At 37.1% G+C, this 72,089-nt stretch overlaps 1 protein-coding gene across 1 annotated transcript; it reads right to left on the reverse strand.

The window, feature by feature from the left end:
• Positions 1 to 2,856: 2,856 nt before the first annotated feature.
• Positions 2,857 to 38,034, reverse strand: LOC111514564 (serine protease inhibitor 2). Its single transcript, XM_074177484.1, has 9 exons — positions 38,010 to 38,034; positions 37,835 to 37,959; positions 30,273 to 30,382; positions 24,500 to 24,676; positions 24,130 to 24,346; positions 20,859 to 21,079; positions 8,934 to 9,119; positions 7,021 to 7,174; positions 2,857 to 3,192 (listed from the first exon to the last, which is right to left on the reverse strand). Exons 2-9 carry the CDS (start codon positions 37,854 to 37,856, stop codon positions 3,023 to 3,025), a joined length of 1,257 nt encoding a protein of 418 aa, XP_074033585.1. The 5' UTR covers positions 37,857 to 37,959; positions 38,010 to 38,034; the 3' UTR covers positions 2,857 to 3,022.
• Between the last annotated feature and the right edge of the window lie 34,055 nt (positions 38,035 to 72,089).

Raw genomic sequence — 72,089 nt, forward strand, 5'->3', positions numbered from 1 at the left:
TGAAGCAGGTTCTCTTTCGTACACCTTTTGCTTCAAATAGCCCCACAAAAAAAGTCCAAAGGTGTCAAATCCGGCGAGCGGGCTGATCATTCTGTAGGACCTCGACGGCCAATCCAACGACCGAAAAAAGTAGCATTCAAATAGTTTCTTACTTGTCTGGAGTAACGTAGTGGTGCTCCATCTTGTTGGAATACAATATCCATATCGAATTCATTAGGATTTGCTTCGACGATTTCAGTGATGAGAGGGTCAACAGTAGTTTCCAGCATATTCAAATACAGTTTCCCTGTTGAATTTTGATCAATAAATAGAGGTCCTACAATATGGTTTCCCAATATTTCTGCCCAAACGTTAATTTTTTCTGGAAATTGGGTATGTGTTTCCCGGAAAACGTGAAAGTTAGTGTCCCTCCAATAACGGCAATTTTGTCTGTGAACATTGCCGCTCCAAAAAATGTACATTCGTTACTGAAACAAATATTGTGGAGATAGCTAGGATGCTTTGCAATGGTTTCCATCATGATTTCGCAGAATTTTGTTCTTCGATCAGGGTCATCTTGATTTTAATTTTGTATGGATACCTATTCCTCTTCAAAAGTCTCCACACAGTAGAAGGAGACACCACACCAACATTCGCGATGGAATAAGTAGACTGTTCAGGATTTACTACCATCTCACCAATTATATTTGCACTTGCTGTTTTTACGGAATGAACGGATGACCTGGGGGCTTTTTGTTATGTACACTACCGGTAGTTGTGAATATGGATACAAGTTCCCCCAAATATTTTCCTCAGATAGGACGATTCTGAAAACGTTCATTGAAAATCCTTTCGGTCTCAAAAAAGGTACGCGTCGCATCGTAAATAAAAAACGCTCCAATTATTTTTTCCAATGGCCGAGAATTTATCATTTTAGAGATTGGAGAAATGGTACCTTTCTACTAGTAAAATCGAGAAGTAAATGAGAATATTCAAACTGGACAATGATGTTCATTATCGTATTGACATTTTTTGTCGTTTTCATGAATGAAAAATAACTCAACAAACCTTATCGGGTTGTTGGAATTGCTATATGGCAGATAAAAAGGAATATTTCTAGAAATATCGATATTGATGTGTTTGTCTTCAGAAAATTATTAAATGTTTCACCATTTTGTAGTAGGTGGTGAAGATATTGACTCAATATCCTATGGTTGTGAAGTATTCACCAGGAGCTTCAAAATGATGTGTCACAAAACCCCCCTTTCGTTTTTTCATCTTGAAATTTTCATCTGTCACTTTCACTTCAAAATAAGGTATTCATGCAATAATTTCATTATCATAAATTTCAATTTTTTGAGTTGATCCGTTCAAAAAATAAAAGGGGGGGGACATTAACTCTCATCTTTTTAGTATAATTTCTGTACGCCACTGTAAGATACAGATTAAAACAAATTCGTCAGTCATTCCTGAGAATTTAGTGCCCACTATTTTGGAATTGTATTATAGAAAATGAGATTTGGAAAGTTTTAGCCCAATTGAATAATGTTAACCCTGCCTCATCGAGGTTAGATTTGAGAAAAAAGTTTTTTTTTACTGAAAATCGCCGTTTTTCATTCATGAAATCAAAACTATTTGTCCTACAAATGTGATTTTTGTACATTTTCATAAAAAATATTTCTATCTTCAAGTTTCACTTCAACCACTTTTTTGTTAAAACGTTTATATTTGAAGATGTCTTTATTATAAGCAAATAAGTAGAAAATGGCGAAACAGATACCTAACTTGATCAGTTCTGATAAATTTTGTTTCCTTTGAACATTATGCATCATAGATTACTATATAACTAAACATAAAATACAATTTTGATTCAACTTCATAAATTTTTTCACGATTGGCAAGTTAGTGCTTACCTCTCTGGTACAGTACACGCCACAGCTGATGGCAAGCGATCGCTCAGGTATAGACTCCCCCAACTAAATTACTATTGGATTACGATAAGCTCCTTGCCGGCTCCTATCGTCAAATAAATTTATAATTACCGTAATCACCTCTGTTTGAACGTCTGTGAATGTTTCATTTTCCCAAAATTTCCGCTCTATATCTACTACATGTCAGCAACGCTTTTGCCGTTCCTCGGAAGTGATTTGATCAAACTCATGCTCTGCCAGTTTCCTCGCATCTCCCAACAGAAAACCAGGAAAAAATCACTTGTGGGCATATCTGGAGGATACGGTGGATGCGGAAGCAAATCGAAGCCCAATTAATGTAATTTTTGCCATCATTTTCTTCAATTCATGACACGATGCATCATTTTGATGGAAAAGCACGCCCCTATAATGCTTCGCCATAGCGTTGAAAATTCACAAGCATAAACATTGCGGGTGCAACCTGTTAAACGATCAAATCGATTTAGTTTACTCACCGGTTTTCAAATTAGCACATCCGCATTGTAAATTGTAAATTCAGGTACTCAATCAAGCCAAGTACCTCTATTATTACCTACAGGGGTGCTTTATGAAGGCTAATGTAATAAATCATTGTTAGTTTAATCTATAAGTTTGGAAATGTCCTTATGTGACGGAACTGCAGTAACGTCAGTTACATATAAAAGTGGTGGAAAACATAGCTCTGAAATTCATACACATATCTTTTGGAGGTTAGGGTTAACTGAAAATGATATAGATGTTTTTCTTATGGCGCCATCTGTGTGTTAGTCTACAAACAAATTTTCAGCCCACCTAATAGTTAACAACTTCTATTCACTAAGTCACTTTTCATATCATTCTCTAGAAATTTTGCAAATGAATGTGAGAATGATAGAGAAATAGAATTCTAGACAAACTGAAAATCTGCGATTCCAGAAACAAAATCACATTTTTATCATGAAAATATTTTATTGAAAACCTGTCTTTGGCCAAAGCGAAACAGTCGAATGTACATCGATATCAAACTTTTTTTACCACAACTGAACTACGATTTCTTACGTTGCAATCAAAATTTACTGAACATGTTCTTCGGAAACTTATAACTTCTTCATTCTTCATTCCGTAGGTCGAGGAGCCAGAGAAGCAGGATCTTCTTCCAGTGGATTTTCGCATTTTCCAACGAATAATATCGTTCCCGTCAACTCTTCTTCTATGTAGAACATGAAGGGGTGGTTAGCGTGAAAAGAGCTCTGTGGTTCTCCAAATTTGTTTCCAACTGTGATCTCTGTAACAGAAAATAGTAATCATAAATTGCTACTATAATAATAAAAATTAAATTTCATGTTTGTGTTTCCTTTATGTTTTGTCCCACTTCATTCATTCAACATGTTTTTTTTCCTTCTTCATCTCATTTTCTGTTTGATTTCGACCATTGAACCAGATCGATGCCCAAACAGCCTAAAAAATCAACCAAGCATTTGGCACTGGTAGTGTTAATGAACGCATTGTTTGACGTTGGTTTGCTGTTTTTCAAGGACAAAACACAAGCACTACAGGAAATCCTTACGGCGCTCTCAGAGCGGTGCCTGTGCGAATGTAGCGATTCACATTGGATTTTAATCACTGGAGATTGAATCCATTTGGAAAAACATTCTCAGGAAGTTTATTCCACATAAACGCAGTTCTCCAGATGGAAGAGTTCTTAAACAGTGGAGTTCGAGGTGTACTGAGTTGAACCTCAAAACGATGAGCAACCACAGTTCGTCTCGTATTTCTGATATGTACCGCTCTTGGTGGAATCAATTGTGCCAAGTCGCTTGAACACCTTCCGCAAGGGTATCTATAGAAGAGAGACAAATCTCCAACCTTTGTTAGATGTTCCAGGCTATCAAGGTTGCCCGTGATGTTCACGTCTCCAATCAGGCGGATGGCTCTTTTCTGGATGGAATCCGGCAAGTTCTGGGTATGTTTGGGGGCAGAACTCCATACATGAGAACAATACTCCAAAGAAGGTATGATCTGAGCTATATAAAGCATCAAATGTTGCTGAGGTGTGTACAGTTTTCTGGTTCTAAACAATGTTCCAAGCTTTTGAGAAGTAGCCTTTGCAATTCCAGCGACATGATTGTGCCAAGACGTAATGGTGTCCATTTTGACCCCCAACAAACTCATCGAAGCAGAAACCCGAATTGTCAGACCTAACATTTTATCCGGTTCGGAGGCATTTATTCGTGGAGAAAACCGATGCCTTGGTGTTTGTGGCATTGAATTCAAACTGGTTACTTTCAACCCAATTCGAAATCACTTCTAGATCCTCATTGAGATATACAACCTCCTGCTGCCGGTGAAGATGTGCCTCCGTAGCCGACGTCCTGGAATCCAAATGGAATGACGAGACAAGTGTGCTGTAGTGAGCAAAGCAATATATTGGATTCTTGTTTCTCTTTTCCAATGAGTCGTTGATATACAATATAGAGAGGGTTGGAGATAACATGGATCCCCGGGAACACCAGCGTTGATAGTGAAAGTATTCGAGACATATCCATCGATGGTCACTTGTAGGAAATGTTTTTTCAGGAAGCTGAAGAGACATACACAGAAATGATCCTACAAGCCATAGCATCGAAGTTTGGCCAGCAAACTCTCATGCCACATACGATCGAAGACTTTGGAAATATCAAGCTAAATATCGATCCGGAGATTTTAGCCTCTAGGACGAGGATTTGAAGACCCTGGTAGAGAGTGTACTTCATCAGTTCGAACTTCCATTGTCTAATATAATATAAATTGATTTGAAATCCCTGAAAAAAATAAAAGATTAACCGAAAATAAAAATTTTATTAAAAAAAAACTAAAATTACAAGGAAATAACATACAAGCTACACCCGGAAAATAAAAAACTGAAATATTAATAACAACTGAATATTAAAAAATATTATTAGCGAAAATGGAAAATGAAAATAAAAATTAAAAGATTGCAAACCAAGTTACGTCACGACGTTTCGATTGTTACCATCCACAATCGTCTTCGGGGGATAACTGGACTTATTCCTCAGGGATCTGACTATTTATAGGTCATTCGGGTGCTTTCACCTTTCACCTATCCCCTCTTTCCTCTTTCCGCTTCATTGGTTTTAGCGGGAGATGACCGTTTGGCGGGAGTTGGTCGTTTTTCGCCTGATTAGAGGTTTCCATATAATACGTATCTCTACGCTAGCTCAGCTACATGCATTGTTGGACAACATATACGCGGTTTTCTTGAATTTTCTCCCAAACCCGTGTTTCTCTTTGTGGATGATTTCAGCTTGAGCCCACTTGATATTATGTTGAGTCCAAACATGCTCTGCTATTCTGGATTTACTGGTTTCTCCTCGCTGTGTGTGTTTCTTGTGCTCAGCAATGCGAACTTTCAATGGCTTCTTAGTTTCACCGATGTATGATTCTCCGCACTCGCAGGGTATCCGATAAATGCAATTCTTGGAATCGCAGTCCGCGCTAGGTGGCCAGGTTTTTGTGAGGCTGCTACAGATAATGTTCCCAGATCTGAAGCAGGTCCTGATGTTATACTTGGACCCAATCTCTCTTATCCTTTTCGATAATCCTCTGATGATAGATAGATAGATAGATATTTATTCATGCTATTACACAAAGTGTTTTTACATACGTCAAATCAATAATTTGACTCAAAAAGAACACACACATACATATACACCAGACACACATAACTCATGCAGGTATATATACATTTACATGTACATAAATAGAATTACACTATTAATTATTAAATTATTAGATACACCCTAGGGTAACAATAACATTAAATCCATCAGACTTCGTTAGATGTACATACTTATCTATTTGAATATAAAAAGAAATCAAAGTATTCTTCTAATGAGTAAAAACTTTCCGCAATAAATTTTTTTTTGATTTTAATTTTGAATCGATTCATATTCAGGGCTACGTCTTTTAGATCAGTGGGAAGAGCATTGTGAAATTTTATTGCCAGATATCTGTAAGAGTGCTTAGTTTTGGTTATTCTTGGTTTAGGCAATCTAAAGTCCATTCTCTTTCTAGTGGGGTATTTGTGTATTTCTTAATTTCTAATCATATTGCCTTTGGAGATTTCTTTCCTCATGTAGATTAAGCATTCATATATAAAACAGGAAGGAAGTGTTAAAATTCCAAATTGTCTAAAAATTGGTTGTAGGGGAGTACAATTACTGGTTGTGGCGGCTTCTCTTCCTTGTGGAGCTCTTGCTGTCTTCTAGCTAAAGCCTGTCCTACCATCACCCTGGAGTAACCATTCCGTTGAAGGTCATTTCTGATGATGCCTATTTCTTTTTTGAGACCTTCCTTTGTATTACAGCACGGTCTAGTAGAGTCTTGATGATTCCTCTCTTAGTCTATTGATGGTGGGTGGATTTCTGATTCAGATACTATATATATGTATATATATATATATATATATATATATATATATATATATATATATATATATATATATATATATATATATATATATATATATGTGTTTTGCACAACCAAAACGATCCTTTTTTGCATCGGATCGTCACGTGCGATGAAAAGCGGATCCTCTGCGATAACAGGATACGTTCAGGATAATGGTTGGACACCGACAAGCCACCTAGGCAAATGTACATCACCAGCAGATGGTACTAGTCAACGGAACAGGTTCTACCCTACTCTACGACAACGCTCGTCCGCACGTTCCACAAAGCACCGTCCTGAAATCAAACGAATTTTGTGTCGAAGTTCTGCTTCACCCACCATACTCCTCAGACCTCTCGCCAATCGACTACCATATTTCCAAGCACTTCGATAACTTTCTCAACGGTAGATCCTCCGCCAATCAGAACCAGGCAAAAACGTCTCTCGTCGACTTTATTGAATCCAGAGCACTCAATTTCCATGCTAACGGGATTAATCGACTTGTGTTGCCTTGATGAAAGTACACTGATTCAAAAGGCGCTTATTTCGAAAAAAATGAATAGGTATTTACTAAGATATTACAGTTCAAGGTAGACTCATAAAAAAGACAAAACTTTTGAAGGAACCAATAAATTCTCCCACAGTAACAACGTGTTAAACTTACCACTTGCAGCGTAGACAACACTTCCTTCCTCGTCAATTTCAATCCCGGATTTCTGTATAATATCAGACACGACTAATTTTCTCAGCAATGAGCTGTTTCCTCTAGCTATTCCTGGGAAACTGGCTGTGTTTTGGAACATTTGAAGTAAACCAAACTGAAATGAGTGTCATGAATATTCATCAAACGTGTGCCTTTCAACGTGTAATTTAGACTATTTATTGTTCTTTGTCAGACTCTACACGAGTTGATATAACTAAAGTAGGAAAGTTTGTAGGTTACGGCAGAAGCAGCTGGAGAAATTGAATGAAAGAGTATAAATTCTTTTGATGAGTGTGCCTGTTGTGTTTGAGACGCTGCTCTTTGAAGTATTTTTTTTATGAACAAATTGAATTATGCACTCAAAGATGAAAGTAGTGAGCAATACGTAATGTAAATTATAATAACGATACAAGAAACTTGAGATATCTTTCATGAATTTCATATTAATTGAAAACAAATATTTTTGAAAGGAATTCTGAGTGGATGTGTTATTTAAAAAATGAGAAATCACAAGGTTTTCTTCAGTCTATTCAAAATTGAAATAGTTGGAAACACATATCATTTTATGCTATAACAGTTCATCAACATATTTCCATCCGTTGGTTGTCAACTACATGATAGAATCATTTATGTCTTCAGTAGATGAACAAACTTGTTCCGAGCTCAAAACCACATGTATTTTCTTATGGAGCTAAAATTTTTGCAATTTTTGGTTCAAACAGGAGTGGAGGAAACGTGTGATGTCATCGACGCAAGATGAAATGAATATCGTAGCGATTCAAGCGTGCACCTTCGCCCCTCGGCCCCCTTGTTACTCCACCTACTTAACCTATCAGCCCCCTTGGGACTCCGCATCACCGCTCAAGCCCCCTTGTCAGGTGGTTCTAATTAAAAAAAGTTTATAGTTATGAGATTCGAAGCTGGATCGTCCGCGCGGTAGACATTGTCCTTAGCCTCTACACCAATGTAAAATATTTTAAAAAATGGAATTTTGGTCTGTAGCACCTACACCAAACACCCTGTATATTTAAAAATTATATCAAAATATAGCTCTCATGAACTCCTAAAACTTTTGTATGAAATATTTTTGTGTATCTCCTTCAACAAACCAGATATTGCCTGTCACATAAAATGTGGGACACCCGGTATAAACAGCTAACCCTTGTCTTTAGATTCAGCATCAATTTGCTTCTTCTGAAGATGCTAACCTTGTTAGCGAAACTCGCATCGAGTGCAAAAATATCAGTTTGGTGTTAGGGTAATTGATCTCTAGAAGAAGTTTTCAAAAATCGGTTTGCAAAACCACTCACTACCTCACCTAATCCCACGAACACACGGCACTGATAAAGAAATATTGTGAAACGGACAAAAAATATATACATTTTATATTTATATTCACATTTTATATTTCTATATTTACATTTGTATGTACTTTTCAAGCTTTATCCACAAAATTTATTCTTAATGACAATAAAGTATATTATTATTATTGGAGATTAGACTACACCAATCTCTCTGCACACAATTCAATTTTGTTTGTAGTTTGTGAGTACTGCTGTGATTGTTAGATGTGTATGTTTTGAGGGGAATCAGATGAAACTTCTATAGTTCTATTGAGCTGAGATATAAAGTTAGTGATTTTTAGAACAATTCAGTTCATAACTCAATTAAGATAAGTGTCTGATATTTTTTGTCTCTACATTTCCCATAATGTTGAAAATCTGATCCAATGAAAAACGAAGATGTTATATACACAACTGAAAATAGTCCACAGAGAAGGACGTTTCTCCTGCTTCGGAGAAATGATGAGGAACATTTCAGATGAAATGAGTCATCATATTATCATTTTGGAGGATGATTTGCATAATACTCACGTCTTGAAGAGGTTTACTCAGCCTAACTTGGTAATCGAATTTGAATTTCGGAAGTTGAACATGCACCAATCTCAGATCCATCAGATACAAAAGATTTTTCAGGTTGTGCAAGCTGAGACTCTTCATCAGCATCGGTAGACCTCCTTTCGAATTCGGCAACAGAATGAACATTGAGTAGCGGCCTCCCTGAAAGTTGAATAAAAGTGAACATTCCATCTTGTGAGATTGGTTGGGATAAAAATCAATTCTCAACAGTGTTCCATTCATTTCACGTAGTTCAGAACTTCAACATATTGACAACTATTCCACAATAGTGTCCAACATTATTATCTACATCCAGAAATGCCGGTTTTCAAACTGAAAATTTGTCAAAAAAAAGTCATGGATTTTCATCAAGCATCAACTACGTCTTCTTTAAATCATTTATAATGTTCCTCCTGACGAAAATCAAGTAGTTTTCATAAAATAGCTCTGAAACAATGCATTTTAAACTCATCATTTCATCCTCTTTCTTTAAAAAATTATTTAAATACTTAAAAAAGAGGAATGAAATAATGCATTCAACATTTAAAGGGATTCGTTTCTATTTCAACACTTGGCAACATCGGTTATAGCTAATAAAGGACAATAAATCTGTCACCTGTATGAGACAAACAAAGATGACATTTCAGAGGCGTGCTGTACTGTTAACTTATGTTCCGAGTTCCGAGACATTCTGTGACCTTTCCTTTCTTCTTCTATATAAATGAATAACAAAACAACTGTTGTTTGTGTGGTTCGTGGAGGTGGTATTGAACTGTAATTTATATTTTGTCTTAATTGTTGATTTATAAAGATAATTTTTCTTTTTTAATGTAGAATATCTAGGTACGCATGAACTATTTCAACTTGATATAAGCGCTGTTGCCAATATGGAAATCAGAAACAAATCCCTTCAAAAATTGAAATCCAACATTTGAACCATCAATTTGAATACTTTTCGAAGTGAATTTGAAAAACTCATGAATTAAACTCAACTTTATTTTGTTCAAACTTGCATTTGCTGTAATAACCCAAATTGAGGAACATTCCTCATGCTTAGACATCGATATTTTCCTGTCCATGAGATATTTGCAACTTCTTTCGCAAATATAATGTTGTTTTAACAGTTTGGTCCGTTTTATTGACACTACTTCTATCTGTAATATCTCAGTAACAGCTACTGCTGAGTCAATTTCCGATACACCAAACCCTTATTTTCAACACCTCGACATGTGTTTCGATCACCATGTGATCATCTTCAAGAGGAAAATGATCACTTGGTGATTAAAACACGTGTCGAGGTGTTGAAAATAACGGTTTTGTGTTGAGATCAAACTACTGTCATATTCAAGCTCAAGAGAGACACAAAACTGAAATTTCGAAGCAATAAATAGCGTCAATGTATAGAATACAGAATTCTCAATGGATCAGTATCATCAACGATATAGTAGAATAAATACTCAATGAGATATGAAGCTACAAAAGCAAATGGAACTGAAAGGGGCGAAACTTTTGAAACAGCCCAAAACTAAAATAGAAATTTGTGTATCACAAGGACCTCACTTGGGCTTGGTCCATTCTTCATACCAAAAAAGAAAATAGACAGCCTAATACTAGGATAGAGAAGTGTGTACCACAAGGGCCTGACTTCGGCCTGGTCCGTTCGTTTGCATATAATTCCAATTTGGGAGAATCGAGATCTCTACGCAAAATAGCAAAAAACAGTTTTTCCGTTCTCCTATATTAGTCGATAATGATGATGAGCTGAAGCAAATAAAAAAGTTACTATCAGATAATCCCTCATACAATACTGTCTTTGAAACAGAAAATTCACAATCGAGTGTGGCTCATGTGGAGTTTATCAATTTGAGAATTTTGTGTTCAAGAAAAACGGTGAAACTATTGCCACTTACGAGTATCAGGGCATTTCAAAACAATATAACTTATTATTCATGCAAGTACCACCGAAAAGTACCCCCTCTTCCGATAAGACTGTTTATGCTGATATACTCGAATCAACAAAGGGAACTACTATCAAATAATTTGGAAAAATATTGAGAAATAATTCTACCATGATAATTCAATGGAAACCCACTGCAAAATACCGGCAGAGAAAATAAGCATGTAGATTGAGTTTACTAGAATAAACTGTGAGAATTGGTTGATCGCCTTCGATAACTTTGGAGCTCACGAATGGCTGGACATACCAGGCACGATAATGAAATATTCGCCATAATTGTGGAATTACGTGAAGACGAATCAGTCTACTGACATCAATATCATAAACTCCATGAGTGAAAAATGATCTGTCACTAACAGACAATCCTACAATGCATAACACAGTTGAACATTTGGGTGTAGGAGCGGTGGTGCCAGTAGAAGATTGGGTGTTGGATTCATCCTCTTACCGCATGGTGATCATGACGTTCAAAATGTTCGGTTGCAGAATGTCACTGAACATGTAGTTCGTGAAGGCTTTGTCACTGAAAGATATGTAGACGATCAAGGAGTAGTAGGAGTTGTCCCAATTCAGGCAGACAGAGACGTCATCTCACCAGTCAGGTTGCATCTCAGCTCGCCATGCAAGGCAGATAGACCACCCAGTCAACTAGAGTGCTTCAAATTGTTACGTGGTGTCCTGTCACCCAGCTAGCTAGGAGGTAAACCAATCAGAGTGTACCAAATTGTCAAGTAGCGTCCTCAAACGCACGCTTCTTTATCTCAGATCATCGTGGCGGGAGATTAGAATTTTCTGTGGATATAAATGATTCAAGCAGACAACCAGGAGCAGGCATATTCATCAACGAGACATATCACCCAGTCCCTAACGTAACCAAGTGGAGCGGGAGGGATAACGTGCGATTCCACGTGTCAGAAGAACACTGAGTTTCGTTATACAAGTTAACACCGTTTTGAATTGAAAATATGTAGGTAAACATAACAGAAAAATTAAAATAGGACGGCATTTGAGAAAGAACGGTATTTAGCGTTTTGGACTGTTACGGGTCAAAAACTCACCACGAGCTTTTTAATGTTTGCAGGATAATCACCCTGTATTTCGAATATGAAGGCTGATTATTTATCAACTGATTCAAATTTATAGACAACCAACTTCTCTTTGAAATCATTGTACAATGGGTCATATATCTAACGGGCGCTTTATCGGCCATTGTCGATTTAAAATATACCATTCGCTTAAACAGCTTATCACCCTAATTTCATATGAATTGTTTTTCAATTCGTTTTTCTGAACAGGCTTTTTCAAGTAAGGAATTGGCGAGCGATTGTAAAAGATTTCGACTGATGTACCTAGGTAGATTAGTGCTGGTTTTCTGTTTCGTAGTGAGAATGCGATTTTGTTTATTTTCCTATAGGGATATCTAGCTTCTCATAGAGTTTTCGTGCATTTGGTTATAAATGCGAAAACGTGTTTCAAGATTTGTTTTTTTTGGATTTGGGAAAACTGTAAACAGCACTTGTGTTCGATTGATCACGCGGAAAATCTTTAACATGAAGCCTACATAACATCTCAAGTGAGTAAATATAACTGCAACTTCCCGGTGTAACATTTGCTAATTTTCTTTTTTTTTCTGCTGCGTTCAGGGCTTTTTATATATACCACAAAGAAAAGGTCTGACTACCAATACAAACAAGTTGGGCTATTAAGACGGTTCTGGAGACCTCTGTATCCTGGGACTTATCCTGGAATTGGTGGCATAAAGATAAGTTTTATGTTTGTATCGTCTCCAACATCGATAGTCAGGTCCTGTACATTTAGATTCTCTTGTTGCTTCCACAAGCAATCGTTCAAGCGAAATCGTATTGGGCATTACCCTATTTGAAGATAAAACAACGACTGACAGTTATTTATAGTGTTTTCTTTAAATTTATAATTGATTTTATTGAAGTCATGAAGTTCCATTAAGTGGATTGTTGAAAATTACGATATATTTGGAAAAGTATGTTAGCCGAAATATAGATCTATACGGAGGTATAAAATTAAGTGTTACAAAATTTGATATTAAAAATATCGCCATGAGTTCACAACAATAATTTATGTGAATATTGACATTCCTAATAACTTTTTGCTGGGTCGAAATAAATTGTCTCTGAACCATTTTATTTTGTTCATTTCATAAATTTTGTTGTAACCATAACTGGAAATTTGATAACGGCACACCGCCTATCTGAATTTGGTTTGTATGGTATTCTCGCTTATACAAATTCACTGTTTCGTGATTTATTTTGTGAGTTAAGTATTTTACATGAACTACTGATTGGTTTAAATCACGTGGCGCTCATTTTTTTTTTCTTTCTCCAATTATGACTCACGCCCACTCTCTGAGTTAGTCGGCGACCGATCAGTGGTTGAGCTCCTGGAAACCGTATAAAATAGGTAGTAGAAGCCGCGTGGTAACATATTTGGCGCCCAACAATAATTTTTTGTTTCAATTTTACCTTTTTTTTTTTCTTTTCTTTCTTGCTTCTGAACTATTTATTTAAGTCGCATTTTTTTTTTTCAAAATCTATGAGGTAAACTTAATTATTGTACCAGCCAATATAACTGACAATTCTGTTTTCTGAAATTTCAAAGCGAAGTTGTGTCAGAATACATGTCGATATACAGGGTGTCCCATTAGTGTTTTTTTCCGAAACCGAACATATTCGAAAAATTGTAACACTCATTAGTGGTATACTTATAAGCGTGGATCATTTTTATTGTTTCGTTTTTTTTCTTTCATTTATTCCACCTTGGAGCGTTTTTTTGTTTTTTTTGCGAGGAAAGGGTGGGAGTGTTCATATACCTATTTTATCATATATTTTTTTTGTTTATTCGTTGTGTATGAACTATGGAAGTGAGTCGACTTCATAGTGATGAACTTTCTTATGAATTGCACGTTAGAGGGTTACCATATGAGGGTACGGTAGCGGAAAAACGTCAGCGATTGAGGGCTATTTTGAAAATAGAAAAACTTGGTGGAATTCCGTTCGCATGCTCAGAAAAGATAGATGCAGAAAAAGAAATACAAATTTGTTATGATAAGCTTGAAGATTTGGATAAGGAAGTCGGAAATTTTCATCTCGAGAATGCCGAAAACGAGTATAAACGAATTCAATCTCGGGTATTGCATGTTGTTGGTAGGTTGAATCGATTACTAGATCCAAACGTGGCAGGGCGTAAGGGTGAGCTGTTGGTCAAGGTTGGAGAAATGACAACGTTGTTAGATGAAATGGTTTCTTTATCACGACAACGAGTCGAAAGTCCACCGAAACTAAATTCAACAATTGCACCCAGTCCTACCACTGTTTCAAATCATAATTTATCAATCTTGGACCTACCCAATGATGACTTAGAAAGCCTTCTGAAGACTGCTGATTCTGCAAAGGGAAGCGGAATAGGGCTACTGCCAAATGGTTCAGAGCCTTTTCGATATCGTTCAGGGATGAACGGTAATCGAGAGTTTCCGAATTCAGTTGGAAAGACCACTACTCAAAATTTCGGTACCACAACTACGGTATCACAACCGAAGCATTCTAATACCACCGTAACGTTCTCAGGTACAGCTGTACCTCCTAGACATGATACATACCTACAGGGCAAGTCGATGAGTCAAATCTCTGGTATTTGTAAAAATGATATTTTACAAGGTTTTGATAAGATTCCCGGTAGCTTTGGATTTCAGAGAGAGTGGCTCCAGATGGTCAAATTCCTTGTTATCCTTTTTCTGAAGATCGGTCTAAAGTTTTTAATATAGTATCGAGATGGAATTTACGGAAGTTTGATGGCAATTCTAATGTGTCAGACTTTTTAGAAAGAGTCGAGGAACTTCGTCTTGCTTGTGGCTTGTCAAAAGAGCAGCTAATGGGCGTATATATTCTACTCTTTGATGATAAAATAAAAGCATGGGTAAATGCCAATGTGGATATATGGCATTCTTGGGATGATCTTACCGTCCTCTTAGGCAATACTTTCCTACCAACCGACTTTCAGGAAGACCTTTGGGAAAACATCCGACATAGAGTCCAACACCCTGAAGAGAAAGTTGCACTCTATATTGCCGAAATGCAGTCTCTCTTCAATAAACTTTCAGCCAAGCCTAATGAGCAAACTCGCATTTTTCATATTCGTCGAAACCTACAACCTTATGTTCAACAAAGGATTTCGGCACAAGAAGTTACAACCGTATCCGAACTAATTAGGTTATGTCAGCTAGTGGAAAACTCTAAAGGACGAGAGGAACGTGTCAGTACTTTACTGGCCATCGAAAGAGATTCCTCCCTACCTTCAACAATGATCCGTGATAGTGATGTACTTCAGGGTCCGGCTCTTGGCACTGTTACTCAAGAACCTGTTCGCGCTATTGTGTGCTGGAATTGTCGTCAAAATGGTCACGTTAAACGTAACTGTCGAAGTCCGGCAACCAAGCACTGTTACAGGTGTGGTCACCCAAATGTCACCTCCACCAATTGCCCTTCATGTTCGGGAAACTTGCGGATGGCTCGCAGGTAAGTTGTCCTGTGAGCCTATCCACTGATTTAGACCAGAAGCTCCAGATTCAGTTAGATTTTATTCTTGCTAACGTCATCGGAGATGAACGTCCCTACCTGAAGGTAAAAATATTTGATCAAGTGATTCTTGGGTTGCTCGACTCTGGAGCCTCAAGAACGATCTTGGGCCAAAACGGGTACGAGCTTTTTAAAAGTTTTAACTTGAAACTATTACCTAGTGCTGTGACAAGCTGTAACGTGGCAAACGGAAGTAGTTGTCAGGTCGTAGGTAGCTTTGATATACCTTTTTGTTTAGAGACTCAGGTTAGAGCGATCAATGTACTGGTTATACCCTCTCTACCCCATCTACTTATATTGGGCTCTGATTTTTGGAAGAGCATGGGGATAGTCCCTGATATTAGAAGGGGTTTGTGGAATTTCTCTGATGGAGGTGATGACCAAATAGATGCTATTACTGACCATAGAAACTTGTGTCCCGATCAAGTGAACCAACTTGAGTCTATTGTTGGACAGATTTTCTCAGAAATGCCAGAAGGATTAGGGTGTACGACTTGTGTAGAACATAAAATTGTTACCAAGGCAGATCCAATTAAGCAACGCTACTACCCAATCTCGCCCGCTCTTCAGAAGCATGTTAACGAGGAACTAGACGAAATGTTGCAACTCGGAGTAGTGGAGCCTTCTTCTTCACCGTGGGCATCGCCGATTGTGATGGTGAAAAAGAAAGATGGACGTTACAGATTCTGCGTCGACTATCGCAAGGTGAATGCAGTAACAGAGAGGGACGCCTATCCTCTGCCGTTTGTCTCGACTACGTTAGACAAACTCAGAGATGCCAAATACTTGTCATCGCTTGATATAAAAAGTGCTTATTGGACTATCCCGATGTCTTTAGATAGTAAGCCCATAACTGCATTCACAGTACCAGGAAGGGGTTTGTTTCAGTTTTGTAGAATGCCGTTCGGCTTGCACAACGCTCCAGCAACTTGGCAGCGTTTTATCGATAGAGTTCTAGGCGCAGATCTTGAGCCTTATGTGTTTGTGTATTTGGATGATATCGTGATAGTGACACAATCATTCGAGAAGCACCTAGAAATATTGAAGGAAGTATTTACTAGGTTATCTTCTGCTGGGTTGACAGTCAGTCGAGAGAAATGTCAGTTCTGTCGGGAAGAACTTAAATTTTTAGGATATCTGGTAGACAGTAAGGGCTTGCGCTGCGACCCAGAAAAGGTTTCAGCTATTCTGAATATACCTAATCCAACTAGCGTCAAGGAAGTGAGAAGAATACTAGGTATGACTAGCTGGTATCGTAGATTTATCCCCAACTTTTCATCACTGGTGGCACCTATTACAAATCTTTTACGGAAAAAAGTAAAATTTGTTTGGACCGATGAATGCACATTGGCACTCAATTCTATCAAAGAGAAATTAGTTTCTTCCCCAGTTATAAGCTGCCCTGATTTCGAACGTCCTTTTATTGTCCAGACGGATGCTAGTAATTTTGGTCTTGGTGCAGTGCTTTCACAATCTTATCCTGATGGAGAGAGAGTCGTTAGTTTTATCAGTCGCAGTCTCACCAATTCTGAGAGGAAATTCAGCACAACTGAAAAGGAGTGCTTAGCTGTAGTATGGGCGATAGAAAAATTTAGACCATATATAGAAGCAACAAAGTTTAGGGTTATAACTGATCATTTTGCACTTATGTGGCTTAGTAATTTAAAAGATCCTAGTGGAAGATTAGCACGTTGGAGTGTTCGTTTACAACAATATGATTTCGATATCGTCCATAGACGAGGCAAGGATAATGTGGTGCCAGACGTCTTGTCAAGATCAGTTCCTGTTTTGGATGAAGTTTGTGTTGAAAGTGATTGTCTTTTCCCCGATTATAAGGACTCATGGTACTCCAGAATGATACAGAATATAACTTCACGTCCTCTAAATTTTCCTAATTGGAGGATTTCCAATGGGACTATTTACAAAAAGCTGCAGAGTCAGTATCCTGGTCTTGATAGTGCTGTCTATGACTGGAAAATTGTAGTACCGAAGTCACATCGCAAGAAAATTTTGGAGGACTATCATGATAGTCCGATCGCCGGACATGCAGGTATCTATAAAACCTTTAGTAGAATTGGTAACAAATTCTATTGGCCAAAGTTAAGGTCGGATGTTGCCAATTATATCAGACACTGTCAGGTATGTGCCTCTCAAAAACCGGAGCAAAAACCTCCAGCCGGTTTCATTTCCACCCGTCCAGATATCACAAGGCCTTGGGAGTTTGTGACTTTTGATATTGTTGGTAAGTTACCTAAGTCCACTTCCGGTTATATGTATATATTGAGCGTACAAGATTATTTTTCTAAATATTGCGTGTTTTTACCAATGAGATCGGCCAATGCTAGAACAATCGTTCGTCTTCTGGAAGATCATGTTTTCTTGGTTTATGGAGTACCACGGTTTCTTTTATCGGATAATGGAAAACAGGTAGCTGGTAGAAAAGTTAAAGAATTAGCACAAAAATATAACGTAAAATTCATCCAATCACCAAATTGGCATCCGCAAGCAAATGCGTGTGAACGCCAACATCGTACCTTGAAAACCATGATTTCATCATTTGTGAAAGATAACCATCGAACTTGGGACATACTTCTACCCAAGGTTTCTTGCGCAATCAGAACATCTCGAAATGAGAGTACTGGTCAGACCCCATATTTCATAAACCATGGTCGTGAGATGATTCTTAATGGCTCAGATCACAACCCACCACCGATAATTGAAGCCGACGTCTCGGATAATACGGACATACCTTCACCCGAAGAGAGATCTTCCGCTTTGAAAGAAGTATTTAAAGACGTTAGAAAACGATTAGATCAAGCGCAAGAGCGTGCTCAGAAGTCGTACAACCTACGTCGCCGTGATGTCCAGTATGAGATTGGTGATCGAGTATGGCGCAGGAACTTTCCTCTTTCTGATGCTGGACGGTATTTCACAGCAAAATTCGCACCAAAATTTTTAGGCCCTTTTAAAATCCATCGTAGACTCAATCCATGGACTTACGAATTGCGCGGACTCCGTGGTTCGAAGGGTGGCGTTTGGAATGTGAAAGACTTGAAACCAGATTTGACAGCAGCATAGTTCAATTTTCAGTTCGTGTAAGGATGTTATGATTATACAATATCTGGAACTCGCCACAGTGTCGATCGTGGCCATTTGTTGTAAGTGGATAAAGTTTTCTGGATGGATTGTAGACGTTAAGTTATTTGACAACTGCGATTTGTTGAAGGAGGTTGTGCTGAATATTCGTAACATGGCTTGAAGAGGATTAGTAATCAAATCACTTTCCTTACACGAAGTTCTCTTTTGTGAATATATTTTTTTTATATAGTATTCTATTACAGTTTATGATGTTATTCAAATTATGTTTTTTTTTGTTCGGGAGTTGCAATTACTTCGATATTGAGTTTAACCAACAGATACGACCTTGGAAAAATTTCAGAAGAAATTTTCCTGGGAGTGAAGGGGGAGTTGTTACGGGTCAAAAACTCACAACGAGCTTTTTAATGTTTGCAGGATAATCACCCTGTATTTCGAATATGAAGGCTGATTATTTATCAACTGATTCAAATTTATAGACAACCAACTTCTCTTTGAAATCATTGTACAATGGGTCATATATCTAACGGGCGCTTTATCGGCCATTGTCGATTTAAAATATACCATTCGCTTAAACAGCTTATCACCCTAATTTCATATGAATTGTTTTTCAATTCGTTTTTCTGAACAGGCTTTTTCAAGTAAGGAATTGGCGAGCGATTGTAAAAGATTTCGACTGATGTACCTAGGTAGATTAGTGCTGGTTTTCTGTTTCGTAGTGAGAATGCGATTTTGTTTATTTTCCTATAGGGATATCTAGCTTCTCATAGAGTTTTCGTGCATTTGGTTATAAATGCGAAAACGTGTTTCAAGATTTGTTTTTTTTGGATTTGGGAAAACTGTAAACAGCACTTGTGTTCGATTGATCACGCGGAAAATCTTTAACATGAAGCCTACATAACATCTCAAGTGAGTAAATATAACTGCAACTTCCCGGTGTAACATTTGCTAATTTTCTTTTTTTTTCTGCTGCGTTCAGGGCTTTTTATATATACCACAAAGAAAAGGTCTGACTACCAATACAAACAAGTTGGGCTATTAAGACGGTTCTGGAGACCTCTGTATCCTGGGACTTATCCTGGAATTGGTGGCATAAAGATAAGTTTTATGTTTGTATCGTCTCCAACATCGATAGTCAGGTCCTGTACATTTAGATTCTCTTGTTGCTTCCACAAGCAATCGTTCAAGCGAAATCGTATTGGGCATTACCCTATTTGAAGATAAAACAACGACTGACAGTTATTTATAGTGTTTTCTTTAAATTTATAATTGATTTTATTGAAGTCATGAAGTTCCATTAAGTGGATTGTTGAAAATTACGATATATTTGGAAAAGTATGTTAGCCGAAATATAGATCTATACGGAGGTATAAAATTAAGTGTTACAAAATTTGATATTAAAAATATCGCCATGAGTTCACAACAATAATTTATGTGAATATTGACATTCCTAATAACTTTTTGCTGGGTCGAAATAAATTGTCTCTGAACCATTTTATTTTGTTCATTTCATAAATTTTGTTGTAACCATAACTGGAAATTTGATAACGGCACACCGCCTATCTGAATTTGGTTTGTATGGTATTCTCGCTTATACAAATTCACTGTTTCGTGATTTATTTTGTGAGTTAAGTATTTTACATGAACTACTGATTGGTTTAAATCACGTGGCGCTCATTTTTTTTTTCTTTCTCCAATTATGACTCACGCCCACTCTCTGAGTTAGTCGGCGACCGATCAGTGGTTGAGCTCCTGGAAACCGTATAAAATAGGTAGTAGAAGCCGCGTGGTAACAGGACGTTCGTTTTCCCTCCGTATATAGTGTGTGGATTATTTTAAACGCACTATCATTTATAATCTAAACAAGTTGGTATTTTGGCTGTCGAAGAATCCAGTGCCCAGTACTTTGTGTCGTCAGAGAATACGTAGATTGAAAACATACCGAACTGCGACTCATCAACGGCAAAATGCTCTCCCATGCAACAGCTAATCAAATGAGTACTATGGAAAAGCAATTTAGCATTATAACGAAGTTGGTTGATACCAAAAAATCAAAATAATTAAAAAAAGATGAGAAATTTTCTCCCCTATCACCTTATTTGTACCGCGACTTATGAGACACCCTGAGGGCAAATGCGACGAAAACAACCATCAACGATCTCTTGTAATTCTACAAGAATAGTTTTCCTGCATTTCTCTGGATACAAAATCCATCCGGATCGAGATCCCTCGTTTCCTTACCTTGTACGGGAGCCTTATAATTTTTGCATCCAAAGTCGGCGATTCAAGAAAGTAAAACTTGTTATTCGTCGACATGAACGGGGTGTTTATAGTTAAGAAGCCGTTGGCGTCGGGGACGTAAAATTTGCCCAGTTGCGTTTGATCTCTAGGGAATTGATACCTCCACGATCCCCGGAAGTACACGGCGTTAGCGATCACCATTATAGCGTCTTGGAGGTCACCTGGAAAAAGAAATGTTTTAGAGTTATTGATAAATGCATTCGCTTGTCGTAAATGTGTTTGAAATGTATCAGTTTGTACTGATCTGAACTACTCCGTCAATCTGTTATTGAAATCGGATATACCCCAAGGATCTATCCTTGGGCCTGTTCTCTTTTCGCTTTATACAAGTCGAATTATTAAACATATGAAATATTGTCCCATACACCTTTATGCAGACGATACTCAAATTTACCATTCATTTGATACCAATGACATTGTTGATGCATGTGAACATATCAATGCATTAGTAGTTTCATCTTCAAACCACGGTCTACAGATCGATACTAAATCATCTAGAGGAACAATTCGTTCAGGCCAGTCTCAACACCCTACACAGTAGGTTAATGGACTGACACCTATCAGAAAACAACTACTCCCCTGGCTAATACCACGAAGGGCGTTGGATTATATCCGACAGGTGTCAGTGCAGGATTCTTCACTGAAGTTATTCCTGCATATGCTGTTGGCCATACAACTGCCGCAATAGATTTTCAATTATTGGAACACACTTGCAGACCGGTTTCGGGCTGTTTGGCCACTCGTCAGTGCAAGGTAGTGTATATCATCAACATAAAGTCGATGATTTCCGATAATTGAAAATCGAATTCCGTCAGAGTATCATTCCTCGAACTAAGCTGAAGACTACAACAAACAACAGGTTTGTCGTCGCTCCATCTGCTTGTGAACGAGGTAACCAACTGCATATCCAAATTTGCCCAATTCCTCGTAATGATATACACTACCTTGCACTGACGAGTGGCCAAACAGCCCGAAACCGGTCTGCAAGTGTGTTCCAATAATTGAAAATCTATTGCGGCAGTTGTATCGCCAACAGCATATGCAGGAATAACTTCAGTGAAGAATCCTGCACTGACACCTGTCGGATATAATCCAACGCCCTTCGTGGTATTAGCCAGGGGAGTAGTTGTTTTCTGATAGGTGTCAGTCCATTAACCTACTGTGTAGGGTGTTGAGACTGGCCTGAACGAATTGTTCCTCTAGATGATTTGATTTATAGCCAGTCTTCAAGTATGCCCACTGACTATACGTGAAAGATCGATACTAGTACAGCTTGTCAAATTTAGGAAGAGACTTGAGAATTATGTATCTCTCTCTCCCGCTCTCATCGTCTTCTAACGAACATACATCTAGTGGGTGTGACCATAACGGAATTCAGAAAGCTCCTTCTACATTTGATATGCTGTGACAAAATATTCAGGCATGCCTTTTCCACAGAAGTAATCAAAAAGGAATCTACTATCTTTTTTAAATGAATTCATTCGTATGCTTTATAGTTGAAAGAGTTATTGCTGCGAAAAATATTCTTCACAATATTGTGAGGATCAACTTTCGTGAATAGTTCAATTATTTCACCAAAAAATGTCAGACCTCATTTTGCAATGGTTCACAGATACTCATACTTTTGTTTAACATATGATCGGACGTTGAATGTTTTTACTTCGAAACTAAATATATCAAATCATCTGAAGAAACAATTTGTTCAGGCCATTCTCTACTCCCTACACTGTAGGTTAATGGACCGAAAACTGTCAGGAAACAACTACTCCCCTGGCTAATACCACGAAGGGCGTTGGATTATGTCCGATAGTTATCAGTGCAGGAAATTTTACTGAAGTTATTGCTGCATATGCTGTTGGCGATACATATACAGTGCATTTCTTTAATGTCCCCCTTTTTATTTTTTGAACGGGCCAACTCAAAAAATTTAAATTTGGGATAATGAAGTAAATGAATGAATACTTTATTTCGAACTGAAATTGACAGATGAAACTTTCAAAATGGCGACTGGGCACCATCTGGGAAAAAATTAAATGTAAAGGCGGGTCTTGTGACACATCGGTGGTCGGTCGGTAACCAGGCAGTTCTACGTGGATGCTTTGTTCACTCAATCAAATTGACTGCCGTGTTGGTCGGTGGTTCAAGCCCTAGTCTAAATGATCGATTTTCACTTCCTATCGTTCAACGGGAGGTGCTACAGAATGGCCAGCCCGCTCGCCAGATTCAATACCTTTGGACTTTTTTCATGGGATTATTTGAAGCAAAAGGTGTACTAAACTAAATTTGATTCAATATTGGATATACGGCAGAAAATAATACTAACTGTGTTCTAAAATGTTCGGCGTGAAATATCGGATAGGCTGTTTATATGTCTAGAAGTTCAAGGCAATCATTTCGAGTATCTTCTGAACTGACTCCAAGCTCATTACCTCATATTATGTGGTTAAATGTCAATGTATTCAGGCAATTATTGAAATTTCCGTCATTTTGTAGTAGTTGAAGATATTGACATTATATTCTAGGGTTATGAAGCATTTGTCAGGAGCTTCAAAAAAATGTATCACAAAACCCCCCTTACTATTTAATTTTTTCCCAGATGGCGCCCAGTCGCCATCTTGAAAGTTTTATCTATCAATTTCACATCAAATTGAAGTATTCATGCATTGATTCCATTATCCCAAATTTCCATTATTTGAGTTTGCCCCTTCAAAAAATAAAAAGGGGGGTCATTAAAGAAGTGCACTGTATGTGAAGAGTTTCTTTCCTTATACGAGAAATTGGTCGAATTTCGGATATGCGGTTGGTTACCTCGTTCACAGGCAGATGGGACGATGACAAATCTGTTGTTTGTTGCCCGCTTCAGCCTTGTTCGAGGAATGATACTCTGAAGGAATTCGATTCTCAATTATCGGAAATCATCGACTTTATGTTGATGATAGACACTACCTTGCACTGACGAGTGTCCAAACAACTCGAGGCCGGTCTGCAAGTGTGTTTCAATAATTTAAAATCTATTGCGGCACTTGTATCGCCAACAGCATATGCAGGAGTAACTTCAGTGAAGAATCCTGCAGTGACACCTGTCGAATATAATCTATAGTGTCGTGAGTTGAGACTGACCTGAATGAACAGTTCTTTTAGATAATCTCATTCATAGTCAGTCTTTAAGTATGACCACTGACTATATGTGCAAAATATATCAGTTGCTCACCGGTATCAACTAATTTAGAAATTTTTCCATTAGTCAGCTTTTCCACCCAAGAGTTGATAGTTTGACTGGCATCTGGAGAGTAGCTGAAGTTCGTTGGTACAATATCAGCTTTGAAAGAGTCTTGTGCAATGCTGGCAAATTTCTGCTTGGGTTCGATTGGTGTATCTAAGAATATTCTAGTTCCCATATTGAGGACATACTCTGACGTTTCTGTTGCCTGAAACAACAAACAATATTTCATTGTTACATTCTTCTCACTTGATAAGTACAGAATTCATAAAATGCGTCTTGAAATACTATTGTTCCATTAGAAATTCTTTTCTCTCAAAAACTTTGTTTTTTTTGTTCTAGTTGGATGAAATTCACTCACCTGTAACTTATTGAGAATGTCGCGGTACTGCTCTTGAACATCCGCTTTATCAGTGAACTGCAGTACATTTTCAAACTCCCTTTTGGTGACTCCGCTGGATCCTTCGTACAATAACGCTAAGACTATTTTGATACTGATTGGAGATATCAATGTATTCCTGAAGTCAGAAGAAACCTCCTAGAAAAAATCGATCATTTTCATTTGGAATTACACACATATCACCGATATAATTCGAATACTATTCAAAAATACACACAACAGAACAGTCTAGGGATATTTTTATAACATACTAAATATCATAAAAATAAATGCATGAGGTCGTTTAATTTCGATTAAATTGGTACACTCGACCACCCTGTAGATTTCTATGGGTTAAACAAAGCCTGCAAAAACGGTAACTAATCTTTCATCAAGTTTTTTACACACTGTAGGTTTTTGGCAAAAATGAATAATCTGAAAGTGTCGAGTTTGTACATTCTATGCAGTTTTTGCTCAGCAATTGAACTGGAAATATTGTGCTTTAACATGGAACGCCATCACTTACCATTGGCTGAGATGAATAGAGCTGTAGGGCTTCTTCAAGGTGGCATGCGACAAAATGATGTAGCTCTTCGTTTGGGGGTCTCCCAAAGTATTATCAGTCGATTGTGGATGCGTTTCCGTGAAACTGGCAGTCCAGCCGAACAACATCCAGGGCGAGAACGCGCTACAACTGCAGTTCAAGACCGATTTTTGGTCTTAACCGCAAGAAAACAACCGACAATCACAGCACATGAGTTGGTTAACGTATTGCAGCAGACGCACCAGGTAACTATTGGTCGTGATACTGTCAGAAATCGACTGCATGAAGCAGATCTCCACAACAGAGGGCCACTTAGATGTCCACAGTAAGACTGTGGAGACGACCTGGAAATAATGAACGTTTGAGACACGTCCAGGAAGTCCACACATATAGAGGTGGTACAGTAATGCTATGGGGCGGAATCATGATCGGTGGCAGAACCGATCTCGTTTTTCCAAACGCTCCCTCACAGCTCGACAGTACCTCGACACCATTCTTCTACCTATCGTCCGTCCGTTTGCTGGTGCTGTTGGTGAAAACTTCCACCTAATGCACGATAATGCTCGTCCACATGTCGCTCGTCTAGTGACTGACTGGCTCACCAACGAAGGAGTTGATGTATTGCCATGGCCAGCACAATCACCGGACCTGAATCCCATCGAGCACGTGTGGGACATGCTTCAACGAAGAATTACTCCGCATATGGGGAACATTCACACAACGTTTCAATTGAGAGAACTTTCAATCGCTGAATGGGCAAATGTACCTCAACAAGACATTGACAATCTCATTTTGTCGATGCACGATAGATGTAGGGCCGTAATAAACCAGCGTGGAGGCCATACTTTGTACTGATTCCAATTTTTTTTGTGTTATGATTTTTTTTCGGGGTGCCAAAGAAGAATTTTTTTTTAGTTTTGCTTGTATGCGCACTCAGTATTTTTGACCATTTAATAATTTTTGTTGTAAGTTACATTCGTTTAATAATCACCCGTCAACTTTTTTTTTCCCTGAAGCGATCTAAAAAAAAATATTGCCATTTTTAAAAATATCCCTAGACTTTTCCGATGTGTGTACATAAAACTGTATTTCCACTGATATTATTTGTTGTTGAGTTCCTCATTGCAATGAACGAATTTTCTGTTTTTTCCTGAATGAAACTTTCAACATTCAATTTCTCAATAACGAATGAATCAATTTCGAAAAAAATCACAGAGGTTATAGAGGGACAAAGGACCTTACAAATGATGTATCACTCGACCCCTCCATGCCATTGAAAAAAATTGGGGAGGTAGTTGCCTACCGCAGTGGGGTGATGTTTCGGGTATGATTTTCATATCAGAATTAGTCCTCCTAGAAATAATAATTGACGTGTTCTTTAAAATTCTCAATTACACGTCCGTTTGTGACTTACAACAGGAGTCTAGTTTCTGTTGGAACGCCCTGTATGTTCGAGACGAATGTACACACATGACATGCTAATCGAATATACGAGTCCGCGAAATTTCAACATTCACCTTATTTTTTGAATAGTTCACTGTTTGTTCAGAAGTGATAAATGATGTTCTCAGTCGATATTTCATTTCAGTCATCAATTATTTTGTGACAAAAGATGTTCATGTATCGATATATTTTTTTTTAATAATATACCGCAAGATCAGCGTTTTGGTTTGTCCCACGTTTGAAAACATTGTCAACGTATAGTTCATGGTTTTCTGTATGAATTGACTGGAATTAGCATCAAATATTGAAGAAATTCAATACTCTACTTCAAAATCAACTGCGCAAGGGATAGTGTCACATGTTTTTTGTGAACGTTTCAAGTCTTCATGATATCAAGTAGGTCATCTAATGTTCATGGAAGTTTTACAGATATGAGTCGCTACACTAGTGTATAATTATCGTAATTTTTCCTTGACAGAGCCAGAGAAATCAACTTCGAAACTAAATGTTTCAGGTCCGAAGTTTCCTTGTCTGAAAATGCATATTGAAATTGTCAATGGAAATAGAAATATCTGATTCCAAATACTTGAATGAGTTGATGAATTGTGTGTATTTTCTATAATGTTATCCAATTTGGTACTGAAGAGCCCTAAGGCGAGTGTCTTAAGGCGAAACATCGATGTATACCAGTGAGGATGACAGTGTTCCATGTAAGTGCAATTTGTTACCATTCATTTGAAGTAGAACTCCTGTGAATGATATCTGAATTTCATTCCATAACGAATGTTGAAATACAAATTGATTAGAGATAAGTATTTTCTGTATAATTCAGTATTCATGTAGAAGTATTTGTTTCGAAAGAATATTTTTTTTCTTCCGTGTAATTAAATGTTCATATGAAAGTAGCTGTTTCAGGAGGACTTTCTTCCAGTTTGTGTCTGAAAGTTGCTTCTTTACATGATCTACACATGCATGTATAGACTTACTTATTTTCAAATTGATTACTTCCTTCCTTTCTTTAGAAGATTCCCACATTTTTTGTATCAAGATGGAGTAGTAGAAAGCCAAAAACTTTCTATCCCAAAAATTATTCACTCCAGAAAATATAACCCCTTCAATTCGACTCAACAGAAATAATGTCAAATGTTGAGATGAATCGAAATTCCCAAACACTCCAATTCCAAGAGAAAATTAAATATGTTATTTGGTATGAACAAAACGTAAACATTCTTCCGATCGTTCTATACTCCAATACCGTATTTCTTAATGAAATGGCATTTTTCTGTTTCTCATCACCATCACGAATTACCTCGTCGACATTTTCAGCAATATTCCACAAATTCCTGCTAATATTTCCCAACAATTCTGCGGACTGGATCGATTCCTTCACAACCATAAATTATTCGAAAAAGCTGCTAATTAATTCTAGATTTCTTGATTAGGCTTATTATTTCCTGCCGGAGGAACGAATACCTACATTCTCGAGATTCTCGATCATTCGAAAACAATAAAGAGTATTATTAGTGTTTTCGGTAATTAACTTAACTTTTTTTTTGAACGTAGACCTTTCAGCATTCAGCAGCATTTCAGTTCTTCCCATCATGTTATTTGTATTTCTCATATCAATGTTAATTTTTTGTTACTCGAAACCAGTATATTCGAATCATTTTCAAGATGAGAGATTAGATTTTTTCCATCGAAAACAAATCTCTTCCGAAAAATATACCACTTTCAATGGGAAGCTTCTTCAGGGCAGTAAAAATGAGTATAAAACAATTGAACCAACATATGAATTGATGGAAAGAAGTGAAATATGTGTGGGATTTCTTGTTTAGCAAATGTCAACGGATTCATTGTGCATGCTTATTTCACAAAATACTGATGGATAAAGTAGCCTTCTATCTCGACAGCCAATGATTACCTAATTGTTAATACTATTGCTGTGATAAGTTGAAGAAGAAAACACAGAATGATAATTACTCGGTTTTATTTACTTGCAAGGTGAAACTTAACGACAGAAATGATGACAAAGAAACCTTAACTTAAGTATCTTAGTTTAGGCATTTTAATATCTAACAAATAATTGAAATGAATCACAGTAAAACAAAAACACCAATGAGATTTATGTAATTTTGATTTTCCACCGACAATACTTTGTAGTTGTGGATCAATTTTACTTGTACCAATCATCAAAAGAGATTTGAGAACATTCTTTGTGTACTTCGTCTTGAAAAACGTTTTCTCACACAAGTAAGTAGTACCAAAAACAGAAAACAAACCACAAGCAAATTTATGCAAATTATCAAACTATTTCAGTGAAAGACTCTTATAAAATTCCAATAAAGATGAATTTTGATATTTGTTCTTAAACATATCACTGCACCGTAAATCAATAATTTCCATTTGGACTTCCGGAGCCAGGGTTTCAATTTCAGAATCAAAAGGATTTTGAAAATGCTTAATTTCATTCGCAATGACATCAAAATCTAAAAAACGAGTATCAAAATTTATCTTCAAAGCACTCAAAGTTTCGATTGCAAAATTGACGGGAAATTCAGTCTCTGTAGTGCGGCTGAATGTTTTACATGTTTCAAAATGTGTGAAACATTTTTCACGTAATTGCGATTGTAATAGTAATATTTTCTGCCTGAAGGATTTGATATTGGTGTATAAATCAGGGAGAAGCTAATTTTCTCCTTGCGATCTCACATTCAATTCGTTCATATGATTTGTCAAATCGACAAAGAAGGCTAACTTTCACATCTATTCACTATTTTCTAAATCGGCAAAAGGGAGCTGCTTCTCATTTAAAAAAAATTCGATCACTGCTCGAAGTTCAAAAAAGCGCCAGAGGACTTTTCCGCAACTAAGCCAGCGTACGGCATTTTGATATGGTGAATTATTTTCTCCAATCTGTTGAATAAACTCTCGGAATTGTCAGTGGATCTGATGAAGTTAACAATAGATATGACTGGTTTTAGAACTTCAGACATATCCAAACATTTTCCGCACAAGGACTGTTGATGAATAATACAATGTGAGACTAACGGTTTTGAACCACCATCATTTTCTACAGCCTTTGACACAAGTGCAACCACTCCTTTATTTTTACCATACATATTTTTGCCTCCATCAATTGTTATAGATTTCAAATTTCTCCATCGAAGGTTCTTTTTATTAATGGCATTTTCAACTCCTTTTAAAAATATCTGCCCCAGTTGTCGTGCCGTGAATACTATCAATATCAAGAAGTTCTTCATACACTTCATAGCTTTTATCTACTCCGCGAATAAAAATCAACACCTGAGCAGTATCGACACATTTGTTGACTCATCCAATGCTAAAGAAAACCACTCATGATGTCCATTTTCATCAGACAGATGAGATGATATACTTCCTGCGAAGTCTTGCACCCTCCGTCTTTCTGAGGGAACTGAAAAATCTTTTTTCATGACTTGTACTACAAATTGTTGAAAATAATGGAAACTATCATCATTATCATATAGCAGATACGCATCACTCTTGGTATTCCTGGTATATAGATGATAAATTATATATCACACATGGAAAATTTCGAGGAATATCCGTCATTTTGGAGAGGTTGTAGCAGGAGCAATATTTTCATGTCAAATTATTCATAAAACTTATGTACTTTATGGTTCTCCTCAAAAATTGTTACTCAAAAAATTATTCATTTATAAAATGTTTCAAAAATAATGTGAACACATTTCATTTTTAGTCACCTTAAGGTTTGAAGCAGAGACTCACCTTAAAAATTTTCCAGTCAAACGTGTCAGACCAATTGTTACTGGGATAGTAAATGTCTTCAGGGAGAGTGGTAAGATCTATCCCCCTAACCGATATTCCCAAAATAATACCTGAAATGAAATATCAGTCAGATACGGTTCTGATTTCAAGTGTTACCAGTCCATTCATTGAATGAATTTTTTATTTCCCTTTAGCTCATTGTATTTATTTCAATGCCAATGAAGTTACACCTTGATGAATTCAATAACCAGTTTCCTTTAAATGAATCGGTGAATAATTTCGTTATCTGTATGTAACATTTTGGCTTTCAACACCTGATAAAACTAAAAAATTGGTGAAAATGAAGTTGAACAGCTTCAATGGAGATTTATTTGGTGAATAATAATTATAATGTTTATGCATCGTATGATATATGATACAAGATATAAAATAGAAAAATAGAAATGAAAACATGAAATAAACCAGAAATTTGTAATGTGGCAAAATAACTTATGATGCTGGAGTTTTTTCCCAACACCAAATCTTTATTTTTAATACTTCGACACGTGTTTGGATCACCAAGTGAACATCTTCAAAGCGGAAGAGCAAAACTAGAAACTAATGCGAAACTAACCCTATTTATGCTATATGGTATCCCATACAGGTAAACCATCCAGGCGTACCACCCATTAAGGTATACCAACCTAAATTAATTTTACAATTTTGCCTTATCTATTATTTTACAAAATATGTTTATATAAAATAATTTTCAGCTATATAAAAACTAATTTCACAATATTGCCTATCCAAATTTATTTTTGCAATGTGTCCTTATGTAGTAATCAGTAAACCCAACAATATTATTTTATTTTAACAAGCTATATAGTATGCTCTTTGTTATAAGTCCGTCATCGTTATTCATAATATTATTGTGTTTACTTATTTCTACACTCTCATAGGCATCTAGTTGCCTGTTGTTGTCTTCCGTATTTTAAGTGTGCTATGTGTTCCTTATATCTTACTTTGATAGATCTTTTTGTCTGTCCATGAAATTTTGCATCGCAGACTTTGTCTTTTGGACTTCCCAAAAGGCTCTGTAGTGTATGACTTGTTTTAAAAACCACCTTCATACCTAGTTCCTTGAAAATCTTCCCAAAGTTCCTCGTATATTGGTGGAATGGAACTGAGATAGATTTATCTTGGTTTTTGTCCTTTCTGAAAGTCGAGATTTCGTTCATTCTTAACCTGAACTTCTTCTTCCTTATTATGTCATCTACAATACCCTCGAGAAACTCGAGTGGCTGCTATTTCCTGTAAAAAATTCAACCCAGCACGTTTGTGCTGTCCACAGTGATATGAACTGTCAGGAAAATACCTGTACGTGCTTGTTTCTTTTCTAAATATATCATATTATAACCCTCCATATTGGCTCCTCATTACCAAAACGTCAAGAAATGGTAGTTGTCCCTTATATTCTAACTTTAACTCCAGTAATATTCGTTGCAAAATAACTTGATACTTTCGAAAAGTTCATCATTAGAAAAATAAATGGGAGTTACTAGAAACTCAAACAGTTTGTAGTAGTAGCTTGAAGTAGTTAGAACGTTGGATTCCAGTGGCATTAGTCCTGAGTTTAATATTCACCAACGGTGGCTTTTTCAACATTTTTTTCAACCACTCAATATTCAAGTCATTTGAAATCGAATAAAATAGCAAGAATAGGTCCTGGGTTCAATTATTACCCACGGTGGCTTTTCCAATTGAAATTTCCTCATATGCACACTTACAAAAATTGATTTTCAATTGTTGTAACCTCCAGTACACGTTTTAGATGTCATTCTTCAATTTTATATGTTTGATTTCACCAATTACGCCTACCAGATTCACTATTTAATCTTGTTTTATGAAGTTTCTGTTATACAGATCCACTGGATTTTTGTTTGAAATTTATTAAAACTTCCAACTGATATACTGAGTTCATAAATATTTGATATTCAGTTGTTCATCAATATCCTGCTTCATAGAAATTTTCAATAGTAAGTACACAAACTTGTGTTACGAAGAAGAACTGTAAAAACCACAAATCATCTGGGGTACCTGAACATGGTGGATCGCCTTGGGAAGAACCAGCCACAATTTACAAGAACAGATTATTAAATATTTAAACACTTAGCATTCACTTCAGGTAAACTCTATTTGTTCAGCATAATTAGACAGCAGATAAATGGTAGGCTTCAGTAATTTTGGTGCACAGAGTTGTATCCGCTCAAAAACTCTACAAAAACAACTATAGAATAATATTCTAGGAACAAACTGTAGGGCTGTTCAAAAAATAACGTGAGAATAAAGTGGAAATCGTTCATTTTCATATCAATATACAGGGCTATTCAAATTCGTTTCTGTACATGGGGATCTCGTAAACGATAACAGATAGAGTTTTGTTTAAGTCATGGCAAAGTTGCATATTTTAGAGACCTATTCAATGATGTGGAGGTATCGAATATAGCTCTTTCGGTTCTGGAAATATACAGGAAAAACCAAAAAATCTCAAATTACTTTTTTAATATATCTTCTTTATTCGCAGACATATTAAAAATCTGTCCACATTTTGCTATTTGAACTTGATGTGAGCTCTCAGAATATATCCATGAATCGTTTATACAGGGTGTCATCTGACTTGGGCCACCACCATCTTCGAATTTTTAAATACGGACCTGTATTTTTTGTTGTAGTTTTTGGATCGTAGACGTTCACTTCATACTAAGATATCAAATTCAATTTTATATTTCGGGATTTTTCGGTAATATTCGATTATAATTGTGTGAATTATTCCCTTTTAAATTACAGCCCTGAATTTGGTTGACTGAGTTGAATAAAAACAGCAAAAATAGCAACTTTCACGTCTCCCTATTCATATATCATAAAATATTTATAGGTACCTATTCATATTTTTTCCATTGCTCTGAGCGTTTTCTACAATGAACTTCGAATAAGAAATAGATATCTATCCACCAATTGGATTTCTCCATGATGCATTGTTTGGTAGACATGCTATGAATAGCTTGAGTTGCCGTCGTGATTGTCACTCCACAATTTTTATTTTCAAACTGATTAATAATTTAATTATTGACCCAAATATTGTGCAGAAACTCAATTTTAATGTACCTAGACCGACCTCTAGAGTGGTTAATTCTTTTTATCTGTCAACACCACGTACAAATATTCTGAAAAGTTCACATCTGCATAACATGCAGTTAATTCTATATGTATTGTTTTTTGTGATTTGACTTATATCACTGTTCTGTAGTTGGATGTAACCTATGGAACAGTGTATTAATAAATAAACAAATAAATAAATAAATGAATCAGGAGTTCTTGCCACGTAGACGTACGATCAATAAGATTTATTATCTTGAAATTATGCGAAGCGACACGAAAAAAACGTCCGGTATTGTGGAAAAACAATACTTTGCTTTTATCTCACGATAATACACCAACTCACTCGTTATTGCGTGTTCCTAATTCTTTGGCCTGAAACAACTCGGTAATCATGCCGCTGCCACCGTTTTCACCAGATTTTGCCCCCCGCGACTTTTTCTTCATCCCAAGATTGAAGAGACTCATGGAAGAAAGGCATTTGCGATGATCGAGGAGATTTTTTGAAGTGACCTTACATATTCAAAATGATTCATAGAGGGACAAATCCTCTATGTATGGATAGAAACGAATGTAAATACACTATGGATGTTAATAATAATAATAATAATAATTTTTTATTATTTCCTTGTTAAAAAGTACATTGTTATACGTACAGTGACAAGGAAAACGTCTGAGGGTAGGACACGTTACAGAGTATAATGTTTGTAGTAATCAATGATCTAAAAATATGATACATATAGGTATATACATATAATTATTTGTTTGGCTTAGATTATGTAAAAAAAATAACTATAAATAAATGAAAGTCAATTTTATCACATAGGTAGTTGTGATATTTTGTCATTAAAATATAAAAAAACAGTTTAAAATTCGTCAAGTGTGTTGCAATTTTTTTCAATAAGTGCCTTTTTCAGTCTTGATTTGAAAATGTTAAGATTTGGTGATATTTTAATTGATTCTTCTAATTTATTAAACATTTTTGGTCCAAGATAAAGAAAACTTTTCTGATAAAGAGTTGTTCTATGAATATTGGGCATCAGTTTGCCTCTAGAACGAGTTGGATAATTATGTTGCTGGAAAGGTGTATTATGCTTGTTTCTATAAACGTATATACACAATTCATAAATATAGAGACCAGCAACAGTTAGTATCTTGAAATTTTTAAAAGCATTTCTACATGATTCTCTCCAACCAATACCGGCAATGATTCTTACTGCATATTTTTGCAAAATAAATATTCTTTCAGCAGCAGATCCGGTACCCCAATTCAAAATTCCATATCTCAAGTGGCAGTTTATGGTCGCATAGTATAAGCTCAGTAAAATCTCTTTACTACAAAAATTAGCCATGAATCTCAGAGCATAGCAGTTTTTTCTCAATTTAATACAGAGGATCTCAATATGAGGAGTCCATGTGAGTTTGTAGTCCAAGGTGACGCCTAACATTTTTGTAGAAGTACAAGATTCAATTGGCAGATCCCCATTTTCATGGATAACAAAATGTTCGGGCCAATTACTAATTGTGAACTTCATCATCACAGTTTTAGATGTATTGAGTGTTAAGTGATTTTTTTCTGCCCATATGTTTACTTGTTTATGTACATCCTGGGTTCTTTCCTGTAGGGTCGTTACATCAATTTCCTTCACTATGAAATTTGTGTCATCTGCATACGCTACTGTGTGAATAGTTGACAATCCTTGAAAATATTTCATCAGGTCATTTGCATATATCAAAAATAGTATAGGTCCAAGGATTGATCCCTGTGGGACACCCTGCCTAATGGTTGCCAACTGACTGAGAGTGTTTCCAACACTGACACGTTGCCCTCTATTTTCCAGGTAGGATTTCATTAAATCTAGGGCAACTCCTCTTACACCATATCTTTCCAATTTCCCTAATAGCAGGTCATGATTAACGCAATCGAAAGCTCTGGAGAAGTCTATGAACAATCCGCAAATATGGAATTTACCATCAAGTGCATTAATAGTCCTCCCTGTCAACTTTCTAACTAAACAAGATATCAAGGTCGAACAAAAGTTGACTGAAAAGGTTTCCTTTTCAACAATTTTTGATAGGAAAAACAAAATTATTCCATAACTGTCTGCCGAGAGGGGGCTCCCAACTGGGGGTCTTGTGATGGCTCGTTTGATAGGTATTTCAATTCTCTGTCCAATTTTTCATTTCCAAAAATCAAGTCAGCCGTTCCTGGGTAATTAGCGGTTTTATATTATGAATTAGGTAGATTTTCAAACAGCATGACCTGCCGTCATGCTGTTTGTATTCTTGAAGTTCTTAGAATGGAAATCCATATTTGATTGAGATTCACAGCTTCTTCTCTTCTGTTGAAACTTTCCGTATGTTTGTGTCTCTATTGCCTTCCGTTTCTGTCGGCTATGGTATCCCTGGTTGAAGGAAATGAGTTTCGTATTTTCAAACAGAATCCTGTGCTTTCCTCCACCGAGTGTCTGCTCCGCCACAGCTGACTTGTCTGTTTGGCCCCGTTTATAATCTTTTTCATGCTCCTTCAGCCTAGTGTCCATGGATCTTTTGGTGATTCCCATGTATACCTTCCCAAAAGTGCAAAATATGCGATAATCGTCTGCTGCTTGCACATTACGGGCAATAGTTAGTTTTCTATCGAAAGGCAATTTTGAGAAACTTTTATTTCATTACAATGTTGAAGACCAGTACCTTCAAACTCATAATGTCATTACATGAAATCATATTATTTTCACACACATAAAAAATGGAGTAATTTGAAAAGGAAACTATCATCATTGGAGAGAAAAATAAAAAAACAGGTCCCAAATGTAAACCTTGAGGTACTTCCAAAGTGATTGACTAAGGTGAAGATTTCTAACTGATGACTGATAGAGTCATTTTCTCTCTCTCTCTCTCTCTCTCTTCTTTATTGGCCGATGCTTCCTGTTCAGGCGCAATTGGGGCTAGCTCAATACGGGGGGTTGTCCTTGTCTGGGTTAGCACTCAGTAACAACCCTTATATTTTAATTCTGAATCATGCTGTCGTCTTCTTAGTGTTTGTTCGTCTACTTCTTCTCGTGCTATGAGAATGTTAGGGATTGACAAGGATACACAAACAAAATGTTCTGGGATATATGATGGAGTTTAAGTATAGGAATTTAGTTTATTAAAGGTTTATAGTTTGATTTTATTGTAATCTAAAAATTGGATAAGAATCTTTGTGATTTGTATATTTAGATTACGAAAAACTTGAAATATGTTAAAGTTGGAATTAATACCATGTTTAATAAGTTCAAAATAAATATCTCTGTTAGGGATAACATTGATAGGGCATTCCAGGAAATAATGGTTTACGTTTTCTACTAGACCGCATTCACAGTATGGGTGATCAACTATTCCTAACTTGTACTGATGTTCTTCAGTATGACAATGACCGGTTTTCATCCGTATTATGGTGGTGATGTGTCTCCTATCTATGTACGGTAGGGATAATATTGCTATTTTACTGGGGTATTTTTCATGGACTTTGTTATAGGATTTACCTGTTTTTATAATGTCATTTTCCCATAGCGACTTAAAGTTTTTTATGATATTATTTTTTAAAATCGAGTATATTGTGTTGTTGTCTATTTTGATTTTTAATGGGATGTTCAAGTTGGTTCCTATTTTTGCTAAGCAATCTGCTCTCTCATTCCCTATGATGTCTGACTGTCCAGGTATCCATGCAAATTTGAAAATGATATTGTTTAAGAGGCGTGATATGCCATATTCCTGATCGAAAGACTAATGTGGTCGATTTTGGACGTGAACTTTTTCAGCAAGATTTTTTCTAATGCACTTTTGGAGTCCGTAAGTATTGAATTTTTTTTTTAATTTTTTCTTAAACATGTCATCATACCTTCGTGGATAGCTATTAATGATAGAGTCATTTTATGTTCGCACTGCATTTAACCTCTTATGACATCAAGGCTTTCATTGCCATTGATAAATGTGCTTGGCATAAAAAAATATATTTCTCCATCCATAGACATTACTATCAACGTTGTTGATGGAACGTGTATTGAAAAAAACAGTTTATCAATTATTGAATACCGTTAAAGTGATATATTTCACGACAGAGAATGTTTATACATACACGTTATCTTTGAAAAAATATTTTTATCCCTGTGATATATTTTTTCATTTTGATATTCTTTAAAAAAATATCAACTTCACAGTGGAATATAATATATTCTTTCTCGTCTGAAATACGGTACTAATTTGAGTTGTGTTGATTATTGAATTCAAACTATGTGCAAATTATTATTATTCACAAGGACAACCGTAATTTATGTTAACCTCAAACTACGAAAACGTGATTCCCGAATGAATACTTTCCAATACGTTGTGCATTGAAAAAACTCAACTTTTTGTGATACTTCCAACAATTTGTCTCCACTCACCTATAAACCACAACACTAACATCCTTCTAGGCAAATCACTGCTCTGAACTGAACATCAAATAAACTTGATAAATCGTATGGTGACCCCTGTCTTATAACTTGTTTGGTCAGTTCCAATATCTCAACTAAAACACAATATATGAGGAATATTTTTCCCATCAACTCATCATCATACCGGCAATCGCAAGGATTCAATAACATTTTCGATAGTAGTATTTTTCAAATTACCGGCTGTGGAGTAATTGCATCAGAAGGAAATTCCCACAATTAGACAGGTCCGGATTCAGGCAAGGCGGATTTGATAATATTATTTGCGTAATAGTATTTGGTGAGTCGGTCCTTATTCTAGGGAAAACATGGAAATTTCAGCTTGTCTGAGGCATGAAATGGTAAATTGAAAAAATCTTCATGGAACTCTTTGTTTTGAATGACTATCGAAAACATAAGAAAAATCATCATCTCATTTCATCTGTCATTTTGAACGTAACTCCCAAAATTAGTTCCATGTTTGTCACTTATGTAGTGTTTCATTGAAGAGAAGATTGAATCGACAAGTTGTATTTATTTATAGTAATAAATAAACATGTAGAAACGTTTTTCTATGCATGAATGCATAGAAATTTTGGAACATGTGGAAGGGCACATATCGAATATGTGCACGGACCACATAACACCACCTTTAACACAAACTTCACGGCTAAAATCATAAGCCGTGAAGAGTGAAAGACCATTAATCATCCCGAAAACATGTTTGGTAAAAACACCTGGTATACAGATGGATCGAAGACCAAACATGGAACGGGAGCTGGAATATACCGAGCGGATAGAAATTGGAAACTACAGTTATCCGCTAGGACTATACACATCCGTCTTCCAGGAGGAGTATATGCTATCTTGCAGTGTGCAAGGCTTATTAAATTGAGACCTCAAAGAAATGAGCGGATCAGCAAGAGCGCACTAAGGGCTCTGACAAACCCGAAGGTGACATCAAAACTGGTCTGGGAATGCCAGACTGAATGAACTTGCAAAAAGGAACAAATTAACTTTGTACTGGGTGCCAGGGCTAATGAATGCGCTAGACACGGATTATCAACTTCATATATAGGTCCTGAACCAGCTCTGGGGGTACCAAAATCATTAGTACGAAACCAGATTAGAACATGGACCAATAAGAAGCACACAGAGTACTGGACAAAAGTACCTGGCAACAAACACAGTAGAACCTTCATTAGGTAACCGTCCGAGAAAAGAACCAAAGAACTACTTCGATATAGTAGGGATCGACTCAGAATGAGGGTTACTAACCGGTTATTGTCCGCTTAGAGGACACCTGAATAAAATGGGGCTGAACAACGAAGACCTCAGCTGCAGATTATGCAATGAAGGGATAGAAACAGCTCTACACATCTCATGCGAATGTGAGGCACTGAATCACAGGAGGCAGGCAATATATAGACGTACAAAATTACGTCCAGAAGAATATGACGAACATCCAACACGCAACCTGTACAAACTAGTACAGGGAACGAGACTGATGGAATGAGTGTCATGAGAAGATGGGAGAATGAACGCAATAAGCCCAAGAGGCTGCAGTAATTTCTGGATACTTGGACTAAATGGACAAGTCAGACAGCTTCCAAGGGACCAAAAAAAAACAGTAGAAAATGATTCATTTCAGGACTCTCTTTGATTTGAATGACTATCGAAAATATAAGAAAAATTATCATATTACTTCATCTGTCATTTTAAACGTATCTCCCAAAATTAGTTCCATTGTCACTTATGTAGTGTTTCATTGAAGAGAAGACTGAATCAACAAGTTGTATTTATTTACAGTAATAAATAAACATGTAGGTACGTTTTCCTATGCATGAATGAACACTATATGGCTATCGAAAAAATTGAAAAAGCAACTTTCATTTTTATCATTCAAATCGTACTGGAAACAATTGGCTCCATATCTGTCATTTATGTGGCGTGTTCCATTTGAAAAGGAGTTGATTTGACAACTCGTATTCATTTACGATAATAAATAAACATGTACGTTTCTCTATGGGCAATTTTTGATGATATATCGTTACTGAACATCAAATTTCTCTTCCAGGCATACATAAGTGACTTTATGAATGTGATTGTACGTTACTGACATCTACCAGCCAGAAGCTAAACTGAATTATCATCAAAATGAAATGAAAATTTGATAAATTCCAGTAGACAGTTATCAGGAACTGATAACTATTTCAGCAGCGCTAAAATTTGGGAAAAAATGAATAGCACCAACGTATAGAGTACAAAGGAGTTCGCAGTATGCAAATTCAATCATTTAATTATCAATGTAAAACTTCCAGAGTACTTCAAAGGATTGAATGAAGATATCTAACATGTCAAAAGATTTGTCTCACTCAGTAAACTGAAAGCACTTCACTGGTTTATTCTATTAATCGCTTGTCAGGTTACTCTTTATTGACTCTTTCTCATTTTTCGAGTTTTCTTGTCAAAAACCTCCCCCAAACTGTTTCCGCTTCAGTTTTCAACATGATAATCCAATTCTGACCTGTCTTCCATCTCCGTTATCGTCACCACAATACTCAATAACATGTTAATGCGTGTACAGAGTGCTACTCTTTGTCCCCGTTAGATTTTATTTTCAGTGGAATCGAATCATTCTGAAATTGAAATTTATGTAGGTCGGCGATAAAAGTGAAATAATTGTATTATATATTTGTTTGTTTGTAGAGGACAACGACAGCGAGAGGCCGGTGAGGTTATTACGAATGAAGCAATAGAGGATGTGAATGTACAGTGCGATGAGCCTGACAGAACACTCAGCATCCGATATCTATGATGAATTCAAAGGGTAGAACAGAGTAGCATAAATTCAAGTTCTCTTCACCTTTTGGAATTGGCCGACACTTAAATATTCATAATGTATTCAAGTAACGCTGTATTTTTTGAAACATATGTTTCACTTTATACTTGCTTCCTCAGGCATGTTCATACAGTTGCAGTGTTACTCGAATATGCCTATTCGGTTGGCTCAACCATGTCGCTACAATTGCAAAGGTTGCTTCTCAAAAGATTGCTTTGGTGATTCCACCAAAAGCGGTACATATCAGAAATACGCGACGGAGTGTCACTGCTCATTGTTTTGAGGTGCCAGTGACATTTCATTATAAGACGTTCCATCAAGAATATTGGTGGTTTTTCTATTTCACCCGAGAAAATGTTCAGAATTCCTCAACGAAGGCTTGATCGACCTTTTCACTTTTTTCCCAGCAGGTGATCAGGTAATCAACTTACCATCATTGGAAATTTCACTTCATGTGGCTATTCGAAAGTCCGCAGAAAGAATTCGTTTTAAAAAAGCAGTTTTGATAACGTCAACATCGTTCAATTTCCTTGTGATCTTGTAGCTCTCATCAAGGTGACGGTAATTTCTTTCACCAGTTAGGTGAAGGGAGTTCACAATCACAAGTGAATTTTTTTTCACGCGTAAATGATTTCAGAGTTATCAAAGGTGCTTGACTCCGATGGAATATTGATCCTTACGCAACCGGTACCATTTTTAAGACCCTCCTGAGCACTGTCACTTTGATGACAACCTTTTGGGCCACCAGTGAATCAAACAAGAAAGACTAAGAGGCTCAGGCGTTGCATGTTTAGCGACTATTTATGACCACCTTAAACTTCATCTTGGGATGGTTGGGTACAACATCTGTAGGTGAGATCCAGAATCTTCACATGTCTACATACAGATTCAGCATTACTTCTAGTGTATCGCTGATTGTCGATATGAGTACATGTCTTTTCGAATATTCCAAAATATATCCTAATTGCCAGTTTATCACTCCTTCTTCAAAGGGGTATTGCTTAGGTGATTGCAGTTTCTGTCAGACTTAATCTGAGTTGAACCTCAAAACAATGAGCAGTCACAGTCCGTCTGGCTTTTCTGATATGTACCACTCTTGGTAGAATCAAATGTGACATGTCACTTGAACACCTCCAGTGAAAGTATCTATGGAAGAGTGATATAGCTTGAACCTTTCTGCGATATTCCAAACTATCAAGGTTGCAAGGGATGTTCGCCTCTCCAATCAGGTGAATGGTTCTTTTCTGAATGGAATTCAGCAGCTTCAAGATATGCTTAAGCACGGATCTCCATACAATAGAACAAGACTCCAAGGAAGATCTGAACTGAGCTTTTTAAAGCATCAAAAGTTGCTGAGGTGTGTACAGTTTTCTGGTTCAAAACATTTTTCCAAGCTTTCGAAAAGCAGCCTTTGCAATTTCAGCGACATGATTTTGCCAAGACATATTGGTGTCCATTTCAACTCCTTTAGAGACATTTATCTTTTTAGAGAAAACCGATGCATAGGTTTTCGTAGCATCGAATTGAACCTGGTTCCTTCCACACCAATTCGAAATCATTTCTAGATCCTCATTAAGATATGCAACCTCCTGCTGCCGGTGAAGATGTGCCTCCGTAGCCGATGTCCTGGAATCCAAATGGAATGACGAGACAAGTGTGCTGTCGTCAGCAAAGCAATATATTGGATTCCTGGATTTTTCCAATGAGCTGTTGATATGGAATGAAAAGAGGGTTGGACACAATATGGATCCCGGGAAAACACCAGAGTTGATGGTGCTGAGCTTTATTTCATGTAGGGGCTTTCCAGTACATATTTCTTGTTCAATAGATATAGTACTGTTGACAATCAGCACTTGTCTTGCATACTAACTCTGAATAAAACTCAGTATCATTTGCATGAATCCCGAGACGACCTCACTATGCTTTCTATTGGTAAAAGTCATAAAGTCGTGTTTGCTTGGCTTTGATATCAGGTCATAGACAATCAGACGAGAAGAGACCATAGTACCATATTTCGAGAACAGTATTTTTCCACAGTGATTTGAAAAACTTATTCCACGAAATTGTGCTTCTGGCCATTGTCTGTATCAATCTGATTACTGAGGCATGTATATATGTTTCGGTCCTTCATGGATTAACGTGAGGTTTGAGGAAATGCCCCTTCATATCAACGAATGTAGAGTACTGATTGCCAGAAGTTTCCTCTTAAGGGGGATACACTGGCAAATAAATGTTCAAAAAAATCTTGCTTCAAAACTCAAAATCAGAAAATTAACTATACCCTACAGTTCCTCACCTGGTGGTGCATACTCCGTTAGCTAAACACGTTTCGAGAAGAGAGTTTCAGTTCTGGTGTATGAGGATGGAATTTCGCCATTTTCACGAGTGTTTAAAATTTACTATCTTCATAACTAAAAGAAACATAGCCGATTTGTCCCTTACTGAAAAATTTTGTTGGGAAAAACCGACGCTACGGCCTTCTCATACTCCACATTGTATTCCTTGGATTTTTCGTAAATCCGAACCCTCAAAAGAGAGATCGATATGAAAGAAATGATTGATAATCCATTCATTTTGATACATTGGAACCCTTGATTGAACAGAGGTAATTGTCCGTGTATTCGAAACATTAAACTGCACTCTTCCAATACGGAATTCCCTCCAAAATGTGCGATAATAGGTTTCTGCTTGGCGTGCTTTCCATTCTTATCGATATCTGGATTTTTATACGAGGTCCATTCGGAAAATAATTGGAGGCTTCCAAAAGAATTTGAAGAGTTGGAGAAACACAAGAGGTTGCCATGACGCCATCACAGCTGATCACAGAGACTCGTTCGTGATGGAGATGGAGATGAATTGATCAATCGATTATAAAAAATTTAATTTTTTTGAGCATTTTTTTAAAATTATTTTCTTATAAATACAAGAATTCTACTTAAAAAACATACACTCATTTAATTGCATACTATTTCCTGAGCTTTCTAGTTAATTGAGTTCAATGATTTGAAAAAAAAATTAATTTTTTTTTGTCAGATTAGGCGAATACCTCAAGATAATCGTCAGATTATGAGACAACATGTCTAGAACATAAAGATGAACCATATATATCTCAATCCGACGCGCTTGAGTATTTCAAAATGGCAAATTTTTTTGCACATTATAATAATGGCCGCGAGTTTGCGTCAGATTATTGAATGAGAGCTTTTTTTTTGTTGCACGTAACACCCCCTCAGAAATGACGCATACCTGCAGACCGTAAACGTAATCAGCCATTTCCTCATTTGTGTATGCTATTTTAATAACAAGTGGATTATTAAAGTAACAAATTAAGAACAGAACAACAACACACAATTATTATTAATTCAATTTCGAAAATTCACAAACTGACAGCGTCATACCAATTCAATTGTCACTATTACTAATAGCGACCTACTAGATAGATTAGTTTCGTATTTTCGCTTTTATGACGATGTATCTTTGTAGTTGTTCCTAAAATAATTTTTTGCTGCGAACTGGTTCATTTTGAGCAAAACACCCAAGATACATTTTTTGTTTAGAATAAAACAGGCTATCGAAAATAAATTTTCAAATGGTAAACAAATAATAAGACAAAAAGTTACATTGGAAATAAATTTTAGGGGTTGCATTTTCCACCCCTTACAACCATGAGATAACCAAATAAATATCTGGCTAAGTGTCTTTTTGGTAGTACAAAACGTCAGGTTAATTTCAATATTGTAACTTTTTCAATGCTTGTGAAAAAAATTGTTATACAAATTTTATGTACCCCCTTTAAGGGGCTGTATCTTAACGAGGGATGCTCCAATGGAGTTTCTTTAAATGGAAGATCCTACCTTTTTTTCGATGAGGAATCACCTTCTTAAATGTTTTACACTTATTTAGTTACACCCTGTATAACATTTTTTTTGAATTGAAGAGGTTATATTTTTAGGAGTGATTAATTTTTGGGAATGAAAGTTTTTTAGCTTTCTACTACTCCATCTTGATACAAAAAAAAGGATGAGGAAAGATTTTTTCGTAAGATTCCCTCATTCTTTTTTTTTGTATCAAGTTGGAGTAGTAAAAAGCCAAAAAACTTTCTTTCCCAAACATTTTTTTCTTTTTATCATCTAAGCTTTGCAACCTAATATGTCTCTGTGACGCTCAAATAAATCCCCATTTTGCATCATGGGCTTCCCTTCTATTTGAATCATCATATTCAGAGACTCGGACTGTCCGAAGATAGTGTGTGTCGCCTCTGTTTGGAAAATGTTGAAACAGCAGAGCACATACTTTGTGCCTGCCCCGCTGGGGACCGAATCAGGTTTTTTAGAGTTCGGCAGAGCCGTACTCTAACCATCTGATCTGAAAGACCACTCACCATACAAACTAATCGGCTTCGTTGAGAATCTGGGTTCATTTGGTCGAGTGTGAATAGGTGTGAGCCACAATAAACCCTTGCGGGTTGCGGTGGAGGGTCGAATAGACCCACTCACTTTGGACCTAACATAACCTAACCTAACCTCGTTATATATTTATGTTATCATTGGTTCAATTCAAATCAGAAACCGAATTGAATTGTGCAAAGTTTTGTTGTAATCATATCAAGTGAGAATAGTTTTCAGTGACACACCCCTGTGTCTGGTGGTGAATTTTTCAGTACATCCATGAAAAAAGATCCAATGGAGCGTTGAGAAGGCAAAGATATCGCGAATCTCTCCCAAATACGGGTATTTGCATAACCATGGCAAGCTTATCGCTATTTTTTTCCAGCACAAAGAAAGTCCCAGACGGTTTTTCTCTTTCAAATTCCCAGTAACACAAATATGATTCTCCGATAGAAATCCTAGGATCGTTATCCTAAGAAAACACGTGAATAAGGATTTTTTTCTAGACATAATATTGTATTGTTATCATTCCATTTTTGATTCAACTGAGTAGTAGGAACACTCTTTATTTTTTCAATTCATGAATGTATTTCAACCGAATTTAAATGAACGATCTTTGAGATAATGGAACAGGATGACTCTCAAAAAAGATAAGTTGGACGTATTTTCGAAATAAGAACAATTTGAAATCTGAAATTCGGAAGAGAAAGTAGTTGATTAAGATTTATTTGAAATATTTAAATCACATCTGGGGTTTGTGTTTTTATTAATAGTATTTTTGATATATTTAAGGAAAAAAATTGACGATTTTTTTAGCCATTCTAGTGTATATAGTAATTTTATATTAATGAGTATAATTTGTATATTATTATTTTATATTTAGGAGTATTGTCTTCATTGCATAATTTGTATGGATGAGCTATTTCTATCTATATGTGTATTTCACTAGTTCGGACTTCCATTGTCTACTATATAAAATGATTTGAAATCCCTGAAACAACTGAAAAAGAAGGATTGGAAATGAATAGCTGAAAATAACAATTATATTAACCAAAATAAACCTGAAATGAAATAATAGTAAAATGAAATACAAGTAAAAATAGGAAAATTAAATAAATAAAAATAAAGAAATGAAAAAAGAGAATAAAAATAAAAAGTGGAGAGTTTCCAAGTCACGTTAGTTCACGACGTTTCGATTGTTAGTATCTACAATCGTCTTCGGGTAATGACTGGACTGATTCCTCCGAGAGATGACTATTTATAGGTCGTTCGAGTACTTTCACTTATCCCCGCTTTCCATTTTCCGCTTCACTGGTTCCGTGAGAGATGACCGTTTTGGCGGAAGTTGGCCATTTTTCGTTTGATGATGGGTTTCCATATGTTGCGTATTTCTACGCTGGCTTGGCTGAATACGTTGTTGGACAACATGTATGCGGTTTCCTTGAATTTTCTCCTAAACCCAATGTTCCTCTCTGTGCAAGATCTCAGCTTTGGACCACTCGATGTTGTGTTGATGGGTCCAAACATGGTCTGCTATTTCTGATTTGCTGGTTTACCCTCGCTGTGTGTGTTTCTTGTGCTCGGCAATGAGAACATTCAATGGCCTCTTAGTTTCACCAATATAGGATTTTCCGCACTCACAGGGTATCCGGTAAATACAATTCTTGGAATCGCAGTCCGCGTTTGGTGGCCTGGTTTTCGTGAGGCTACTACGGATAGTGTTACCGGATCTGAAGCAGGTTCTGATGTTGTACTTGGAGCCAATTCTTTTTATCCTCTCCGATAATTCTCTGATGTAGGAAAGTGCAAGCACTGGTTGTGACGGCTTCTCTTCCTTGCGAGGCTCCTGCTGTCTTCTAGCCAAAGTCTTTTCTACCATCGCTTTGGAGTAGCCATTCCGTTGCAGATCATTTTTGATGATGTCTAGTTCCTTCTCGAGACCTTCCTCCGTATAACAAAGCCCAAAAGCACGGTCTAATAGAGTCTTGATGATTCCTCTTTTAGTCGATTGGATTCGTGGTTCAGATACTGTCCCGTATGAGTGGGTTTTCGGTATACAGATGTTTCCCACTTAGTGTCGGTCCTCTTCACCAAAACCTCTGAGAATGGCAATTCGTTGTGGATTTTCTTCTCCATTGTGAAATTGATGGAAGGTCTCACGCTGTTGATGTGTTTCAGGAAGACGTCTAGTTCAGTATTCCCATGGTTCCATATTATGAAGGTGTCCTCAACATATCTCAACCAGACTCGAGGTATCTTGTGGGCTTCTTCAATAGCCAGAGTTTCAAACCACTCCATATACATGTTGGCTATGACTGGTGAAAATGGCGATCCCATTGGCAGTCCCTAGTAATTCCATGATTACTTCTATAGGTAGATTCGTTCTCTCTTTAGGTTCCCGTCTTCGGATAGCTTCCTCTGTATGATTTGGAGTGCTCCTTCGACCGGAACGTTGGTGTAAAGGCTTTCCGCGTCGAAACTAATTAGTTGATCTTTCTCTGTGACCTCAATTGACCCTAGTAGTTCGACAAAATGTCTTGAATTCTTCGCAAAAGATGTTTTTCCTTGTAATGGTTGTATTAAGGGAAGTGAAAATCTAGACAAGCTTTGAGTAGCCAAATCTCTGGAGCTGATAGTCGATCTAAGCGAAACGTCTTTTATATGGATTATGGGTAGTCCGTACAAGTGAGGGGGCTTACTGTGGTGCGGTGTTAGCGATGATCTTTCCTTGTCCGAAAAATAGACTTGGTGTTTTTTCAAAATCTGGTACAACTTCCTTTCGATTGATGCAGTAGGGTCACGAACGATCTTTGTGTATCGTCCCTTCTGAAGAACCTCTTCGATCTTCCGTCCGTAGAGAACGGTATCCATTACCACAGTAGCGTTTCCTTTATCTGCAGGTAGAATCTTGATGGTGTTGTCTCTACGTAGGCCGTTCAGAGCTCTACGTTCTTCATTGCTGATGTTAGCGGTTGGAACTGGTTCTCGATACAGCTGTTCTCTAATTTTCCATCTGAACTCTTCTGCCTCGAGCTGATCAATAAGGGAACTGGTGGATTCCACTGCAGTAATTATCTCCAAAGTGGGCACAGATGTTGGCGTAATGGCGAAATTCAGGCCTTTTCTCAACAAGGATTCCTCTATTCCCGTGAGCGGGTGGGAACTCATGTTGATGACGTTGGCGGCTTCATAGTTGTCCTGTTTTCGGTCTGTATTTGGGCATTATTTCCTAACTAACTTCCCCCACTTTCTGTTGTGGATATTCTCCATGTCTTGGCGGATCTTCAAGCACGTGCTTTTAATCTTGGCAAAGATTGGTCCATGATCATATCATATATGTGTATTGATGAACCTAACATATTTTCATGCCAAGAAATATAGTGAATGAATTGAATCGAGTTGAATTTTTGAATTCATATTTACAATAATTTTTCAGACTCTGATACATTTTGTTCGGCCGTACTTCAAAATCTCTCCCAAAGCACTATTGAAACATCATTAGCGTATCTAGTTCCATGTGAGTTATCAGTTTGTTCACATGAATTGAACGTAGGTGATAAAAAACACAGGACCCAAAACTGAACCCAGTAGAACTCCATGTTCCGTTTTAGTAAAATCATATACACTGTTTGCCATTCGACCCTTGATTTTCTATCAGTAGAAAGAAATTTGAATAATTTTTGTTTGTTGTTTCGCACTCCAAAGAAATTTATTTTTTGATAAAAATATTATGATTCACTGTATTATATGCACGAGAATGGTCATTAAAATCAATTACTGAATATTGCTGATTCTCAAATGACTCATTTCATCATAAGCTTCGCGTAGAGAAATAATCGTGAATCTATTGGACTAGATAAGATTTGGTTAGCAAGTTTTCAACTTTGAAATAGGGCAGTTCATCTCCCGATGACGTCATTTTGGTAAATTAAACCTGTGCTGAATGGGACCAGTATATATGTTGATCTTCTTTCTCATTCTTCGTATTTCGTCCTCTCCAAAAACTGATTTGTTCGTAGATTAATTTTCTTACAGTTATTTCGTGTTCTACAAAACAATTTTAATCAAAGGCATTGCTTTGAATCCAACCTCGAATGTAAATCGCTGCATGGTGTCACTGAACATAATTATCACTTGAATATAGTAATGTTTGGAATAATCTTACACAGCGGGATACGACAATCTTTCTGTCGATTTGAAATTTCCAATTTCGTATATGAATGGTGCCGAATCATGAAAATGAGGAAGTGGATAATTTGTTATATTTCTGTCCTTGGAGAGTATGAATGGATATTCATTAAAAGTTTTATATAAGTTGAGTACATCAGAGGAAAATTTCTGTCAAAGATGGAATGGAAATTTGGCTGTCGAGTTGAAATATGAGAGAAACAGATTGTACAGTTTCAACGTTCAGAAAAAGTTTTCAAAAACACAGTATGACAAGTGGAGTTCGCACCTGGAAGGATTTATTTCAATAATAAATAACTTGAAACCACACACATTACAAAGCACAACACATAAGTCACAGAGCACAACATATATCACACATAACACATCACAAATCACCCAACTTGAAACAAATTACTTTTTGATAATTAGATATTTCATGAAGTTACTAATAGAGTCAAAAAGAAATAAACTTTGAAGCACTGATACACTGAAAATAACACATTTCTCCCTCTTCCATTCTCCCATTAGCTATGGTGTTATATTCTGAGGCACCTCAACTGGGCCTGTAAAAATTTTTAAATTGCAGAAAAAAGCTTTCAGAATAATTACTAATTCTGGTTATAGAGATCATTGTCTACCTCTGTTTTGAAATTGAGAATAATGCCGTTACCCAAATTATTCGAGCTAGCTATGTGTAATAACATTTCAAATTTTCTATATAAATGTAATATAATTAGCAATAACCAACACGGATACTTACGAGAGAGATAAACAAACAGTGCAATATTTCAATTTACTCAAAATATAACAAACTTAATGGAAAGAAATTATTTAGCACTTGGTATGTTCTTAGATCTGACAAAGGCATTTGACTGTTTGAATCACGAGATACTTATAAAGAAACTAGAACTATATAACTCACTGAAATGGATTGAATGTTACCTAACAAATCGCCAACATATAGTAACTATCAACAAACATGGTCGAGTATACAAATCTGAGAATGCGGCAGTGGAAGTAGGAATACCCCAAGGAAGCATTGCGGGTCCCTTGTTATTTATTATCTACATAAACGATTTATGTTATCATTCACACACACATAACTCAATTACAGTCTTTGCTGATGACTCTAATTCATTAATAAGCCGTGAAACATACCCTGAAGTAGTAAAAACAGGTATGGAACCCCAAAATTTGAACATTGAAAACATCACTATAAAATATTCAGAAGACACCAAATTTCTAGAACTTCATATTGATAAATTCTTGAAATGGAACAAACAAATTGATTATACAGCTAACAAATTGAGCAAATTTCGTATGGACTAACAGTGGTTCACAAATATCTCAACAAAGAATCGGTAAAATTTTTATATTTTCCCAGTTTTGAGTCTGTAGCTAGATATGGAATCATATTTTTGGGAAGCAATAGTAATATAAATAAAATATTTGTAATTCAGAAAAGAGCAATCAGGATGATGAGTAATTTGAAGTATAATCAATCATGTAGAAATGTCTTCAAGAATAACGGGATAATGACGATATATGCTCTTTATATTCATGAATGCCTAATGTTTGTATTGAAAAAAGGCATCTGTTCTTTAACAACATCAATCAACATTCCTATGGAACAAGAAGAAATGATTTCGTGCTTCCTATACATAGGTTAACCATAACAGAAAAAACTCCTCATTACATGTCAATGAAGCCACCAGCTGCTGCTGGTGACTTCAACGCCAAGCACAATCTGTGGAGCAGACTCACCAATACGAACGACCGAGCGCTCGATGAGCCTACGTTTCATCGTAAGGATAATAGACCACACTGCTCAGGAACGCCTCCGTGCCCTGCGAAGTGTACACTTTGTCGGAACTTGACTCAGATCATAATCCAGTCATCCTGATGCTGGGTGATGATCCCCCTCCCTAGGATTGAGATCATCCACGGATTGGGAAGCCTTCAAGGCTCACCTAGTGGAGACACGCACAGACCAAGAGGCGCTTCAAACTCGCAACGGTCTCGACGCGATGGTGGCGAATTTCCATTCCACGCAGCCACAACTAGGACAGAGTGTCCTCTGCGAAGCTACAATGAGTTCCCTCCCAGGATAAAGAACTTTATCCGGGAGAGAAATCGACTCAGACGGGTTTATCAGCGGACTCTCTACCCTGGAGACAAGGCTGCGGCTAGCAGGATGGCCAATCACGTTAAAAATGCCATCACTGACTACAGAAACGAGAAGTGGAGCGAGTGTTTGGAGTCGCACGAATCTGGGGATGATGAGCTCTGGCGAGTCATCCGCAGGCTCGAGAAGAGGAAAACTGCTCCCTCCCCTCTTCAAGGACAGCGCGACATCTGCTACTCCCCCGCCGAGAAGGCGTTGACCTTTGCAGACACAATGGAGAGTCAGTTTCGACTTAACGTTGATCCGGATGATGATATTAACCGTGATATCCGGCTGGAACACCGGGTTCGGCGCATCCTCAGGGAAAGTGATGACGACGTGATCCGTCCAGCTTCGGAGAAAGAAGCTGGACGGATCCTAAGAAGGCTCCGGGAATTGATTCAATCAACAATAGGTTGTTGAAGCAGCTCCCGGAGAACTTCATCAAATACCTGCTGGATATAATCAACAGCTCAATCGCCTTCAGATACTTCCTTCGAAGATGGAAGCATGCCGTAGTCGTCATGATTCCGAAACAGGGCCAGAACCTGCTGTTTCCTCAGAATCATCGTCCGATTAGTCTGCTTTGCTCAACGGCTAAGTTGGCTGAACGTGTTGTGCTGCAAAGGCTAACAGAAGAAGTTGAAGACCGAAAGGTTCTGCCTGATGAACAATTCGGCTTCAGGAGGGCACACTCCACCGAGTTGCAGGCCCTGAGACTGGTCGAAAATTACATCTCAGAGCTTAACAACAGGAAGACAGTTCAGCTAGTCCTCCTTGAGATTTCGAAAGCCTTCGACCGAGTGTGGAAAGAAGGCCTGCTACACAAAATGCTTGACTTCGACCTGCCCCGGAGCCTGATCCGATGGATTAGGTCCTTTCTGGAAGGCAGAATATTTCAGGTCCGCGTTGAAGGAACCCTGTCTCCCGTCAGGTAAATCCAGGCTGGCGTGCCTCAAGGAGCTGTGCTGCCTCCACTATTGTACAGCCTTTACGTAAGCCACCTTACGAGGTTCGATCACGTGAAGGTTTCCCTTTACGTCTATGATACGGCTCTCCTCGCTTCTTCCTTGGATGACTTCGAACGCTGGTACTTTGACCGGAAGATTCGGGTGAATCCAGATAAAACCAAGGCGATAGGCTTGGGGAGACGTAATGTTTCTCCAGACACAAGGGTCACGATTTCAGGCAGGGAGATCGAATGGCAAACGCGAGTTAAGTACCTAGGTCTGTGTGTAGATCGCCGACTCGCCTGGGCAAATCACATCAAGAGCAAAGTGCAGTCGACGATAACAAAACTCTATCCTCTGATTAACAGAAACTCAAAACTCAATCTTAAAAATAAGATTCTACTATACAATACGATGATCAAGCCTGTCATCATGTATGCTTCAGGCGCCTGGGAACAAACCGCTCAGTCAAATATTTCCATTTTGGAAAGAATGCAAAACAAACCTATAAGGATGCCGGTGAATGATCCATGATTCGTGCGAAATGAGGCCATCCGCAGAGATTTGAAGCTGTCAAATATACGGCAGTCCATTCAGTCGAGGAATCAGAGAGTTTTCAAGTCAGCGGAAACTCATGGTAACCCATTAGTTAGGGAAGCTGTAGATTATACTATAGACGATCCCTCTCGATACAGAAGGCCCCGTCGCTCGGTTGAGTGAAGGCCCCACGACGTCTGTTAAAATGGACAGTTCGTTCATCAAATACCCCAGTCAGGAAGGTACAATTGTGGTACACAAGGCCAGGACGGCATAGAGGTCATTGATCTTCATGTCGTCACCTTCAGTCATGAACCACTCGTCCTCCTGACGAAAGACAGTTAAAAGGATAAGGGAAAAAAATTCCAACCTGAAGAAAATGAAGATGACATATGCATTCAACTTCACGTACAAATGATGAAATTGTTTCATCAAAGTGGCTGTTCTGTTCTGGTAACGTAGAGTAACATCTGACCCAGGAACTGTAGGTTCGCTGAAAGTGATCTGGGCAATGAAAATTCAACTCTGCCTCTTGGAGATGATTACTTGGTGATCGAAACACGTGTCGAGGTGTTGAAAATAACGGTTTGGTGTTGAGATGAAACTACAGTAAAATTCACGCTTTGTTTTATTTAAATTTGAAGAAAGGAGGCGCTTAATGGAAGATCCTAGACAAGAGAAGTTCCAGCGTCCTCAATATAGATACGAAAGACTCAATTTACTGTATGGAGACACATGAAGAAAGTTGACACTTTTATATTTGACAGATTCTAGAATGAAATGAAAAATTGAAATTCAGATACAAAACTTATAGTTGATCAGTTCACCACAGTTTTATCCTCTTCGCGTTAAAACAACGACAGAGTTGGATATGTTGTTATCTAGCGAAAATTGCCTTTCCTTCCAGCAAAATTGGATGATGTTTCAGAATAAATTTCATTGAAAAAAAGTGCACTCACGAGAACAGAGTGAAAGCAATCCCCGGTACAGAAATAACTTTGAAGTAGAAGGTGAGTAGAACCTAAATCCAAATTTTGTCGTTGACTGGACTATTACTGAAATAATCAATTCAAATCTTCAATTGTTGGGTCAACAACTCTGTACCCAAATCTGTATGACGTACTCGGACTTTCCATTAGATAGCTGGAAGTTTGCGTTCTGCGTTTAGCTTTATCGAAAAAGAAAACATATTTTCCCAGCAATGAAATCATTATAGTTATTCACTGTATCTCATTCGTATAAACAAAAAACTGCAACTCTCATTGCTCACGAAGTGAATAATTTGATATCTTCCGCCGACCACTGTATGAGGAAAAACCTGAAAAACTTCCAATAATCTATTTTCCGGCACTCTTTGAGCAATGGCAACCTGAGCGCTCTCTGCTTTCAATTTCGCTCCAGGTGGAAAAAAGCCGAATCAATTATAACACGAAAAAGTCCCATTTATCTCACTTCACAAACCTCGGGATCCCTTAGGCGGGCTTCCATCCAGTAAAAAACTAGACAAAAATATGTTGTAAGGCGATAATATCGTTTCCCCTACAGGTGATTTATTTCCAGAATTCTAACAAGAGGAGAGGTCCTGACGCATCGATTCCACGGTATTTGTTAGCAGGAAAAACCGGTGGAACTATCAGAGGTTTTCGAAAAAAAAACGAGTTAGGGTGGAGTGAGGCTGGAAAACCCTGTTAATCAATTATTATTGGTATTCGATGATTCAAAATATTCCATACTTCAAGACGAAAAATCTGAATTCGATTTTCCTGAAATAATACCTGAAATAGTCGATCCCTCTACGAAACCCTTCTTCACTTGGAAGGATCGATCGCAGCTTGAGAAATGGTTCTTATGGAGATTCTGTGAAACATGTTCTTCCTTACGAATCAGTAGATAGTTGTCCTGAAAATCTAGAGAAGAAAATTGGATTGGATAATTTAGGAAACACTTGCTACATGAATAGCATTTTACAAGTGTTGTTCATGACGAAGAATTTCAAGAACAAAGTTTTAATGATGAACGAGAACGGGAATGTTTCCTACTTATTCATCAAACTCAAACACCTGTTCATGCAGCTGCAGTTTCGTAAGAAGGTATCATCTTTCCCTCCAACCGATTTCCTGGAGTCTTTGAAGTCCACTAGATACTCGTTAGGACAACAAGAGGATTGTTCCGAATTCTTGGAGTTCTTGTTGAATACTCTTCGTGGGCAAAATAATAGCAAAATCAATACTCCTGATCGCTCTGGACTGGATGATTCCGTACAACCCATCTCGTCTTGTGTTTGTGAATCTTTTGCTGGAAAAATCCTCACTTGTTTACTTCGTGGTAAATGTTCAAGAAGTACCGAAAACTTATGTGAATTTCTGGAACTTCATCTAGCTTTTCCTAGTCCGTGCAAAGCTTATTGTTAAATCATCTGAAAAAGGAATTTTTAACAGGTGATGATCGACCGTATTGTCAAACATGCGCCAAACTAACTGACTGTTATGAGGAAACAAGTATATTTGATGCACCAGTCAATCTAATAATAACACTGATGATTTTCAAACAAGACTCAACCTCTAACGGAAGCAAGAAACTCTTTGGAAGGTTCGAAATAGATGAACATTTCAACCTAGCAGACCACTGTTATAATATTCATGCAGTCATTGTTCATTGTGGTTCTGGCGTTGAATTTGGTCATTATTACGCCTTAGTCAAAGAAGAAACGGACTGGTTTAAGTTTGACGATAGTCATGTCACGAAGTGTTCTGGCAATGCATTGAATTTAATGTGGTGCTGCAGGTTTTTCCGGGTTTTCCTGCAGCTGAAAAAGCAAATGCGCCACTGGAATCAATGAAGTCGCCCCGGAGCGCCAATTAATTTTTATTGTTGTTTTTATTTTATTTTTATCGTTGTTTTAATAAAATTCAATCACATTTACATTCATATATATATATATAAATATATATATATATATATATATATATATATATATATATATATATATATATATATATATATATATATATATATATATATATATATATATATATATATATATATATATACACGTTTTGTCAACAAGATGTTATTATTTGATATTAAAACATATCCTATGTTAATAACTGCCATTGTTTAATATAAAAACAAACATACCTACCTGATGAGTTGAAATTTTGTCTTTTTCTTAAAAGAGAAACGAGACATTGAAAAAAATTATAGTAAACGACTAAAATGGAATTGCTACATTTTTTATTATCCTCAGGATAAAATATAATCCTTCAATTGTGGTTTTGGCACTCTATATAGAATTCAACGCTTTGAGGCCACCCACCACCTGAAATAAGAGAACTGCTGAGTGTCATTATCATCACTATCATTATTGAATCACCAATGGTCATTTGTTTCAGTCCTCCTTATTCCTGCTTCATTATCACCCTACTTCATCAACGCTCTTGCCATCAGTTTCCAAACCCATACATTTCCAGTAATTGTTCAACACCATATATACTCGGCTAAATCTACATCCAGTTGCCTTTAAATATTCATACTCGGAGTTCGTAACTATCTTCTGGCATTTCAACATTTTCATTTAAACGAGTTTTCTTTGTAAACAAAACCTGTGCCATCTGTGGAAGACAGAGTAAAGCTATCCTCCTTGAAGTTATGAAATAAGTTATAATAACATTCCAGAGTAAACAGCCATTACTTGGCCAACTACGAAGATCCGTTCAATATTATCTTTGTCAATAGCGAGAAGAAAAAAGGAATCGAATGGAATCCGAACAGGAAACTCAGAAATTCACCATCGATTCTTTCGAGTTAATTGAGTCTTTGCGATATCCCGACCATTCACCAGTTTGTATTCTGCTGCAGGATTTGAAAGTCGCAGCGGTCAATGCCCAGTTATCGAAGGTGTAAAGTCTTAACACCGAAATTATTATGAGAAACTTTATTTCATGGAGATAATAATAATAATGATAATAATAATAACAGGCCGGTCTCGGCCTATATCCATCGACATAACGCGGCCCTAAGAGTGCTATATTACTATCTACGGCACTCTTACGGTGTTGACGAGACACCGATGTTGCCCTAAGCTCCGGGGGATATTGAATCCGTTGTAGGGAACGAGAAGTGCCAAATTTATTGGAACTATTCGTTCCCCACCCTCAGGCTAATACAAGCTAATAAGCCTGATGTAGTCCTTCTCGACCACCAGACCAAAACGATATTTGTTGTGGGGTTTTCAGCTCCTGGCGAGACGAATATCGTCAGAAAAGAGGAGGAAAAACGGATAAAATATCGAGATTTTCTCTTCGAACTCCGCAGACTCTATCCAGATCACTCTGTCAAGATGGTTGTTCTGATTATTGGAATCCTTGGTGGAATGATGTCCTCTCTACTCTCGAATCTTAAAATCATACCGGCTTGCCGCACTAAGGCAGAAATCTTAGCCGCACAGATGCAGAAGGCTGTCATTCTTGGCTCACTGTGCTTGCTCAGGGCACATGATTCTCGGACCCAATGATCACTTACCCCACGGCGTGGAGAGTGGTCATTGGTTGATAATGCTGGCGCGCCCTCCCGAATGTATCGGGGCTTCGGGGGATAGGGCCTGACCTGGCATACTACGGTGAAAATAATAATAATAATAATAATAATAATAATTGTTTTTATAGATAGATATGAAAAAAATACAATGTATGAAATACAATATATACAATCCACCCACGTACCTATCAAAGGCAGAATTCAATTTCTGATCTTGTCACGAATGACTCAATCAGAAGTTGCTCTGTGGATGAGATGATGGAAAGATTCATAGACATACTGAAACATTACATTTAAAAACACACAAAAACCATAAAAATTAAAACTAATAAAATCAGACAAGCTTGGATATCACAAGAAATAATAACACTTACAAATGAAAAAAATAAAATGTATAGACAGTTACGGGAAAATCCTGATAACGTCACTATCAAAGAAAGATATAAAGCACTCAAAAAAATAATAAGACAGAAAATTTACATTTGCAAAAAAGAACACATAAATAAAATAAGAACCCAAACACTTCAAGCGGTCTATGGAAAGCAGTCAATGAAATTTGTCCTAAAAAAATACAAAATACAAAAATTGAATATTTAGAAATCGAAAATGAAATTATCACCTCAAAAAATGAAATTGCACATCACTTCAACAACCATTTTATTAATTTAGGTCAGAGATATGCCGATGAAATAATAATACCAAAAAATTACACAGGGAAAATTTCCAAACTGCCTAAAAATAGGCGTTATCAAACCACTGCAGAAAAACGGCACTAAAACAAACTATCGCCCAATCACACTTTTGTCGGCCTTTTCTAAAATATTCGAAAAAATAATGAAAAAGAGAATATATAACTTTCTAGAGAAATATAACATACGGTCTGATAACCAATTCGGGTTTTAGAAAAATCGCAGTACAAAAGATGCCATTCTGATGCTGACTTCCGAAATCTACAACGCATTAGATAAGAAGATCCCTTTATTAGGCATTTTTGTAGAGCTATCGAAAGCATTCGATACTGTATGCCACGAGAGATTATTGCAAAAACTCTACTCCTACGGTATAAGAGGACCTACACACCAATTGCTGAAAGATTACCTATCAGATCGAAAACAAACAGTTGAAATTGAAGGAATAAAAAGTCATCTTAGGACTGTCACTTACGCTGTACCTCAGGGATCGGTGCTTAGACCCTTAGTATTTACTATATATATATAAATAGTTTGATGGCATTACCATCTGTTGGTGAACTCATCAGATTTGCAGATGATATGGCAATAATCTACAAGGGGAAAACAGGGACAGATTTGAAAACAACAACAGAACAAGACCTGGGAGTATATGTGACTGGTTCAAATACAACAAACTGACAGTCAATACTCAAAAAACATATTATTTGCCTTTCACATCTTACCCTAATCACCTTCCAAACTTGGGAACCCTGGACATTGGAGACAACTCTCGTATAGAAGAAAAAGATCACTTGAAATATTTAGAAATAATAATTGATAGACACTTGAGATGGGATTTACATATCGAACAGGTGAAAAATGAATTAAAAGGTCTACTCACCAACCAAAATAAGACACCAAAACCCTACCTTGACAATAATAATAAAAAAAATAATGAAATTAATTCAATAGAACCTGTGTAAATATTTAAATATATAATTGTTGTTCTAATATTACTGTTAATGTATTACTGTTGTATCCTATACTATATCACGCACAAGCTTTAAAGCTTCAGTGATGTTTCGTGTCTATTTTCAAAGTTGGATAGCCTTTTTTTGTATTTTCCAATTTTTGAAAATGAACATTATTATTATTATCATTATTTTCACCGTTGTGTGCGCTGGTCAGGCCTTATCCCCCGAAGCCCCGATACATTAGGGAGGGCGCGCCAGCATTATCAACCTATGACCACTCCCCACACCGTGGGATAAGTGATCATTGGGTCCGAGAATCATGTGCCCTGAGCAAGCGCAGTGAGCCAAGAATGACAGCCTTCTGCACCTGTGCGGCTAAGATTTCTGCCTTAGTGCGGCAAGCCGGTATGATTTTAAGATTCGAAAGTAGAGAGGACATCATTCGGTATGATTTTAAGATTCGAGAGTAGAGAGGACATCATTCCACCAAGGACTCCAATAATCGGAACAACCATCTTGACAGAGTGATCTGGATAGAGTTTGCGGAGTTCGAAGAGAAAATCTCGATAGTTTATCCGTTTTTCCTCCTCTTTTTTGACGATATTCGTCTCGCCAGTAGCTGAAAACTCCACGACAAATATCGTTTTGCTCTGGTGGTATGGTTATTATTATTATTATCATTATTAATAATATTATATACCACATTAACACACGCCATTGAAACGGAAAGACTCTCTTAACAACCAAATATAACATTTTTCTTCATGAAAAATACTTTGAATATACGCAGAAGGTCGATATGAACTCTGATTTTCTCCATAAAAATAATAAACGCTGCCCCGTTCAACACAGTCTTTGTCGATAACGAAGACGAAATAACGCCACAAACTGAGTCCGAAGAGAGAACCCACCGAGAAAACTTCCATCGATTCTTCCGAGTTAATTGAGTTTTTGCGATATCCCAAGATACTCAATCACTCATCAGTTCCTCTTCTGCTGCAGGAATCCACAATCGCAGCGGTGAATGCGGTGATCAGGAAGCTTCCTGAAAAGACCCTGATGAACTGTGAATGTAACAGATAGTGGTCTCGCTTCTCCGTCAGACTTTATTATTCCATTTGTTAGACCGGGAAACTTACATGAAAATTGCTTCTGGAAACTTTCCGAATAATTCTGTTTGCCGCGTTCGAAATGAACCGCGTTTGTGTTTGCTTAGTGTACTCTTCAGCGCGACGATAGGGTTCAAATTGAGCTGATATTCCCAGGGGGTTAAAGTGCAAGGGCGCGCATCTGGGAAACAAAGGAAATGTTTCGAATTTCAATCGATGTAACGTGGTTTATTGTTGCTGTTAATCAGGGAAGGATTTGTGGCACTCCTCGTGATGTGTGCGAAGTCAATAATGGAGTCTGCTAGATGTTTGTTTCGGCTGCTTTTCTCCTTTTTTTGTAACTTAACGCAAAAATGCTCGGACTGGTCAATTTTGCTTTTGAGGGGACACATTTTAGATGTATTTTTCTACCTGTGCCTTCAACCCCCTAGCGAGGGTGAGTAATAACCCTAAAATTTTAAATGGAAAGTGGGGTCGAGTGATATATCATTTTAAAGGGCACAAAATTCTCTTTACTTGAATAGTTATAAAAAAGCAAGAACATTTACTCGATATTTTTGGTGTTAATGAAAATGCGGTAAAAACGGCATTTTTATCACTACTACATTCCTCAATTTCTCTCGTGCATTTTTTGGTTCAAATAACAACAGCAGATAAGTGAACAAAAAGAATGTAGGCAAACGTTCATTGATTCAGTTCGGTTGCTTTTGAAATTATTTCAGTTTTACTGTAAAACTGGTTTATTCCATTCCTGAACGAGTTGAAATTGTTAAACTTTATTATCAACATAATAGTTGTGCTAGACTTACTGTGACTGTGAATCAAATTTAAATCGGTCTGGTCGGACATCAACATCCTCAACTGAGGAAGATGGAGGAAATGGTGACTGAAAATCGTCGTTAAAAGTGGATTCGAATAATTTTGTAATGTCTTTATTTTTTCATCTAACAAAAGCGTTTGACACAGTGTCTCCTGAATTTCTAGTTGCAAAACTGACCCAACTTAGGTTCCCGAATAACTTGTTACAATGGATTGAATCTTACCTCAAAGGGCGTACCATGACTGTAAAATGTTAGATCAAGGTGCAACGACGTTGAGCTTGGAGTGCCACAGGGGTCAGTGCTTGGACCATTGCTTTTTTTGTTATATGCAAATGATTTGTCAGAATATCTGGAAGATTGCCACCTCACCATGTTTGCTATTCATTTTTAATTATTCTTTTTTAGTTTTTTCAGGGATTTCAAATCATTTTATATAGTAGACAGTGGAAGTCCGAACTAGTGAAATTCATCATGAAACATTGTCAATCACCTTCAAACAAAAGAGCTGAGGTTGTTGGTTTGTTCCGGAATGAGAGTTTGTGGTATCCTAATCTGACCGACAATTAGACTAATGTCAAAATTGCAGAAAACTCAAATGTGTGTTCAAAATAAGGAAAAGGAAATATGTTGGTTGAAGTTCTCAAACAAAAATTCAATCATAAAAATTTGATGTCAAGTTAGCGAGGTAAATCAAATATTTTCCTCCGTAACTAATTGGCGAATAAATATATCAAATCAATGTTATAGTCAAAGTTCTGGAAAACTGAATAATAAAAAAGTCGCATCGACTACTTGATGTCAAGTTAGAGAGACATCATGTATTTGAAAAAATATTTTACTCCGCGACTAATTTGCGACTAAATATAACAAGCCAATGGTTTAGTCAAAGATCTGGAAAAATTCATTATAAAAAAGTGGTATCGCTAACTTGATATCAAGTTAGCGAAACAACATGTATTTTTTAAAAAAAAGGGCGAAAAAATATTCTCTTCCGCAACTAAATAGCGGCAAATTGTGAAATCATTCGTTTCGCAAATTTCTAAAAGTGTCTCGTCAACTTGATATACATGACGAATGTTTCCGTATATTTATTTTCTCTCCTCGATACAGTTCACAGACTTATTTAGATTATCATAACATTTAGGTACCGCCCACTCCGCTGTTTTCCCGAATGCGGTAGAGACTGCAACTGACTAAAAGTTGTGAAATTGTTACCCCAGAGGTCTGAACAATCTCCAAGCGATTACCGCCCATTATATCCAGCAACTTCCCCCGCCTCTGTCCCGGAATGTATTCATCTCGATATTGTATAACACGCTTACTCCACAAACTCCTCTCAACGCTGAAATCTCAACTAATGAGCTTGACACTTAATCTAACTCGTAGCACCCTTTCGAAATTATGTAGCGACAGACTTATTAAAATACACATTTGTAGGTGCTTTAAAGGCTTTACGCACCCCAGAACGGGGCTGTCTCATTATTCAGGTCGCGGGGGCGGGGGGAGGCCGCCGTCGCAGGGCGCGAGAATATGTTTCGCAGGAATAATGACTTCTGTCTTTTGTGGAGTAGGTGCGTGGCTTGATTAAGTTCCAGGGCCAGGATGGAATCGGGTTTTCGTTGTGTGTGGGGTCGACCTGGTTCAATTGTTATTCAATAATTGAGTTGTTTCACCTCAAGTAACGATCGTGGCGATATCTGTTTCTGTGTTTCCGTTAATCAGCTGCCGCCCCCATACGAACGACAACTCTCAGAAGTTGAGAAACTTGTGCGAGCTAAGGACTAACGAGGTCTTACCTTTTAACGTGTGATATGTTGCTTGCAAATGTTGAATATCAGAGATATTCAACAATTGCAAGCAGGTGCGAACTTGCTTTTCCAATTATGAATTGATATTTCAGATGAGAGTTTCCATTAAATAATCATTTTCATAACCCTTAACATACAACCATGACGTGTACGATAATTATGTGTAGAAGCATTCATTTCAAAAGATGCAACATTATTTCTCACATAAGTCACACGTAAGGATGGGCAACACAAATAGAAACCATGTGGTTATGTGGTTGAGGAATGAAGATGATAAAACTATGTCGATGATAAAACTATGGAACAAAGAAGAACTGTTATGGTGCAAGTGTGATCAGAGACATATGCTGTTCTATAAGTAACTCAATGAGAAAACTCAAAAATCAAATATGTCCAATTCAATATTAATTAATTGACAACACTCTCATTTGTCTCGAGGAAAACAAGTGAAGAGGTGTTGTTGAATGAAAGTAAAACCCTGCCATAGAGAGGTTGGAAATTTGTTCAAAAAGAAAATATTCAAAATGTTATGAATTATGAATTGAAGGGGTTATATATTTTCAGTAGTGATTAATTTTTGGGAAAGAAAGTTTTTGGCTTTCTACTACTCCATCTTGATACAAAAAAGGATGAGGGAATCTCCTATCCCAAAAATTAATCACTCCTGAAAAAATATAACCCCTTCAATTCAAATAAGATTTCTCTTGGCTGGGGTTAAATCAAATAGGTGAATGAATGTCATTATGATGTCATCGATGACATAAACAGATCAAGCTTATTCCGTGACAATAAAAATCGTAATTCATGAATGAAGTGTGTGTATTTTCTATAACGTTATCCAATTTGGTACTGAAGAGCCTTAGGGCAAGTGTTTTAAGCCGAAACATCGATGTATAATAGTGAGGATGACGGTGTTCCACGTAAGTGCAACTTGTTACTATTCATTTAAAGTAGAACTTATGTGAATGATATCTGATTTTTATTCCACAACGAATGTTCGAAATACAAACTGAGTAGAGAAAAGTATCTTCTGTATAATTCAGTGTTCATATAGAAGTATTTGTTTCGGAAGAATTTTTTTCTTTCGGGTAATTCGAAGTTTATATGAAAGTAGCTGTTTCAGGAGGACTTTCTTTCAGTTTGTGTCTGAAAGTTACTTCTTTGCATGATCTACACATCCATGTATAGAGTTACTTATTTTCAAATTGATTACTTCCTTTCTTTGGAAACTTCCCTCATCCTTTTTTTGTATCAAGATGGAGTAGTAGAAAGCTAAAAACTTTCTTTCCCAAAAGTTATGAATTATATCAATGAAAAACCAAAATTATTACTGGTTTGGAAATCATGTAAATGTTTGTCAATGTCTAATACGATGTCATAGATTTCACTGAGGTGATCAATGTCTGATCTTCTATTGAGGTAATTATTTGATTGTAATATAAATGACATTCCCAAAAACAATCTTTTAGATGTATTTGTTTCAGTTGATAAAATTTTTGTTGAATTAGAGTCCATTTTTTGACCTTCTTTGGAGACATGATTACTAAGAGATTTTATCTAGTGTGCATGATATAAATCAAAAATGAAAAATTCGTGGATACAACACTCCAAACAGGGGAGCAAACCGCGGACACGTGTTTCATCAGCGCGGTGCAGCCAAGTGTGAAGATGGGCAACAGTTGTTTGCCGAAAGCATGAAACAACACAAATGCACGGAGTCAACAACAGGAGCCAACCGCACATTTGTGGTTCCAGTTAGAAGACCTAGAATTCCCAGGCTACATCTAACACAACCACGTAGGCAGCTATAGCTACCTGCGTGACTTCCGGGTCCAGGATATGAATACAAATAGAGATTTTATCGAGTGTGCATGATATAAATCAAAAATGAAAAATTCGTGGATACAACACTCCAAACAGGGGAACAAACCGCGAACACGTGTTTCTAGCTATTGGCCTCATCAGCGCGGTGCAGCCAAGTGTAAAGATGGGCAACAGTTGTTTGCCGAAAGCAGGAAACAACACAAATGCACGGAGTCAGCAACAGAAGCCAGCCGCACATTTGTGGTTCCAGTTAGAAGACCTAGAATTCCCAGGCTACATCTAACACGACGACGTAGGCAGCTATAGCTACCTGCGTGACTTCCGGGTCCAGGATATGAATACAAATAGAGATTTTATCGAGTGTGCCTGATATAAATCAAAAATGAAAAATTCGTGGATACAACACTCCAAACAGGGGAACAAACCGCGGACACGTGTTTCTAGCTATTGGCCTCATCAGCGCGGTGCAGCCAAGTGTGAAGATGGGCAACAGTTGTTTGCCGAAAGCAGGAAACAACACAAATGCACGGAGTCAACAACAGGAGCCAACCGCACATTTGTGGTTCCAGTTAGAAGACCTAGAATTCCCAGGCTACATCTAACACAACCACGTAGGCAGCTATAGCTACCTGCGTGACTTCCGGGTCCAGGATATGAATACAAATAGAGATTTTATCGAGTGTGCATGACATAAATCAAAAATGAAAAATTCGTGGATACAACACTCCAAACAGGGGAGCAAACCGCGGACACGTGTTTCTAGCTATTGGCCTCATCAGCGCGGTGCAGCCAAGTGTGAAGATGGGCAACAGTTGTTTGCCGAAAGCATGAAACAACACAAATGCACGGAGTCAACAACAGGAGCCAACCGCACATTTGTGGTTCCAGTTAGAAGACCTAGAATTCCCAGGCTACATCTAACACAACCACGTAGGCAGCTATAGCTACCTGCGTGACTTCCGGGTCCAGGATATGAATACAAATAGAGATTTTATTGAGTGTGCATGATATAAATCAAAAATGAAAAATTCGTGGATACAACACTCCAAACAGGGGAACAAACCGCGAACACGTGTTTCTAGCTATTGGCCTCATCAGCGCGGTGCAGCCAAGTGTAAAGATGGGCAACAGTTGTTTGCCGAAAGCAGGAAACAACACAAATGCACGGAGTCAACAACAGAAGCCAACCGCACATTTGTGGTTTCAGTTAGAAGATCTAGAATTCCCAGGCTACAACTAACACAACCACGTAGGCAGCTATAGCTACCTGCGTGACTTTCGGATCCAGGATATGAATACAAATAGAGATTTTATCGAGTGTGCATGATATAAATCAAAAATGAAAAATTCGTGGATACAACACTCCAAACAGGGGAACAAACCGCGGACACGTGTTTCTAGCTATTGGCCTCATCAGCGCGGTGCAGCCAAGTGTGAAGATGGGCAACAGTTGTTTGCCGAAAGCAGGAAACAACACAAATGCACGGAGTCAACAACAGGAGCCAACCGCACATTTGTGGTTCCAGTTAGAAGACCTAGAATTCCCAGGCTACATCTAACACAACCACGTAGGCAGCTATAGCTACCTGCGTGACTTCCGTGTCCAGGATATGAATACAAATAGAGATTTTATCGAGTGTGCATGATATAAATCAAAAATGAAAAATTCGTGAATACAACACTCCAAACAGGGGAGCAAACTGCGGACACGTGTTTCTAGCTATTGGCCTGCGCTGATGAGGCCAATATATATATATTGGTAGTCTCTACGAATCATCTCGTTTGTTAGGGCAGTTAGGACGTGTTTCAATTTCCATTGCTTCACGAATTATCCTGGCCCTGAAGAGTTTTTTCCATAGCAATGGTCTTGGTGTTTTCGAAGCTTATTGTGTGGCCTGTTTCCTGGTGGTGTTTGAAAAGAAATGATGCTGGATTCTGATTTGCGTTCATGTTCATAGGCTCTGTTGGAAATTCTTCTATTGGTCTGGCCGATATAAGTTCTAGGACAGTTTGAACATGGTATTTCGTATATGCTCTGTGCTTCATTGCGTATCGTGTCCTTGGGTGTTCTTAGCATAGTGGAGGTTTGGTTGTTGGCTATATTTACGTTATGTTTCTTCAGAATTCGGCTCACTTTGTCAGTAACTCCATGAATGTAGGGGAGAAAAGCTTCTGTCGAGGTACTGCAGGTAAATTTGCCTGTATTTGGGTAACAACAAGTAATATCCTCCATGTTGAATTTTCTCTAGGTTCACTGTTTCTAGGAATGTGTAATGTATTGTGTAGTGTATTGATTGTTAGGTCTTGTTGTGTTTTGTTTTGTATTTGTTTCTCAATAAGTGAATTATGACTTTTACATTTATGGATGTTTAAGTTTTTCCAGATGTCCATCTGAGCATGTCCAGTGTTTGGAAATAGCAGTTTGAGCAGAATTTGCAAAATGATGGGCAAATAGGTCTGCTACAGCAGGAAGGTGTTCAACCACAACTGTGTCATGATGATGAGTGATAACATTATCTTTTTTCTTTTCAACTCGTTGTTTACTATATTTCACGTTTCTTCAGTTACTGGCATTATCAATTTTAGTGGGAAAGTAACTAATCTTGTTTTGCTTAACGTTATTCTTGTCTCTTGTTATAAAACCGTCTTCCTTCACAAGTTATGAGAAATTTGATTCTTGCACGCCTCCCGAATAATTCCTTTGCATTTTCAACAATGACCAAAATCTTCCAAATGTTCCCTCGAAAGACTCAAATCAAATTTCAAACCTCTATTCTACTTCATTATTGCCCTTGTAACAAAAGAACACTTTACGAGTAAACTCCGGCACCATTAAAATTTGGTTTATTCTGAATATGCTGCTCTGAGAAAAAACATCCAGTACTCCAATAAAACTCTCTTCACAACATCTCGAGGCGAAATCAATGAGTAAAATTCATACATGAACTCTTTTCTACGGGAATTTTATTTGAAACTCAGTCGTTCTCAAATAACTTTGCAATATCTCTTATCGGTTGTAAACATCTGCTGATGTATACATGATACTGGGGAAATAAATTCCAATTCGCTCTTTAACGATCAAATGACTCCAATAAAATAGTGGGGAAAGAACTCCGCCTTATTACCCTAGGGACTGTCATAAAAAATATTCGCCTGGAGGTTTCCAAGAAACGGTTCTTGTCAGGAGCTCATTATGGAGTTTCAAAAGAAATTACACCAGTCGCTATAAAATAGGATCATCATCTAGAAAATATGAAAAGCGGAATATGATGAAGAAGCAGTAGTAAAATACGCAGTTTGATATTTATTGAAAGCTCTGTCGTCATTACTGTTATTGGATGATCAGATATTGTGGAAAATGGATGTAGCTCAGTGATTGGATAAGAAATTTCAAATGAGAAATTAAGTTAGAGGAATATTGGCGAGTAGCAATTAAAGATGTAACATCTAAGGGTTAGTAGCTGGATCACCAGTAAAATAATACGTCATTGAGTGTCTATTATATATTGGTAACCCTCTCGCTATTGCCGTGTTTGTTTTATTCAAATACAATTTGGCAGCTGTTGTCACCAGATGCGGATTTCTTCACATCAAATTTTAAATATTACGGTTCAAAAAGGCTTGAACTTGGCCTTCTGCAGTAACTGCAGAGAGTTCAGAAGTTCTGAAGTTCTGAAGTAACTGCAGAAGGTTCAGTATCTGAACCAGAAATCCAACCACCACCAATCGACTAAGAGAGGAATCATCAAGGCTCTACTAGACCGTGCCTTCGGGCTCTGTAATACAAAGGAAGGCCTCGAAAGGAAACTAGGCATCATCAAAAACGACCTTCAACGGAATGGTTACTCCAGAGTGATGGTAGAACAGGCTTTTGCTAGAAGACAGTAAGAGCTCCACAAGGAAGAGAAGCATCCACAACCAGTACTTGTACTTTCCTACATCAGAGGATTATCGGAAAGGATACGAAGGATTGGGTCCAAGTATAACATCAGGACTTGCTTCAGATCTGGGAACACTATCCGTAGCAGCCTCACGAAAACCAGGCCACCAAACGCGGACTGCGATTCCAAGAATTACATTTACCGGATACCCTGCGAGTGCGGAGAATCATACATCGGTGAAACTAAGAGGCCATTGAAAGTTCGCATTGCTGAGCACAAGAAACACACACAGCGTGGAGAAACCAGCAAATCCGGAATAGCAGAGCATGTTTGGACCCATCAACACAACATCGAGTGGTCCCAAGCTGAAATCATCCACAAAGAGGAACACTGGTTTAGTAGAAAATTCAAAGAAGCAGCGTATATGTTGTCCAACGCATTTAGTCAAGCCAGCGTAGAGATATGGAAACCTCCAATCAAACAAAAAACGACCAACTCCCACCAAACGGTCATCTCCCGCTAAAAACCAATCAAGCGAAGAGAGAGGATAGGTGGAAGCACTCGAATGGCCTATATATAGTCGGATCTCGGAAGAATAGGTCCAGTTATCACCCGAAGACGATTGTGGATACTAACAATCGAAACGTTGTGACATAACTTGGTTTGAAATCTTTCAATTTTCATTTTTATTTTTCATTTTTTGTTGAAAATAATATTTAATTTTCAGCTCTTATTAATATTTCAATTTTTATTTTTTGGTTGTTGTTTGGTTTTATCTTATTTCTTTGTAATTTCAGTTTTTTTGTTCAAATAAAATTATTATTTTCTGTTAATCTTTTTATCCCTATCCCTATCTGAAACTATCCCTAGTGAACCCTATTTATAAAAAGGGGGATTCTGAACTTATGGAAAACCATCGACCTATAAATATTCTAAGTTTTGAAAAATTATTTGAGCTAGTTATGTGTAATAACATTACAAATTTGCTGTATAAATGTAATATAATTAGCAATAACCAACACGGATACGAGAGAGATCAACAAACAGTGCAATATTTCAATTTACTCAAAATATAACAAACTTAATGGAAAGAAAATACTTAGCACTTGGTATGTTCTTAGATCTGTCAAAGGCATTTGACTGCTTGAATCACTTATAAAAAAACTAGAACTACATGGTATAAGAGGAAACTCACTGAAATGGATTGAATCTTGCAGATCGTCAACAAATAGTAACTATCAACAAACATGGTCAAACATACAAATCTGAGAATGTGGTAGTGAAAGTAGGAATACCCCAAGGAAGCATTGCGGGCCCCTTGTTATTTATTATCTACATAAACGATTTATGTTATCATTCGAACACACATAATTCAATTACAGTATTTGCTGATGACACTAATTCATTAATAGGCCGTTAAACATACCCTGAAGGAGTAAAAACAAGTGTGGAAACGTTTAATGATACGAAAGAATGGTTCACTAGGAATAGGTTAATTTTAAATGAATCTAAAACTAATCTCATACTTTTTAGAACTAATCAATTACAGATAGAACGACCTCAAACTTTGAATATTGAAAACATAACCATAAAATATTCAGAAGACACCAAATTTCCAGGACTTCATATTGATAAATTATTGAAATGGAACAGACAGATTGATTATACAGCTAACAAATTGAGCAAATATGTCAACAATATGTCAACAAAGAATCGGTAAAAATTTTATATTTCTCCAGTTTTGGGTCTGTAGCTAGATATGGAATCATATTTTGGGGAAGCAATAGTAATATAAATAAAATATTTATAATTCTCAAAAAAGCAATCAGAATGATGAGTAATTTGAAGTATAATCAATCGTGTAGAAATGTCTTCAAGAATAACGGGATAATGACGATATATGCCCTTTATATTCATGAATGCTTAATGTTTGTATTAAAAAATAGGCATCTGTTCGTTAACAATATTAATCAACATTCCTATGGAACAAGAAGAAATGATTTCGTGCTCCCTATACATAGGTTAACCATAACTGAAAAAACTCCTCATTACATGTCAATGAAGCTATACAATAAATTGCCTAATCGAATCGAAGATTTGAGGAGCATAAAGAAATCTAAGAAAGAAATAAAAAATATTTAATATATTTAGAACCATATAGTGTTAGTGACTTTTTGGAGCAAATCGAATTATAAAAATGTATATATTTATGAGTATATGTAGTCTTTTTCTTTTTTTGTTGTTGACATTATTTCATTCTATGTTGTCTGTGTACAAGCTGTAATATTCGGCATATTTTTTAAATAAAGATTATTATTATTATTATTATTAATATTTTTTCAGGAATTTCAAATCAATTTATATTATATTAGACAATGGAAGTCCGATCTGATGAAATACAGCACGAAACATTGTCAACCAACTTCAAACAGAGGTCCATTTGTTATCAGATGCATACAAAACGTATCTTTTTGCTCAATAACAATTAACTGAACCTCTGCAAAGGATTCACTAAAAAATCTATCAACAACTAAACAGTAACGTCCACAGTAACCAGATCCAAGTTTTTGTCCTTCATTGCCAATTTTCCCACCGCAGCACTCGAGCTCGACGTTATCAGACCCTCCACTAGCAACGATATCAGGATTCGAGCACCAAATAAACAGTTGCAATTTGCAACATTAACCGCTACGTGCATGGAAATGAATCCTGGCTAGAATATCTTGCATGAATTCATTCTGGGTTAGTAATAGAAGTAAATGTGCGATAGCGGTGTATGTTTGTGGATTGCCACATCGCATCTCACGCCCTATTAAGGAAAGTTGAGTCGGAAATTTTCTGTCAGGGAACTAGGCTACGATAGCATGAAGAAAAGTCAGAATTTGTTGGTGAATTCGTAAAATACTTCACTGTTAATTCATGAAGTAACCCCTATTCGAACAAAATCTTGTGATTTCGTGATTTGCCACAGCTGAAAAAGGCGGGTTTATAATAATGTAACGAATTGAAGAATTAACTGTCTTAATCAAATTCATTTTTAACAATATTTCACTAGCACAACTAATTTATATACAACACTTAGCAAGTAACGCTTAATTTATCTTCACGGTTAGAATTCTTCCTTTAAACACTCGATTCACTTTCTAGATACTGACTCACTGCCTCTAGGGACGGGAGGCCGGCTTTATAAAGCAACGATCACTGCAGATCTCTCTCGTCGTTTCGGCACTTATCTAGAATTTTCGTTGCGGTTCGTCGATCGCATTCTTTTCGCGGTGAGTCATATGTTTGGTGTCTGAGATAACGGTCAGGGCCGGCTTCAAATTCATTACAATAATTTACCAGGTTCATCTCATTTCTGCATCACAAACGTGTTCCACACAAAGGATTTTCTGAGCGTTCGGGTCGTTTTACCACCTGCAGTGGAGTGCGTTTGGGTATTCAATCATGAATATTTGTTGAAACGTATTGCTGTTGTTCATTCATTCACACCAGGTAAAAGAGTCAATAGTCACCCTCATATACAGGGTGTTTCAAATTCGATCAAATTCAC

This window comes from Leptinotarsa decemlineata, unplaced genomic scaffold (genome assembly GCF_025532065.1).
Source record: "Leptinotarsa decemlineata unplaced genomic scaffold, Ldec_3_MD MMD2_tig00002974_RagTag_RagTag, whole genome shotgun sequence".
Classification (NCBI taxonomy): Eukaryota; Metazoa; Arthropoda; class Insecta; order Coleoptera; family Chrysomelidae; genus Leptinotarsa; species Leptinotarsa decemlineata.

Coding starts and splice junctions, on each gene's coding strand:
- LOC111514564 (XM_074177484.1), bottom strand. CDS start 37,856: ATGTTAGTGTTGTGGTTTATAG. Junction 30,383..37,834: donor GTTAGTGTTGTGGTTTATAG/GTGAGTGGAGAC, acceptor ATTTCATTTCAG/GTATTATTTTGGGAATATCG. Junction 3,193..7,020: donor TGTTGTCTACGCTGCAAGTG/GTAAGTTTAACA, acceptor TTTCTGTTACAG/AGATCACAGTTGGAAACAAA.